The sequence below is a fragment of the Helicoverpa armigera genome, chromosome 13 (genome assembly GCF_030705265.1).
Source record: "Helicoverpa armigera isolate CAAS_96S chromosome 13, ASM3070526v1, whole genome shotgun sequence".
NCBI classification, from domain to species: Eukaryota; Metazoa; Arthropoda; class Insecta; order Lepidoptera; family Noctuidae; genus Helicoverpa; species Helicoverpa armigera.
The window spans coordinates 3,511,993-3,572,211 of NC_087132.1; the positions used below are offsets into that span (position 1 = coordinate 3,511,993).

Genomic DNA, 60,219 nt, shown 5'->3' on the forward strand with positions numbered 1-60,219 from the left:
CTCAAGCTATTAAAATCAATAATGAAAATTAATGGATATTCAAAAGTAGCTATTATACTGACAAAAGACTGCCAAGGCTAAGTTCTTCAACTTAACGAAGCGAACATCGACGCTTATAATCTTCGTCTCACGTAAAATTAAATCAATGATGAATTACAGTGAGTCAGCAGAAAAGCTGTAAAGCAGCTGGATTGTGTTATGAGTCACCGACCGGCGCCGTCTAGTCGACTGCCTCCGATGCAAGAATGCCTCGACGTCACCCCAACCGGCGGAACATGACCCCTGCTAAACACTCGAAACTAAAACCACGCAGCTACATCACACTAGAAAAAGAATCGAAGACAGCTCTTGTTATAATGGTTACTCTGTTTATTTTTATCTCCTGCATGCGTCGAGGTTGGGGATAACTTTTAGGGGAATACTTAAGTTCAAGGCATGGCGGAATTATTATAATACGAAACGCGGTTAGCGTATCTTGCGGTGAAGTTAACAGTATAACTGTTTTTATGCTTTTTAAAAAGTTATGGCAATGGCTCTGGTGGTAGAAAGTTTGATGACTGAAAATAAAAATTGATTGAGGTTATAAAATCTAAGATGACGAATCAGACTCGGGCGCAAACAGTTCCGCATCATTATTTATGATTACGTTTGCAAACCCTTAAAATAAATATTTTATTCTAGATTTTGCTACTGTTATTCAGATTTCATGGAATTGAGTCCAATGACAGAAGGACAGCCAAGCCTTAGTAATGAGGACCATTTTTAGTCTTAGATACGGAACTCTAAAAACAGTAGGTTAAAATGTGAGATTTAGGTAAGCTTCAGAATTAGGGTCTACGCCACTACGATATAAGTTAATTATTCAAACGTTATATTCACGATAATGCTCTTTTAATGGAAACAATAAAGCAGTGTGGGACTAAAACGAAGTCTGAATATTTAATAGGCCCTTCGGAAACCTTTAAGTAATCTTCAGAAGCAAAACATCTCTATTTTTGTACATCTCTAAAAATTGAGGAAGATAAGCTTTTGACAGTAATTTATTTTATTAGTAAGTACAATATAAATAAAAAACATCTTAGTGGAAAAATAAAATAATACAATAAATAATTATGTAAAAAATAATATTTATTTTAATCACGATAGTGCGACTTAATAATACGGACGTTTTTATTATATTTTTATTTAATTATTTTTATTAGTTTAAGTATGTTTATTATAAACTGTAATACATATTTACATGACCTAAAAATAAACTTATTTATATTGTTTTTAGTTGTATACATAAGTTTATTTTTAGGTCATGTAAATATGTGTATTACAGTTTATAATAAACATACGGAAGTAAGTTTGTTGTTATTTTTTTGCATATTTATGACCATGATCTCTGGCATTAATACGATAACGATACGATACTGTTCAAAACACTGCTAAGACTAACACAGTGGGAAGAAACAAGTCCACATTTTTTCAGGCTTTTAACCTCTTTATAACTTGAAGAAGAAAAAGCTTAGGCTGTAGGTAACAGTCCAATTAAAAACCCACACTTTATTTAAGTACTTCTTCTCCTACAAATTATTTTTGTGTGCTGTAATTTACGACCATTTTCCTAGTATAATTAACATGTCTTTCTGTTGGAGCGTTTAAATAAATATTTTTGTATTGGTCTATCATAATTACAGTAAATTGTTGACAATTATTATCAACGACAGTCTGATCAAAGAGATAAATTGTTAAACGTCCACGTGTTTGCTTTTAAATATAAATAATATATTATGTTTACGGAAAAATATAGATTTTGTATAAATCAAAACCGGCATTCATAATTATACACAATATCAACAAGGCAGAATGTACACGGATCCTATTGTATTATTTACCATCCTATTTTGTGTGTACCTACATTCTAAGCAAATAAAGACCTATTCTATTCTATTCTATTCTAATCTTGTAGACTTTCCTTCTTTTATTTTATAAAAGACAAAATGGTAAAATTTTTAATTTTATAGTATTCAAATTAATAAAATCTTTGGACGGTTTTCCAAACTTGCAGATTCTTGCATCAAAGTCACATTGTTTGAGGGTTGAGTCCTATTTAAACACCCCGAGGAGGGTTAAATACCTTTTCGACGAAGCTGCGAACTCACTAAATATCATTTAGGTTTATTATACGTCCTCCCACATAAACAGGGTCAGCAGAAATCTGGTGTACACTGAGGACCAATGAATTTCAGTCATTCACAAAAATGTTTATGTTTTAATACTTGAATTCTGTTATGTTACTATTATCTTGCTTGATAATTACAGAGGGCTAAGAAGAATAGTCACTACATCAATCCTACATGAGTATTGACTGTTACACAGAAACTTAAAAAATACAACATTATTTTATTTGGAATCGAACCTAAAATGTCGAACATTTTATCAGAGATGAAACATGCAGTCTATAACCAATAATATAATATATAAGAAAATACGTAAATACTAATCTTATAATATATACTAATCTATACTTCGTAAGTACTAATCTTCATAAGTGTTTTTCTTTTGATAAACAACACAGACACTCCGAAAGTTTTTTGATCACAATATTCGATCAATGCAATTTTGTTTTTCTCATTTCTATTAACGATGATTTCTTATTTCATAAATAATATATTAGTATGTATTGAGCTGAACTACAAATGATAAAACAATATATTATGATGAGCACTGAGTTATAGCTCACATTGTTTTTATTATTTTTGCTAGTAAAAGAAAAATGTTGCTTATTAATTAAATCATTTTCAACATAAGAACCTTATTTTCTTTATATGAATTTTCATATTTTTTATTTCTCTTTGTAAATCGCTTTGTAATCAACCAAGTCTTACAATTAAGCTGCAATTTAAGAAAATACTGTCCGTATATTTAAGTAGGTACATTAAGTAAATTGATTGAACAAAACATCTTTCCAAATAATACATTATGAGTTGTGATTTATATTCACAAAGCAGCTTATAAGTACGCTTTAATTTATAACCTCCATGTTAGTTTGACGATAGAACAGGGTACGTGACACTGATAAGCAAGGTTTATACTCCCTCAGTTTACCGATAAGGTACGTACCTTATACCTTACGCCCTATGTGTACCATACGTTTTGCCTTGTAGTTAACACGTAGCGAAATATGTTACCTCCGTGTTCTTACATAAATAGGTAATGCTATAATCCTTATTGTATGGGAAAGTATGTTTGTTTCGTTCGGCATCGATGATGCTTTATTTATAGTAAAGAGAACGAAAGAGTCTCAATTGGATGTAATTTTCATTTAATACTTTTCGTCATGGTGTCGAAAACATGTTACATTTCATTTATAAGTGCTGATCTATGATGTAAACATGAAAATCTTTTGAGTGAAAATAATAAATCAAGGAAGCCTTTTAATTTTACAAAAGTAAAATATTAATTAAGTTTAATTTCTTTATTTATTATTAATGCTCAATCCTTCTCCGTGAAAGAGGAGGCATGTGCCCAGCAGTGGGACGATAAAACAGGCTGTAACGTAAGTTTAATAACTTAGAAAAAGAAATCTAATTAGCAGATTCCATTACCATTTGACCTAACAATCGCAGTTCCAGTGACTATAGAAAAGTAATCAAGAGCATTGATTCCATTCGCATAATAGGACACTTCCATGGAAAACGGAACGAGCAGTTTTAAACTCAGATAGAATGTTCTGGAACTTTCCATCTTTCTATAAACTACAATAAATGCAATGCAATTAATTATGACGCAACTTCTAAGAATTTCAAGATTTATCGGTAATAATTTCCTTCAAATCCCATAATTACGAATACCTACGTAAAAGTACTGATTTGTAGACAAGGTGATAAATTAATGAATTCGAGGAAGTTTATAATGATTGTGTCTGAATCAAGTACGAGTATTAATGGAGATATGATACATCGAAAAGTACATAATAAGAATTTATTTTATCGTTTCCACTACCTCTGATTTCAAATAAGCAATCTGATTGAAAAAAAAAAACAATTTGTCTTCAAATAAAGAAAATAAACACGGTGATATATAAAAGTGTCGTTAATGCATTTTCTGCCAAAGTCGGGACATTCAGTCGAAACCTTCGATTCTATCTACTCTGTACTATTCTATCTGCTTCATCTCTCAAATTATCTTGATGAAATCTTATTCCCAGCACGGTGGCTCCTTCCATCCTGATCCTGTTACCTAACAGTTTAACAAATAACAAGGTACCTTATAACTTTAAAATCTTTAGCAACCTTCATTTTAAGTTCCTTTTTACTGTTGTTTTTTCAACGACTTCTTTTTACTTTTTATTTCACTGTTTTGCCTAAAGGGTACGCTTTTTAGGTTTGTGTTCTTTTCTGTCTGACTTTCAGTTGAAATATAAATGAAAAAGCGAAGTTTATAATGAAATGGAAATAAAGATTTGAACCCTGTTGGGTTCAAGTTTACTTTTTATTTGTGTCAAAATCCATTAGCATGAGTATGTTAGTAGACTAAAATGTTTTAATATGGCATGGCATTTTGAGCCAAGTTTGGCAAAAAGTAGATTAAGAGAAGTTTTTGGACTCCAACGTATGTTTTATGAAATACAGATAAGGTGCAGGATCTACATAAACAACTTACATTTAAGAAGATATTCTTCAAACAGTATGAATTCTATGAATTGGTCTTTCAAACCTTAGTTGTAAAAGCCAGCCAAGTTTATTTCCATATTAGATTAATTAAGTACCAAGTAGGTTGAACATAAACAAATACATTATTTATTCTGAACAACACGTGCCTCCTTGAACAAAGGTTTTAACCATGAGTGAAAAAGTCCAAAATTGTTTTTCTGTTTTGTGCAAAAAGTTTGTAAGTAGGTTTTCCAATATTTTGTTGCGAGTTTGACGTTTTGGTGTCCTAAATGATGGATGTTCTGGTTGCAGACATAAAAATTGAGTTGGAACAATTTTGTCTTTTGTTTACGATGCCTATACACTCCGACGCAACTTCTGAATGAGGCCGAGTCTGCAGAAAATGAAAATAAAATACTTTTTTAACATTTTACGAGATGCGATGCGACATTTTTGAATGCGTATCCTTTTGATTCTAGCACTAAATAATTTTCTTTTTAATTTTTTTTTTTAGTCTTTTTTCAGTCCATTCTATGCATAGTAGTAACATTTTGTGAACGTAATAAAATACTTATGTGTAGTGACAGTGCACCAAGATTATTGCGATGCACATCACAATGTTATGCGACCATTCATACGAATGACAAATGTGCAATATTGCTCGTACTACCGTATGACTATCTAATTTAGCCGGATGAAGATTTACGTTCACTAACAGCAGTTGTACAAGAACACTGTTATGAACCTATTTTATTAGTTAAGACATGACAATCAGTGTACCACTAACTTATCTTTATACGTAATGAAGAAATCCACTAATAACCCACTAATAACCCACTGATAACCCACTCTCGTAACTACAGAGGAATTTTAGTAAAATATAAATCTCAGGGTTATCATAACTTCATACCTATAGTTTTTCATACTAAAATATGGATCAATTTAATAAGGCTACGAGATTATTTGAAATAGTTCCCACGAAGGGCTCCAGATAGAATATAGGTCGAAGGGTCAACAAAAGTTTCAGACTCCCTTCCGCTGTTCTCACAGCAAGAGAGGGCCTTATGAGCATGTCTTAGCAAAACAAAACAACGCTTGAAATAATTTGGAGACATACGTACATAAGTAAAAATGCAATATACAAACATGTATACCAAACTGTGTTATTAGGTATGTAGTGTCAAGGTTGCGATCCATATCAACCCTTAACCCCAAAACAATACCTACACCAACAAATCTTACAGCGACTTATGTGCATTTCAAAACACTTACACGAATTGTTTTCCAGATTGATTTACTTTACAGTTCGTAAGCAATTAGTGTCACAGTTTAATGGAAAATACTTCATGCTTCGGCCATCGCCTGCGAAGCTTCGAGCAATGGAGGAATGTCTTTGGAGATGGTTTACAATTTAAGCTTTGAGATGGTTGTAGGGAGCAGAGTATCAAGTATTTAGTAGTGTTCCGCCAACCGTTGTCCGTTTTGTGAGTAAGTTCATTCGTGTTGGTTTGGTTATCTGTGAATGGTAATTTTATGATTACAGCATGATTTATTTCTTCGTTAGTTATTTTTGTGATCACTTATTAGGAAAATATATTTTTCTTTTTTTTATAGCTTCTTTACCTTAACAGTCACATGAACAGGCACTTCATTTAATAGTATATTTTGCATGCATATTTGATAATTTAATTAAGTGACTTTTAAAAATATTTATACTGCAAATTACTATTCGTGTTAAAATTAATCTGCCTCGCTTTGTGAACTAACTCTGGGTGAAATACAAAAGAATTTACAAACTATGTGACAGAAATAAAATGCAACATAATTCACACAATAAAATTAAAATTTACAATATAAGTACCTAATTGATGAAAAACCGCTGTACACTCTGTACAGTAACTAAGTATTACTAGTAACTATTATAGTAATCTGTGGTATTACTTAATAGGTAGGTAAAATCAATCAATAAGTTTGTTGGTGAAATTGACAGCAACCCGTGTTTTGGACATAATAATTATCAATTACTGTTCTCAGAAACCATTTTATTGTGAATTCATGTGAAAATTCATACACGTTTTCACATGTTTTACTTCTAGTTAAAATATAAATAAATAACTACGGATAGTATTAATTAAGTTGTCCAATACAGTTTAGAGTGGCATAATACAATGTTTTCAATGTATAATTCAGCTAATATTATTGTTGATAATCTGATTAAATGTAGTGAAAAGTTAAGGTTAATATCCACATAGCAAAATTTTCCTAATGCGATACGCATGTTGCTATTAGACCTGTCAACATCAACCTTTTCCTAACCTTAGTCATCTATCGACTTTGAAATATATTATATTAATATTCGCAATATACTTACAAAAGCTACTATAGTAGAAAACATAATATTATTTTGCTTAATTCTGTCAAAAAGATGGAAGAAATATAAAATGGAGCCTATGGAAGTTTTACCTGTAAGTATTTCACTTCCCATCAAAACAAAACACTAAAGTAATTTTCGGTGTTAACTGTCAAAATTAAATGGCTGCCGAGTTATTTCCGTCACGTAAAATATTACAACAATATGTTTCAATTACGAAATCTTGACACCGGTCCAGTAATTTTATAAAACTGCCATTTTTTTTTTAATCGGGGCCGTCACGAAGCCTATAAGGGGACTTTAAATATAGTCACAAAATGAAATGGCTTTTCGGAAAAAGGGCATTTCCTCATATTGAATATCGAGTACTTAGGCCCTTTTAGAGTTAAGACGTCTACTTGTAGATATGATCTTTTAGTATATTCGAGAAAGCTTTTACCCTTGACGCGTGGGTTTATTACTTAACGAATTGAAAGGTCCGAGATTACAGAGTGTTATAAGTATCTAAGTACAGAAGTGGGAAAACTTTTACCAGATTTGGGGTAGTGAGGATCAATTAATCCCTTTTCCACCTTTTCAGCACATTTTCTTTACTTACTTATGTTTTTATTTTTATTTATGTTGTTCGCAGAAAATAACTCGGAGTTACCTCTAAATATAATTTTCATAGGGCTCGAAACGATTGCGAACATCTGACAGTTCGGATTGTCATTCCCATTTTGCCAATTGAATAATAAATATTTCTTGGTGAATGTTTCAATAACGTAAACATTTCAACGTAGATTGCACTACAGACTAAACAGTCGGATGACTGTTGGCCCGGTGGTTAGACAATTTTTTTTTTTTCAGGAAATAGTGAATACAATCAAAGTTGTTAGTCGGTCTGATACCGGACAAATATCTGTTCGTTGTTACGCGTGTACTTCCAATCATCTTCATACTGATTTATAAGCCCAAACCAACTATCGGCCGACTAAAACTTTGTAACGTGTACACTCTTAATTGACAAACTGTCATCATTGGAACACCTAAATACTTAAGAACCTACTTATCACTTTTTCCTTGAGCAATAATAATTACATCTTATCAGGTCTTAGAAAACTGTATTTGTTAACAAGAGCCATAACACCTGAAACTCGCCTTTATTCCACACAACGATAATATCACAATGTGCTTGAAACTTTACATTTGATCTGGCATTTAATTGATAAAGCATTCGAGCTCTTATTGTCACTGTAATAAAGATGATTTTCGAAAAGCGATGGTTACCTTTACTATCGAATCAGCTCGGTTTTCATATATTATTTAAAGTTTCCATTCTGCGACACGATTGAGGTCAGTAATCGTTAATGAGGCTTTTAACAGTTGATTATTATCGTTCATGGGGAATCGTTTTATTTATAAAAATGACACTTTGAAATGTATGTGGATTGGATATTTTACTTTTGGTGTTAAATCGTGCAAAGATGTGTTTAATGATTAGAATTACTTTGTTTTTCAGCGGTGACTCTGAAGACCTAGATTCTATACTCAGATCGCTTTTGCCAGCGGCATCAATCTGCTCCCAGAGGACTATGTTGCGCGAGTATATAACTTCTCTTTTCCTCGATAAATAGTCTATATCTATTACTGAAAGTTTTTTCAAATCGGACTTACTTCTACTTCCTGAGATTAGTGTAACAATCAAGCTTTTCATCTTAACAGTGTTGGTAGACATAGGTTAGATATTGAGAACAATGGGTTGCGTACGGGGATTACTAGTCAAAGAGCGCACTATGAATGCTATTAAATGATTTATAATTTAAGGCTTGCTTCACAAATCCATACAAATAATTAATTTACTTGACCCAGCCTACATTCATAATTTCACTGTGATAAACAGAAAAAAAAAGAGTCCAGCGACGAAAGCTTTTCCTTTGTAACAAAGAAATTCCAATAAGTCTCTTCAACAGAAAAGGTACCTTTAACATCATTGGCATAGAATATCGTCCTACTTTACGCGCTGTAAAACTCACAATTTGCATACAATACTAAAATTCTGTTGATGTATTTTATATTGTTATTTTATATGCTTTTTACAGGCTGACTTGACCGTTTATAGTTAAACAGCCGGAATGGGGAGCTATCATGTTAAGCGATGAGGAAGAACTCGGCGTACAAAAAGGTTAGCAGAAGATTACAGTTTGGAGTAACCCTTTACACGGAGGCTACGTACCTTGTTCAACAAATTGTTAGTTCGCGAGTGCTCTCCACTCTAGATTGAAGTGAAATTAACTAATCTTTTTAACTAAAGGTTCTCTTGCTTATCTTAACTCGCTCTGAAAGTGTTTAACTTACTAGATGAAGTGGTCTCCGCATTATTTAAGAAAGCTCTTTACTTTCACGGAGATAGTGTTATTAAATATTCAGTATCCCTTTTAATAGTTTATCGCGTTCAGCTCTTGTGAGTTAGATAGAGATAAAATAGTTAAAGTTAATTTAACATTATGTTAACTGCTCAGTTAAACTCCAGTTATATTTTACCTACAAAAAAAAATTATTTTTTGAACTAATGACCTGATGCCAATGCAGTACCTAACTTTTTTTTATTTGGATGTAATTTAACTTGTCACAAAAAACAAACTCGAAGTCGAAAACCTCTTAATTTTTTTGCTGTTTTCATATAAATAAAATATCTTGATTTCAGGCCACAATGTCAATAAAGCCACTCCTCCTCCCTATACTACTATGGTGCATGATGACGTCATGTAAAGGTGCCGCTCCATGCAAGTTGCGCGTCTACCTCGCGAGAGCCGAACAGACAGATGAGAACGGTCTCAAGTGCTGGGACACTGTCAAAGTGCCGGCTTGTGGGGGCAGGTGTGATTCTAGAGAGGTGAGTACGGTGAACATTAAAATGTATTTACATAGATATTACAAAAATATACTTTTTAAATTAAGAAATATCCTAGTAAAAAAAAACTACAACTAAATCGCGTAGATCATCACAATTTCAAGAATAGTTCACAAGGAATTAATACAAATGGCTCAGTTGGTATGGTAGAAATAAATAATACTCATAACAATCGCAAAACCTAACTTAATCTAGACTAGTACAATGCAATGGGTTGAATAATAGTTTTCCTACTTAAGGAAATTTTGGTATCACTTCTAAATAGTACAAAAAAATCATTTAACTTAATACAAATATTGTCAAGCCAAGCATTGCTTGACCTTGTATTCATGATCAATGGGGCTGTAACGAAACCACGAGCACCCCAAGTAAACCACCCCTATGACCTTCTAAAAGTTAAACAATCACACAACAACTTAAGAAATTAAAACATTAAAAAACGTGACTTTATTGTCGTTGTTTCAAACAATGACACCAAAAATAACGTTAAATTATTAAGTTCCGAACATAAAAATGTTTTGAAGTTTCGAAATAAAATGGCTAATAGTCGTGCCTGAGGCGCAGTAGAGTCGTAATTAAAATACCTCGAGGTATCTGTCTCCTTAGGATAATAAGTTCTAGCCTTAGATATCATTATAAAGTAGGTATTCTTAAGATTTTTCTGGAAACGATCAGTGGGACATTAATGTAAGCACCTATCTGCTACCTAAATTGATCTTATGTCTTATAGAAAAACATAGTACCTATGCAATAAAAGCAAAAAAATACCCTGCTTCTATCTTATTGGGAACGAAGACAGTTTGACCTTAAAAATAACATCAAATAAACAAAAACATAAATGATTTACAAAGAAAATATAATTCCCGACCCCTATATTATCGTTCCTAAAGGTTTGCGGTTATTATTGCATTTCAAAAATGTTTATTTTTTAAATAATATTTACCAATTTACGAATCCGAATGTTGGTAAATCGAAAAGGATATAAAAAAATGTAGGACGGTGCCCCGGGCCGGATATTTATCTGCCAAAATGATCCTTTTGATTCTCTCATTTTTGAAAGGGGTTTTATTGTTTGATAAGCTTCGTTTAGACACAATGTTTTAAAATACCTACTTATGAAAACCAAAATAATCAAAAACATTTTAACATTTGACATCATTACATTGTTATATTGTCTGAATCAATTGCAAGTACCATTTTTTTTATAATCTCACTATAAAAGTAAATAATTGCCTCTTTATGTATCACATGCATTTTTATTACAAAGAACACATTCAATACTTAAGTAACACGTGGGTACCATAGAATTATCACAAGATATAGATTGGATACTTCCTAAATCAAAAAATATTCCACGAAACCAATTAATCACGTCAACACAGAATTCAATAAACAACTCAATAATACAGACTCACAAACAAACGTACCACATTACTCAGAAGAAACACAAAAGGATACCAAAGCAAATATTGTTATGCAATGCGTATGCGTTGAACATAAATAACAACAGATATTAATATAATGATAACAACAACCAGCGAACAGGAAATCGAGATCCGGCGGATGCTCTTTCGTACTAGCGTTATTGAAAATTACGCGATTCCTAGAAGATGGGATGTGTTTACAAGGCTACAATAGCGTTTTAAACGTAACTTTATGAATGGGTATGAAAAACTTATAGACAGGACATCATCAAGTGACTGACACGAAATTTTTTTCATCACCATGAATCTATGTACTATCAATTAACTTCGTCATTTTAACAGAAAGATGTTCACTGCCGAACAAACGTCTCAACCAAGCTTTGTCATCTTTTTTGATCTTCAGAAATCACCATCAACTGATTACTGGCCCACGGATTCACACGCTGGCCAGGGGATCTGATTCCCGCAGCTGGATGAAAAGTGGCCTGATTTTTATCGTTAAAGAGTAAGAAACATACCTACAATAACCTCACGTTCTTACAAAACTGAAACGGTTTGACTATTTTCAAGTTTTTGTTGAAACGGTGACCGACTTCAAAAATTACTTTCATAAAATGCAATTGAAAATAATCTTGTTCAATATTCCAACCAGCAAAAAGTATCAAAACCGAGTCGAGCTTTAAAAAATCCACGCGAAGTGCACTCATAAAGTCAATTGGAAAGTTGAGCATCTATCATCGATACTCATTATTTATTACCGGAGTTTACACTCAGCGGGTTGAGCAAATATCAGTCAGACTCGGAATATCCGTTCAGTATCAATTACGTATTCCGATTTCATTTAACTAATCATTACTTTGATCAATCAGTTGTTACTGAAGTTTGTAGTTTGCAAAACTTTAATTCCGAGTTCCATGAATTTCTGAGTTTAATTGTTGAAGTTAACAGGGCCACTGAAGATGTCAGGGAATAGACTAAACTAACGTTTAACTAGACTTCAAGTTTGTTCATAAACTGTTTATGTTGCGAAGCATTCAATATTAATCGATACTCTTTCGTTCTGAGGTCGGGTAATATAGCTGGTCGGTCAAACGTTTATCGTAGAATTTCTTCCTCTATCAGAGTGTTATGTCCATCCTTTAAAGTCAGTTTTACGAACAGATACAAAAAAAAATTGAAAATTGGCAAAATCCAAGGTAAAAATTACATACATACATTATATTTTTGTAATATAAAACTTTGTGAAAATATCGCAATCCATAGACTATATACATATTTACTAGTAGCACGTGATCATGCATAACTTGATTCCACAAACAATAAAGTCTAGTATCAAAATGATAAAAAAAGAATTACCTACTCCGAACATTACACAATTTGAAAATATTTATTGTGAGTGCCACGAGATAAAAATAATTCATTGACACACCAACAATAGGAAATCGGGAAGTAAGACACTCAAATGGAGTATTTGTAAAAATGCTACAAAGAAAAAAACATAAAAATTAACTGTCGATTTTTCAATAAAACTGTTGCGTGAAATCCTCCTTAATGAGAAACATCTGCCCATCATTAAAGATTAATTTCGTATTTGCATTGAGGAATACAAATTCGTTAACGATTTCGGTAGGATTCAAGTATTTTAATGTATTTATGCAAGTAATTAATAAAATATTCGTTTTAAAATGTCTCTTTGGGAATTATATAAATTCTACTTCTGCCTACAGGAATTTTCGTGGAACTTCGTCATCAATTCACATCGTTATTGGACACAATATTTTAAGTTTTTATTTTATCATTATTATTCGTTGTCAATTCTCGGTAATAACCGATTTCTCGGTATCATTCGGTCGTATAAATTTTTCGGTTAATGAGCAACAAAGTAAACTCTGCTATATCACTGCATATATATCATAAAATAAATGTCCTGCGTCGAGTTTGTTTGCCATAAAATCAATGCATGGTTTTTTGACCGACTTCCCAAAAAGGGAAGGTGCTCAATTCGGAGGTTTGCGTTTTATCATGAGGAGTTTCACTTTTCTGCCACATCCGGCAACATTAAGGAAATAAGAACGACGAAGCTTAAAAGTCATATACCTACATACTATTTAAAAAGAAATCGATCAAGTCACACATAATCAACTTCCCAAGGATTTTACTATAGTACCTACTATGATCACTCTTTGTACCCCATTTTGTTCTCACATGACAACGGCCATCTGTCCTCTACCATCAAATTTAAAAGCCACACTTTAATCATGAAAAGGGACAGTAATAAGTTTTTAGGGTTCCGTATGCAGTTTTAAGGAGTCCTTTAATTTTGTTTCGTCAATTGACTTTAAAGTCTCTTAACTTTTATTTGCAGTTTTCAATTGAATTGTCATAGCAATGCGTATATTTAAAGTTTTTTATTTTTGTGTGAACTTTTATTAGATGGTATATAAATAGGATAGTGATGTGCTTTAAGAGAACAGCAGCAATGACACATTATTAGGACATCCTTCAAAACTTCTTCGTATACACCACCACGTTTGTCTATCACGGAACCATATTGGCGTTTTAAGAGGACCATCATAAAATGAATTCATAAGTACGGCCCTAAACGCTATGTAGTACCCTTTGCATTTATAATTTGTTCCTTTTTCTCAGTAGTCCTTAAGTTCTTTTAAGGTGTTGTCCCACCGGGACCACACACCTGTAATGTAACATTCGATATTCGGTTTGACCAACGAACATTCGCCTATTATTCAATTATAATACTAACATTTATTTACCCAGAAACATTACCATTATTCAAATGTATTCGACAGGCTACTATTTAGGCAAGCCTGCCCTGTGGCTACCAATTATAGTAGTATTAACCTAAAACTTAAATTGTTGAGTTGGCGTACATAATAGAGGTATTGGGACTGAATTAAATGATTACTTAATTATAAAAATGCCCGCGAAAAAAAACTAGGAAAACGTGAGTCTTATGACCATATACCATATTTTTTGGTTCTTTTCTGACTGATGTAATGCTCAAATCTGTAACGTTACATATAGGTGAATGCCCCCAGTGAGGAAGCACCTTTAAGTTGAGCAAAAATAAGACATTGATGAGTTCATATTGACATGGGCACTTTTTCTTAGAAAAAACAACACTAACAATACATTTAGTTCAGTAGAGAAAATACTCATAAGTATAATGGTTGGTCCTTACATCAGCTGTTTGGCAGGCTTATATTTAGTTCGAGAGAAATATTTTTTAGAAGACCTACCCTTTTTATAAAATATGCCATTATATTGTGAAAGATTTTCTGCCCACTTCCATTAATGGATAGCAAGGTCCCAAACTTTTAAAGGTGAATCAAAATCTTTGTTTGAACATCATAAGGAAATTAGTATGCAGTTAAATTCTTAGCACAATAAAGTATATTGTATACCCACTCACTTCAGGAAGAATATATTTAAAACATCAAATTAGTCGCCAACATAGCTGTGTAGGAAGGCAATAATTTTCTTTTGACAGGTAATCTGCTTGCTTTTCATTATTTCAAGCAGCAATAAATATTACTTCAAAAAAAATGTTTTGTTTGAGAGAAAATGTGTGTAGGACATAGCCTTTCAACGGGAAATTCAAATGAATAAATATCATTTAATTTGTGAATTTCTTCAATTATAGTATAAACATTTCTTTTAGTTAACATTTATCCTGAAGTTTTTGTCAGAGTAATTACGTCTTTTCAGAAGATTCCCAAATATTGTAATTTGAACAGATTGAGGTTGGTGACCGATTATTATATTTGACACGTGTACCTACTCAGATTAATCTGGGGTGAATGACCTATTCCTTACGACAAATTACAATGCTTTCAAACTTTGAAATCATAGCGTCTCTTGAGACCTAGGTACGTTCCAAATACTGTTATTTTCAGGTGGTATTTATTATATTTTTAGCTTGGAAATATTATGAATATATTTAGTATAAATGTAAGGGGTTATTGACCTACGTATTAAAAATATGGGACATCAACTGACGATACATTCATACGTCTCATAGTTAACTGCGTAGTAGAAACTGATAATATATATATTTTATCATACAAATATAATGTAAGCTACTAGCACCACTTATTTTTATTCCAGTCAAAATTCAAACTTAGAACAAAAAAATAATATAAATAATATATCATAGCTTATTCTACTGGCCATTATAACTTTGTTCGCAACAATATCTGGAACGCTAACGCAGGATAAAGCAACGCCAAAACTTTTTGGCTAAAATCATTGTATGTGTTGCCAACAGGAATACGTTGATATGCCAGTTTTAAAGTATTACTTACATGTATCTAAATGTGGTATTTACTCACCCGCGCCCGGGTACAGAACTTCGCTTACCTAGATAGAAAAAATCCTATGTCTATCTCCGGTTTGCCACGTAATTATATCCGCGCCTTTGATCACAATCTGATCAGCAATTTCAGAACACAGGTCGATTTATATTAGTAAGATATAATAAGTCATAAATTGTATTAAATAGCATCTGTAATGTATTTCATAGTCGAGTTACAACATGAGAACATTTAAACACACAAACATTCACATTTACAATTATTAGTAGGGATTCAAGGAGGATAATGATGGTATATTTCTACACATTCTGTGAACAACCGAACGAATCTTTTTCTTATATATAAAAATGAATTGCTGTTCGTTAGTCTCACTAAAACTCCGGAATGGCTGGACCGATTTGGCTTATTTTGGTTTTAAAATGTTTGTAGAGGTCCAGGGAAAGTTTAAAAGGTGAGAAAAATTCTAATAATTGCCGGGAAAATCTTCAAAACAGCATTTTTCTATTTCCCATACAAACGTTTTCTAAATAAAATGGAGAGTCAATTTGTAATTTATTACCGCTGCATAAAGTTCAAATTCGCGTGCGCGTTGGAGAATCTAATATCGCGTTCTGAAACTCAACAAACGCGACAAAATTGCATAGTCTCAAAATACATAGTACATAAATAGTGGTCGGCTTCGAGAAACTCAATTTTAACTAACTTCAGTTGTTAATCTGTCCGATTATTTTTTTTATAAGACTATAGAAATCGAAAGATAAATCTTAAGTTTTGTCACAAATTAAATTATAAATCTTAAGTTAAATTTCTGAACGCAATCATAATATTTGACATTAGATTTGACAACCAACTAATATGTCAATATACTTACGAACCATACGTAATAATTTTCCAAATTGTCTGACTAGATCCAAAGATATCCACAACGTTACAAACTTTACTTCTTTTGTTTAGATAAATGGTCACATCCACAACACAACCTTGATCAATGAATCTATGCGACTGCTAAGTGCTAATCCTAATTATACTGTCACGTGAAAGAATGCACCTACGGGATAAGTAGTATTTTGACGATTCTATATTACCCACGCAGACGAAGTTGCGGGCAACAGCTAGTCACTTAATATTTTATGTACCTATGATACTTGTACGAGAAAAAGACCTCTTGTGAAAGGCACATTTTTGAATAAACTGTGTGTTTACCGTCAGCTTGCAAGGGAGACAACTATACATAAGTTAGTCATACATATAATATCATATGAACTCTTATTCCAATAAGTTAATAAAGCTCATGTGAAATACTCAGTCCGATATTATGTTAATTAAGTTACATACAGATTAATTGAATGCACATAATTACACATATTTTCATCATTATACATTGCGAACAGAAATGGAAGATGGAAAATAATATAAAAACTTACATTAATAGCAAGTATGTATGTATGTAATAGCAAGCGAGTCGTGGTGGCCTAGTGGGCAAAGAACCAACCTCTCGAGTATGAGGGCGCGGGTTCGATTCCAGGTCAGGCAAGTACCAATGCAACTTTTCCAAGTTTGTATGTACTTTCTAAGTATATCTTAGACACCAATGACTGTGTTTCGGATGGCACGTTAAACTGTAGGTCCCGGCTGTCATTGAACATCCTTGGCAGTCGTTACGGGTAGTCAGAAGCCAGTAAGTCTGACACCAGTCTAACCAAAGAGTATCGGGTTGCCCGGGTAACTGGGTTGAGGAGGTCAGATAGGCAGTCGCTTCTTGTAAAGCACTAGTACTCAGCTGAATCCGGTTAAACTGGAAGCCGACCCCAACATAGTTTGGGAAAAAGGCTCGGAGGATGACATTAATAGCAAGTATTGTTATGACTATATAATACATCTTTAATTAATGTTTACTCTGTGTTTCTTATGGTTAATTTCTAATTAGAAATAGACATCAACTTTGTTATAAACTTGATAAGAACAAACAAACTTCTTATTTTGAGGTTTCACGAAAGAGTTAATATTATATGTGTTTAAGAGTTTGTTTAAAAATATCTTGCGGTTCATAAGAAAGATTAAATATGCGAGTAAGTTAGACTTTCTTTAGAGGTTTACTTTAAAATTACGAGTAATTTTTGTTCACAAATGCCTTTATTAAATTGAAGTTGCTTTTAGCATTCTTGTTTCTTGAATTTCATATATTCCACTACTAACTAGTAGACTAGGTACATGTACATAGATATATTATAATAACACGCAGACCACAGCCATCAAGCATGCCATATGACGACCGTACCGGGAATCGAACCCGGGATCTCAGCATTCCGGCATGATGGCCATTGCACCATCGGGTTCGTCAAATTATTTCTAAAAATCTTTCACTAGATTTCAGACTGGGAGTTTCCATTCAAGAAGTCCCACCACCCCGTGTGCTTGTACGGAAGCCGACGACCATTGATGGTGCGTCTGCGACACTGTGACGCGGGAGTGGCGACAGGCACCGATGTCTTCCATTATATTGCAGCTGAGGAGTGCCGGTGCAAGGTAATTGAAATAATATTATTTTGTAGTGATTATTGAGAATGTCATGCAAAAGTAAGATGAGAAATATAAAAATAAAATAATGAGTATTCGTCGTTGGGTAGAATGCCTAACACCGTTTTCTCATTTCTACACTGGCGGATCTTCTGGGCGGTTTTTAACGCCATTCTTGTGTCGTTAGTTGTGGAAGAAGGTACAGAAATCACCAGGGTGAAAAACGGCTGCAGATTATATTAGTAGTAAGTACCCACTACTCAATACCTCTATAAAAATCCTGTAAGACAAAATAGGACGTAATAAAATCCGTGTCAAAGAAATCTTAATTAGAACTTAGAAATGGAACCAAGAAACTCGTTAGTGGTTTAAAAACGCTTCGTATCACAAGGCCGATGAGGCGTCGGATTTTTTGTTTTAGAGATTTGCATATAAATGGTCGACCCTCTTCGTAAGTGGAGTAAGAAGTGACTAAGTATACCTTAATAGTTCCGACAGACGCCGCGTCGCGCTAGGTCATGGAAATGTTGGACCCTATACAAGTATAGTATATAACAAGTATAATAGTAGATTGGTTTGGGCTTATTTATTTATTTTATTTAAGGTTGTATATAGGCATGACGGATCACTCACTAAGTATTACTTTATGGCATGCGATGTTAGTGAACTCAAGACCAATCCTGCTACTTAATATAATACATGTGTTTTTTTTTAAATGTATGGTTGTAGGTTTGTTATTCTTTCACGCAAAAATGGCTGAACCGGTTTGATTGAAAGGTGCTAACACATAGGCTGCTTTTTAACAAAACACCACGCGGGCGAAGCTGCGGGCTAGTGTTATATAATTTAGTCGCATTTATACATTTTAAAATCACGTGCTGATTATCGATTGAAAAAGAACCGTTGTAGGTCAAGACTTTCAACTATACAGAATATACAGAGTATCGAATAAACCATGAAAGCATAGGATGGGTAAGAACCATTGTTTCGATAGTCATGTTAGTAAGTGCTATGATAGCTAAGAACTTCTCTCGGCATATTGAAAGCTATCTGCTCGCTGTATTCAATTTCTGCTAGAGTAGTACGAAGTAGTATGAACGCTAGACTATGAAATTTTCATCTTAAGAAGATCGATTTACGATCGAGTCACATTTCCAAAATAATAACGAGAATACATTCATCTTGCCTAAAAATCATTTGATCGTCTCATTAGCAAGCCTAAACAAAAGCCTGTCGTTAGCACAAATAAATACCGACAACAAAACAAAACAGCTTTTTTATTGGGCTTTGATAAACAGCGACAAAAAAGTACTAAAATTAACACATAAATCGCGAATTTTCCAAATAAAACAAAGACCATATAACTCAAACGGAAAAACATCGGTAAATTACCTATAAAATCCTCCTTTTGTCTTTGAAAGGTCCGTATTTGTTCGTTGGCGCACTTTTTATTGCATACAAATAGGCTTCTGAGGAAATTTAAGACAAACCTGTTTTATATAGAACAATCTTGTGTTGCTCATTCAGTAAGGTCTTGAGAAATATTTAGGTGAGACATAAAAAGTTATGAGACAATAGCGCTTCGGGATCCACTAGCTTACTCGTACTCCATGCTCATGAAGTACATAAATAATAGCTAATCGAGCTATAATCTTTTAGGTCTTTCGCTTTTAACACAGTGCTTTTTGCACGTTAAAAGAGTAGGTAAGTGCGAGTATATACTGTGTAACTGTTTTATTTATGTACCTGTATATATTCATGTACCTTATGTTGTTTTTTTTCAATCCAAAATTATTAATGGCATACTTAATGGACTGTAATTTTTTCTAGAAATATCATAAATATCCCTCCTTATACAGACACTGGATACAATATTGTTCCCAACGTCAGGACCTGCTCGTGTCACCTAAAAAAATAAACTTCTAGGATACAAAACCTTTGTGTACCAAGGTCTTCAATATATCACTAAGAGGCTTTGTGTATCTTAATATTCTTCTTTAAATAAAACTATTTTTATACCTAAGTCGCTCTGACCTGGTTTTTAAGAAAGGAAAATATGGTAGGTCTTTGAACTACCTTTATGAATAATAACTTGTTTATTTAGTAGATTATTGAATAAGTATCTATCTATAAATTAACAAATAAAAAGAACTAAAATTTAGCCAGATTTGGTTTGTAAAGCAATGGGGTCCTTCTAACATTTGGCAGCCTCATACTTGACAAGGATTAAAATAATATTTAGCATAACGTTATTTCCCATTAGGCGAGAAAAAATTACGAAAGGGCAAAGATTTTTAAATAATATAAATAAATAAATAATGTCGGGACACCTTTTCACACACGGTTGGTTAGCCCCATGGTAAGTTATTAATTAACTTGTGTTATGGGTGCTAACACAACTGATAAACTACATATAGTTACACATATACATATTTATAAATACATATTGTAACACCCAGACCACGGCCAACAAGTATGCTCATCACACAAATGTCGACCGAACCGGGAATCGAACCCGGGACCTCCGATTTGGCAGTCCGGCTTGGTGACCATTGCGCCACAGAGGTCGTCTAATTTTGTTTACGACGAGTGAATAAAACCGCAGGACACAGCTATCATAAGATAAAACCCAAATTGCCCTGTGTTCCTGACTTTCCCCGAAACATTTATTCTAAAACGGTACACAAATCAGGGTTTTATGCCTCCCCTTTGCTGTCATCAATATCCTTTAGGCCGCACCTACAAATCCTTAAACGCCGCAGTTTATTTCAACAATAAAATAATAAAGCAGGCTATTATTTGCTGGCTCTGAGACAAATTAATTCAACTTAATACATGGATTTCTAAACTTAGGCTAAACTAAGTTTGGTAACAAAAGCTTAACTTAGAACAATGTTGTGTGGTATCGGTGTTCGGTCTAGTTTTGTGGTACTGAAGTATGTCACACGTTCTTCTCTTAGAATAGAACTGGCTACCCGTTTCTAAGGACTTTGTGATAGGAATGGAATTCTGGGAAAGGTATTGAAATTATTAATAGCCTATGCGACTTCAGGCGACGTCATCCCTTACTTATTATGTTAAGTACATTTTAAGTACAGATTAAAAGTTCTAAACTAGGACGTAAAACTTTTACCCTGTTGAATGTCATGTATTCATACTAAAAATAAGAGTGGAACCGCAAAGAACTATTTTTGTTTCGAGATAATGTACGTCTCGTACAATATGTTGCAAGATCACACATTACATGTTGCAAGATGGTATAACGGCGTCGCAATTATGAACTCCCATCACAAAGTTGTGGCAACAGCTTAACGAGGCTACTCGACACAACTTTAATACATTATGAAGTAGTACACAACCTTCTTAAGAGCTCAAACATAATCTGTTTCTTTATTAAGCAACTGTACATTTTCACCCACCAAATTACTGTACACAGCTAATTTTCACGTAGAAAATAAACGGAAAAATTCTTTAACATAAAATTCTTTTGTTTACCTTTAAAAGATTTTCTTAATTCGTCTGTTAAAGCTATATGAACAATTTGCGTTTCTAAAAATAAGTCACTTAGTATAGAGCTTTATTCAATTTGGCAAAATTGCGTGTCAGACAGAATTGTTGAATAACAATACATTTGGAGATTGTGTCGTACCCAGTATGAGTATGATATTTGTGTGGAGTATACAGAGTATCGCTTTTTTATATTAAAAATTGATACTTCAAGCTGCTTCAATCATTAGTATTTCATAATCTATAAGTAAGTAAGTTAGAGGAAAATTTAACTCCACTTTTTTTTTCGATAGTCACAGCTCCTATAATTTTGCATACCCAGCAAAAGTATAATTTTTTGATACATTTTGTCATTGGTGTTACACAAATGTATGTTGGACAGCTACTAGATGTGTTGAGCTTCTAAATGGCTCTGCACTTTGATCTCCATAATTGAAATGACACTGCTCCCTTGGCTTAGAGTCAAGATCAGGAACTAGATATACTATCATATATTAAATATGGAACATCGTCAGTAAATGTATCTTTGTCATTGAATACCTGCTAGAGTTTCAAGAACTCTTTTTAATAAAATTAAAGTGAATTTGAAACAATCAAATATTTTTTATAACAAAGCCAATTCCAGAATCTAACCACAAACTGTTTATTCTATAACTAGGAATTTTATATTTCACTATAATACAGCTAGCCAAACCATAAAAATATTTATATGAATACCTATCATAAAATTCCGAATTCTATTGATTATTTTTCCGACCCAAATATCGACCAATAGAATTGCACCATTCGACGTCACGTGGTACAACCTACATGGTATTATACTGATTATTTTTCCGACCCAAATATCGACCAATAGAATTGCACCATTCGACGTCACGTGGTACAACCTACATGGTATTATACTGAAAATTTTTTGAATATTTTCTCTGGTCGTTGCTACGTCAAACTGACAGGTTGTGGCCGACATTTGGGACGGAAAAATAATCTCCCGAATACCACACGAGCTTCATAATTATCTGGCATTTCCCTCAAGGTTCCCTGCAAACAAATAAAGTCGTCAAGTTTTTCAGGAAAAATCACTCGCGCTTCGCGCTCGTTATTTTTTAACCTGAAAAACTTGACTCCTTCATTTGTTTGCAACGAACCTATCGGAAAATACCCGATAATTTTGAAGCTCTTGTGGTATTATAAGTGAAAATATTTTACAACTTCATTTCGTTGACATGAGCTTAATTTTAAAAATCCTTTGCTATAAGTAGCCAGTTTATGGTCTATAAAAGCTGGGTATGTGATTAGTAAGAGTAGTCGCACACTGCAAACTTTTAGTCGGCCGATAGTTCGTTTGGGCTCATATCAGTATGAAGATGAACGGTAGTACGCACATTACAGAGATCAGGCATGTAGCCAGTATCGGACCGATTGAACAATTTGATTAGAATCAAGGTTTTATCTATACTAATATTATAAACTTTTTATCCGGGTTCGGGTAGAGGTTTCCACGGGATGCGGGTGAAACCGCTGGCAGAAGCTAGTTACCAAATATTTTTTTGCCAACCATCGGTCAACTGTTGGCCGACAGTTTAGTGTGCAGTCTGCAGGTACTATAAATGCAGCCGCCTGTTCGTAATTCTTGCAGTTTCCGACAAAATCTACATACCGTACGTCCGTACCTCGTTTGGCAATGCTGGACGGAATAAATGTCGCTCGTTCAACGAATAGAAAGGTTTTTTAATGTACCTCCACACGGGAAAATGCTTAAATGTTCGCTTACTTAGTATGCTTCAAAAGGGTAGCCGTGTCTATGTTTCCAAGTCTGGCAGTGTGTGATTGCCCGTAGGTGATTATGAGATGTTAAAAAGTTGTAATATTTCAGTAAACTTGTTACAGTAACTATGATTAATTAACAACTGGCTATTTTTTTTAAGAACAGTGGATTTTGGTAGGGTACAAAGAAAAATATTTTACTGTTAAACTGGTCCTCAGGTGCTACAAACTGTACTTCTTATTCCTCTCATTTTGATCCGTCCATAATTCGACGTTCAAACATTTACATACCTCATTTTGCTAATACATTATTTTTTTATCCTTACGCGATATACACGCAAATATCAAACTACGAAATTGATCACACATGTACTACAAAGATAAGTCTATCCATCATTACGTGCCGACTCCTGATCCTACCTAAGAATACCAGTATTTCCCGATAATTGGGTACAACCTGTAAGATGACAGTAGCTCCAGGTTAAATATTGATATTCTGTATTGAGTTAGACCGAAGCCGATCGCGTAGTAATTGGGAAAAGCTCCCGGATCACGGGGTCGAGAATACAAACTTTATGTAGTACATATTAAATTGAAGTATTACTTGTAGACGTTTCTAGAACGATTTATAATTGACCTTACCGTGTACCATGCTACAGAGTTAAGTTGTTTGAAAAATAGTATTCTTCTGCATGACTATTTAAATAATGTCTTATCTATGCGAAAAGTTTCATGTAGTTTCATGTCACACACACACATACGTGCACTACGTGTTTGTTAATTTGGGAAACAAGGAAAACGAAATCGTTTCATTGGACAATTTTCTTATTTTCACTAAACATTTACACGGAAACATCAATCTTAAATCAGGTTAAAGAACATATTTCACAAAAATATTCATTATTTTCGTTTTTAGTATAATTCTGAAAGGTAAATAAAAATTCAGCTCTTCATAAATAAGACAAGTCCTCTTAAAATAAATTTCATAAATGGCTGTTTCTATGTCAAAAAGGAGCTTTGACTTGCGACATAACAAAAGTGGGTACTCTAATATTTTCACGGTGTTTTCTTTTTAAAGAACGCAGAAACACAGAAGGTAATCCTTCTTATTGTTATAGAGTATTAAAAATACCGTTGCAGAACTCTTTGACTATCAAAGGACTAGAATTATAGTGAAAATACTTTACTAGTTTATTACTTCTGGCTGAGCATAATTTTTTTATGTTAACTTTTAGAAGAATTATTAGTATCCTCCTAGGAATAAATTCTTTATCTTCACTATCACAATTACAGATGAATTGGGTTCAACAACTTCAGCCGTGATGAAAATTAAGTATATCTATTTCCAAAGTTATAATAGAGCTTAAATTATTCACAAAAAAATTTTGCTTATGTATTCTACAACCTCGTTAACTTAAAATATGAAACTAAGTATTTTATATCCCGTAACATCTTCCTTATAAAGTACAAGTGCAGTAAACCAGACATGTTCAAAATATTTTAGTTGGCAAAGTTACATGTTTCCGACTTTGTTCCTTATAGACGACCAGACTGGGAATTTTGCTGTAACGCCACTTTACTAGAATGTTATGTTATCAGTTTTTTACACTGTTTTTCTGTACTGGATTAAAATGCTAATACATTGAGAAAAAAGAAGATTTTGTTTGTTTGTACCCCAAAAGCTTCGAAACTACTAAATCGATTAAAAAATCTTTCACTGTTAGAAAGCTACACTCGTCGCAAGAAGGGGAGGCTATATTTTATCCCAGTACGGGCAGTAATTAGAAACCACGGGAAAACGGTTAGTCACTTCACACTACTTCAATTTTAGAATGTTCATTATTATTTATTATTGTATCTACCGGTTTTACTTAATTATTAATTCTGCCCCAATAAATGAGGATTGAGAAACAAAAACTGACTTGTAAATCAATCTACTTCTACGAGTAGAAAATTTACAGCCACATTGATCCTTCTAGACTTTAGAATCAAGACTTCTAGACCAACCAAAAAACAGATACGAACTTATTACCCCAGCCAAATAGCACTAGTATTTATGTTCTAAGTTCAAACGTGTGGGCGAGTGTCATGTAAAACACGGCTTGTGGCGTGAATGCGGCGGCCATATTGATCAGCTGTGGCGGGAAAACACGACGCCTCGTAAACATCCATTGTTTAACGTACACCGACCAGTAAATCATGAATAGGCTTTAAACGGTTGTGTATAATGGCTATTTTTGAATGACCATTATTGTTTCTGGGCTTCCTCTTGGTGATTTGTTAGTTGTAGGTGAAGTCTGAATGCTGTGAGAGAAGAGGTTGCTCTTTTACTGCGAGAGATTTGCTTCAAGTCAATGTTGAGTTAACATAGGAGTCCATGACACTTTTGTCCTGATTTACGATAATTGGTAGCCCCAACTAAAACTTTTTCAATTCGATATTTGGCATGCAATCGAAACCGAAATATACAAAAATGTATTTCGGAGGCTTTTCACTTGATATTTACATTTAAAATAACTCATGATTTTATACCATTTCACTCAAAAATCAAAATTACACACTTAAAACAAATACACTTTATAAATATTGCCGCTACATACATCCAATTACCCGTAGCTAAAAGTTAAAAGAATCCACTCATCCCGCCATAAATCCGTGTTCAATAAATCATTCTCCGACGTCTGCCAGTGAGCACAATTTCCGAACGACCGGCCGCAGTCACGGTACAAACTAACGATTTCAGCTAATATTTAACCTTAATACCAGATAACTAACTGATATTGACTTTCAGTTCTATTGAATAGACAAGTCTACCAATAGCACAATTTCGAACATAGCTGTTAAATGTGTGTTCCGCCTAAAACTGAATTTGGAATTCTGCAAATGAGCAGGGCATCGTTTGCAGTTCAGCAGTTGTAAACAGAATGATAATGCGAAATCAGAAAATTCCTGTTAAATTATGAATATTTTAATATCATTGCGGGTACGCTTATGAGTACCGTAGGACTTCTCGAGTTCGAATTTTATAGCATAAACCAATTACAATATATTCCTTTTAGTAAATCGCAGACACTCAACAACAATTCGGTGCTGTTAGCTGTCAAACCAACAGACTATTCACACTAGCGGGTTTTCCGAGTGGATCAACTATGCGAATGAACAATTGACAAGTATCGGTCCAAACATAAAACGCGATAGTTTTTTTGTCGTATAGATCTGTGGCGCATTAAAAAACCAATGGTTTGAAAGTACTGTTTAAAGAATATTTATTTCTGTGACAGGTATGTTCATCTGAATATACGAGCTGCGAGTGGATGCCACCAAACTCAACTCTAATGGACGGAGTAGACGGTATGGACTTTGAAGATCTGGAGGAAGAATATAACGAATAAACAATAATAGCCATTTAAAAGAGAGATAAGGCCACAATATGTAAGACTATAGTAAGTACAGATATTAAAACCGGTACCTATTTTGATGTCAACAGTTTCAGTTTCAATATAAAGGCACGACATTGCGGGCAGAAGCTAGTACTTATGTTGTACAAAATTATCAATCTCTATAAATAACTCATTATAAATGTAAGTAGGTAAATTCATAAATTATTATTACCCACAAACAATATGTAAAAAATGTATACCAATGTTTAAATAATAAAATATTTTATTTTTAAAACCGTTTTTTATTTACAAAAAGAAACCCTTTCTAGATGAATAATCGCTTTGTCAAAATGTCCATGAAACTACTATTTCATTTATTCAACTACAATAAAATAATTTACAAAGAACTTTCTGCTAAAATGTCATCAAAGACACCTTGTATTATGAATTCATTTCCAATAATACACGGAGGACACAAAAATATCCCATAATCAAAAATGTATGCACACATACACAGCCAACACACAAATAAATAATACCTCGTCATGATCATCTGGGAAGTACCTATAAAATACTCTCCAGCTTTACGCTACCCTGGTACTCGAAGTGCAAAAGTAATCTTCGAAGTATTGACCCACAACCAACCCGCAATGCAATATAACCATTTTATTTTGTGTCAGCCGTTGTCCCATGCAATATATAAGAATCAGGTGCCAGTGGGTCGGTTTACCTAATGGTGCTCAGGGAAGATACCTGTCGCTACCCTTACATTATTGTCACTATAAACACTCAGTCACGGTTGCCTGAAACTGTTTGTAGCTTTATTTATTCTGGAAAGAACTTACAACGAATAGGATATAAAATGGAAGGCTTGCAAGGCAAAAGATATACATTTTGGGAACCATTTTCTTCTAGATCAATTCAAATTCTTAAAGCTCTTTTAAATTTTTCAACAGTATCTAATAATTACTCTTAGTTCTAAAACAAATACGAACAGTACGTTAATTACTAAACAATTTTGAAATAACTTTAATGCACTCAAAAATCACTTCATTTTATCATATCGTAATATTCAAGTGTTAACGAATGTTGTATTGTATAGGTATAAAATAAGTATAACACCAGAAGAATATCACGGACATAAGGAAAAAAAACATAACAAACTTATCACATACCTTTCACTATTTTACTCCAACCAAAAAGAAATATTAGATCACGGGAATATCTGTTACTTTCGTGTTGTTCCAGATATAATCACAAAACAACATTACTGTGACATGGTAGCTGCGTTCATCATATTACGCCTTACAAAAACGCGAAAAACTTCCTTAGGAAAGTCACATTATGATACGTCACGGGAGACTCGTAGTGATATCCAACTTTACCTGGGACTGTGGCAACTTTCGCATGATCTATGATCCCCTGGTACGCGACCGTCATATATTTTTGTCTGAAATACTCAAGACTATTCATTTTACTGACTTTATATTGCAGTAGTTATTGTTATGATACTACTTTCCGTACTGTCCTTTATTTAGAAAGTAGGTTGATCGACAACGGAAAATATGTACTCGTATAATATCTTCTATATTATTTCTTTCCGTCCACGTAATTGTTTTATAAGATGATAGGATTTCCTATTAGACTTAGCTCGATATACCGTGAAAATCTAATTACGTCGCTGCCCGCTGAAGCGATTTTAGTCTTCATAAATATTCTGATTCCTGCCTATTGCTTCCATTTTACGCCAAATATAACAGTTCCGGCTTATAGATCGTTGGAAAACTGGGTTAGGTAATTGATAGTTTAAGTAGATAAGTGGTTCTATCAATTTTTCAAACATCATCATGTAACTTTTGGTTTAATTGTTTTATGTTTTTGTTTTTTTTTTTTTTTACTTCGAGCTGACTGTCAGTGTTTCTCACGCTTTGATGGCAACCTAGCAACGGACCAACCACAACCAACACAGCGTCAACCATGTGCTTAGTTAGCGACGTAGCCTCTCCTCTTCTATTTTCGAAATATTCTCCACTAATATATGTATGGAACTATGATAAATATTAAACGAGAAACTGAACGGTTTTCCAATGTATGCCGGCGTCCATTTTACGTGCCTCGCCGTGAGGTATTGGGCGAAATAATTCATCTGTGTGTCACGTATTTGGTTGCGACACGTCTAGAGGTGGCTGACTCTCATTACTGTATTCCGGGCAAACGTTTCCGTTTACTTCAGTTCCGTTTAGGTTAGATTATAAAGAGAATTACTAATAGTATCTACTTGGTAAAATATTTTATGATGATTACGTAATTTCATTAATTAAGAGTAAATTTTTTATATTTTCCCAATTTGCAGTGATTTTTTAATACTAGAGGTCACCATAGCACCACTTCGGCTAATAAAAAAAAATACAAGAACATCTAAATATATAAAACTCAAAGGTGACTGACTGACTGACTGACATAGTGATCTATCAACGCACAGCTGAAACCACTGGACGGATCGGGCTGAAATTTGGCATGCAGGTAGATGTTATGACGTAGGCATCCGCTAAGAAAGGATTTTGATCAATTCTACCCCCAAGGGGATAAAATAGGGGATGAAAGTTTGTATGAAACTTTGTCAATTTTAAACCGATCGGACTGAGACTTTGCATGCATAAAGCTACTATGGCGTAGGCAACCCTTAAGAAAGGATTTTGATACATATACATGTACAAATGACAGCTTTGTCAGACTCAAAGCATATATACCTTGATTTTAGCTGTTTCCTGTGAAAATTACTTACGCACCATACGTAATAATTTTCCAAATTGGCTGACTAGATCCAGAGATATCCACAACGTCACAAACTTTACTTCTTTTGTTTAGATAAATGGTCACATACACAACACAACCTTGATCAATGAATTTATGCGACTGCTAAGTGCTAATCCTAATTATACTGTCACGTGAAAGAATGCACCTACGGGATAAGTAGTATTTTGACGATTCTATATTGCCCACGCAGACGAAGTTGCGGGCAACAGCTAGTTTTGACGATTCTATATTGCCCACGCAGACGAAGTTGCGGGCAACAGCTAGTATTGTCATAAATACGTTTCGCCATCTTTGTACATCATCAGAAGTCCCACGCATAACTTTAAAACAAACTCATACCCGATTGACCTTTCTTAAGAAATTTGCAAAATTCTAAACAAATATGTACTAGCAAGACTTGTCTCAAGCTCATAGCAAACACTGCTATTTATAACCGAGAATGGTAATATCTCGTCTCTTTGTCAGCCTACGTCGGTATACAACTATATCACTAATTTATTAAACCCTGTGACTTTACTATCACGTCCCCGTGGAGATACTGGGTCGCACAACTCTTTTGAAAGGTTTCCTTGAAAAAGTAATGAATCCAACACTAGGGAATTTCCTCCTGAATAATAAAGTGGTACACAATTTTCCATGTTAATGAATAAAATAATGGGACGACATTTGTGGCTCAAAACATAGGAATGTTTGATATTTTTTACATTGTGATATTGAAATACCCTTGACACAATTATCGATTGTATATTAAAGCAAACTACATATTTATCCGTCTGCTCTTAGCAGTTATGGCTTACATTAAACAATCAATAAGTCTTTTAAACACAAGATAAACAAAATCGAATCATCTAATGTACAGTCACGAGCAATAACATGGAAACGCCCTTAAAATTTAAATTCATGTAGTGACATAAAATCGCAAAAATAAGTATGCTAACTGTGTCCAAAAAATATGTAAACGTTAAATTGTATCAAAATTAACTACACATTTTTATCAAATTTACGTTAACAACAGATTTCTAAAAAAAATATTAAGTTTTAGTTACAAAATAATGAACCCAAGGAAATTTCAATAATATGTTTACAGTAAACCAGTTTGCCAGTGACTTCGATGTTGAAGGAGTTCTAATATCTAATCGTACTGGCTGTTACAGTATTTATTTTTATATTTCAAATATTTTCATATGTCACTTGACTTGTCAAATTTCTCTCAATAAAATTTTCCCTTTACATAATAACTCTTGAAAGAGTTCCGTGTGAAAGAGGCTGAGCTAGATATATTAATTGTAATATATAAATTTAAAATGAACAACGTGCCTTATCGTATTTCTACATATGACAAACACAAAATTATTGTTCTTAAAGAACAGGGACTTTCCGTAACAGACATTGCAAATGAATTGGGAATTACGGTGAGTTTGCATTTATTGTTGTTGTGTTTTAAACATCTATGTATAGGGTGCCACGCGTTGCGCAGTCATTAGAACAATTTACTTAGATGCCTTTTTTTTTCAGCGAAAAACCGTGTATTTGTGGCTCAAGCGGTGGGAAGATAACGGCGACGTTGTTAGTTTTAAAAGTAGTGGTCGTCCACGAAAAACTTCCGCGGCGCAGGACAGGCAGATCGTCAACAGTGTGGTCAGTAACGGATTTGTGAGAATTCAGGACATTTCATCTTCGCATTGCGTATCAACTTCGACAATTCGACGTCGCCTACGCACAGCTGGCCTACGTCACAGAGTTCCGGCGCGAAAACCACTATTATCTGCACGACACAAGGAACAGAGACTACAATTTGCTCGAGAATACCTAAACTACGACTTCAGCAGAGCCATTTTTTCTGATGAAAAAGTGTTTGTTTCATCTGCTGATGGACGTTTATCTTTATGGCGGCCTAATAACACTCGTTATTTAGAAAGGAACATATTGCCATCTAGAAGAAGTGGCCGGATAAGCTTCGGCGTTTGGGGCTGGATGTCAGCCAGTGGACCTGGTGAATTGGCAGAGATTAGTGGACGAATGAATAGCGAGCAATATACCAGTATTTTAGACGAAGTTTTACTTCCTAGTCTGAACGTTTACTTTCCTGAACTGATGCCTATTGATTTTGTGCAGGATAATTCAGGTGTCCATAATTCCCGATTCACTCAAGCCTGGTTCAGTCGCAACCGGAATTTCGTGAATTCGTTGCCGTGGCCACCTAAAAGCCCTGACCTCAACCCTATAGAGAATTTGTGGGGGCTGATGGTCCAAGAGTGGGACAGCAACCAAGCGAGAACCAGAGAAGCTTTGGTCAGACACGTCCATGAGATATGAGATAGTTTTAGAGGCAATAATGTATGTTACAATATGGTTTCGTCAATGCAGGAAAGGCTGCAAGATGTTATAAACGCTGAAGGGGGCTACACAAGATTTTAGTTAATTTAAGGCCCATTTTCACCGACACGATGATACTACGACGATACGACGATATTATTATACACTTCTGGACACATCTATTGGCCCACCTTGTATTTTCAGTTTCGTTTGGTCCTAGCTAAATTTTTATATTAGGTCGAGCAAAAGGTTTTTATGCAGTTTTGAACCTTGCACATTCACAATTTCATTCAATAGTCTTTTTTTGAATTTCGAATACAGAATTTAAAGAAACAAGAGACAATTTGGAGCCTGCTTGTTGATATCAAACAATCGATTACTAAAAAAACTTGGTTTTATTGGTTTACTTGGATTTAATTCTTGAAAAAGCGATTGATATCTTTGGTTTTGCAACAAACATTACTTATTCTTAACATTAAGGTGAGGTTCTCTCAATAATCTATGGATACTTCACCTAAAGTCGCCGCCCAAGCTGTGGCACTTATTCAGGCCGGACACAGCCAAAGAAACGTGAATGCTCAACTTAATTTAAGTCGATCTGCGGTCCGAAATGTTTATCGGAGGTACCTAGAGAATGGCGGCTTTGTTCGTCGCCAAGGAAGGCCACGATGTCGGGTCACAACTGAAAGGCAGGATCGATTCATCGTGACGACCAGTTTGAGAAATCGTCACCTTACCTCCATTGAGATACAAAAACAACTTCGCGACTTCCACGGAGTATCTGTGAGTGCTCGAACTGTTCGAAGAAGGTTAAAAGAACGCGATATGGTACCACACAAGCCAGCTAATGGGCCCAAACTAACGCGAGCCCACCGAACAGCGCGCCTTCATTTCGCCCGCAGTCATTTAAATTGGACACAGCAAGATTGGAGCCGTGTACTCTTTTCTGATGAGTCTAAAATTGTGTTACATGGCAATGATGGAAGGAAGAAGGTCTACCGACGTAAGGGAGAGCGTTTCGCACAATGCTGCTTTGAAGAGAGGGTTGCTTATGGCGGTGGCTCAAGGACTGTCTGGGGCGGTATATCCGCGAGCGGCAAAACTCAACTTGAGGTTGTTACAGGACCACGGCTGCCAACATTAAATGCTGAAAGGTACATTCGTGAGTGCTTAGGACCTCACGTGATACCATACGCGGATTATGTGGGCCCAAATTTCTTTTTTATGCATGGTAATGCAAGAGCCCATGCGGCCGGCATCGTCAGGGAATATCTTCGGAATGTGAATATCACAGTTATGGACTGGCCAGCCAGAAGCCCAGACATGAACCCCATTGAGCACATGTGGGACGAGCTTAAAAGACGTGTTAGGGCTCGTCAGCCAGTTGCCCAGACGATGCAGGAGTTGAAAACTGCCATAGAAGAGGAATGGGAGATGATCCCTCAAAACTTCATAGAGCGGTTGATAAACTCTATGTCTAATCGTATGAGAGCTGTGGTAGATGCCCATGGAGGCAACACACGTTATTAAATTAAACCTTTATTTGATAAAACATGTTTTTTATTCAAAAATCAATTGCCTTTAACGAGGCACATATCCGACTTGTTAGGCGTAGCTCCATGTCGTATGGTATTCTGAATTCAAATTTAAAACAATATGATCGAAAAAGAAGGTAAAATGTATCAGGTTTAAAACTGCATCAACAGTTTTTGTTCAATCTAGCAATCATATTTCGGTAGGGGCCATCGAAACCTAAACTCTAAGGTGGGCCAATAGATGTGTCCAGAAGTGTATTTGATTGGCTTAATTAATAATAATCATTCCGTTTGGTAACGAATTACAAGACTGATTTTGTATACCTTTGTTTTATTGTAGTAACCAACCCTTATTTATTTATAAAACTGTAATTATTACAGAAAAAAGTAGGTATACACTTTCAATATCATTTTATTGTATCCATAACAATTCCTATAATATGTATACAACTGGCATTTCATGTGTATATGTTATAGAAATTGTCATGGATAATTCAAAATTACATTTTAAGTGTAAACTTTTTAGTGATTTTGTATCGTTTATATTACTATGAAACCAATGTATACCCAGTTTTGATACAGTATTACATGTAGATAATTTAGAAAAAAATATAGAACACATACTTTTTGAATGGTGGAATTTGAGATATTTTAGAAAATGTGACAATGTATATATATTATTGCTCGTGACTGTACACAGCAAATGTGGAAAAACAAACAAATGAATAACGAGTACCTAACTATGCTAAGCATACATAGTTGTAACACAGGTACCTCCTATTGACCCATAGCAACGAAACCGTCCTACTTCAAAAGTATTAATATTCCCGGGACGCAAAAGTGTCTCCCTAACTCGTTTTAAGCTAACTTAGTGCTACATCAAAATTTCATAGACCGTTTACCGGCCGACAAATGCAAGGAAAAACTGCCATTAAAAATACCCCAGTTATTTTTAGTGATTCCAACGTTTCTGGAAATTATCAGTGTATATTTTATTTTCAATTATTCATAAGCTACGTTTATTTATAATTGGCTAATAGGCAATTATAAAGTTTAAGGTTGAGCCTCGGGCAGTGGGCGAGGAGTCCGAATGCTCACCTACTTTTAAAGACCTTTGTGAATCAACTGTTTGTAACTTCCTGGAACTCAAGCTGGCTTTTCATTTCAAAAGATAATTATTGTTATCCTGAGTAATAATATCTACTGTTAATATTTTTTTGCTCTGAACTGCTATCGAGTAAAGCTATAATTAAAATTAAATTGACATATTTTTAAATGGGAAAAGGCTCGGGACATGACGTTATTTTTTTTAGAGACGCATGTAACGTAAATCTTTTTATTAAGATTTTACACGCACTTCTTTAGTTGATCATCGGTCGTCCCTTGAACCAAAAAGTTTCTTATTTACAAATTGATAAAAATCTTTATCTCGAACTCTTCTCAAACATTAATGAGTACCGATGACTATACTTACCCTTAGCCGCTTATGTATTCGATAATGATGAACGAAGAAATAATAACAATTTATAATTACTGATTTAGTTTCTAAGCGAATACAGAATAATATAAGCCGTTTAGTATATTAAGTTAATACACACTATTAGGCAGGTGACCACAAACCAGTGTTTCGGTCAGACGCTGTGGTCGGATAAGCTGTCAGTGACTCGAACACTAGTGCACATTACCGGGTCAATGACCCGAGTGTTTATGCCTTCGGTTATAATGCAGCTTGCTACATTGTAGACTTGGTCCTATAAAATATTAATAGGTAGCTGTTTCACGCGGTTTCAGGTTCCCGAGGGTACTATATCACATCTTACGCAGTTGAATAAAAAGTAGTCTGTAACATTTAGAGACATTACGCATTTTTTTTTTAAATCAGATCCGTAATACTGGAGATTCATTCTAATGGTGTTTTTTTATGAATTCTTAAGAAAGCTATAGTCTATGTTCTCTTCACCAGTAAGTAATTCATTAATGGAATTTTTGTAAGACCTTACAATCACCAATCTTTCTCATATGAAAGCCATACATTAAATAATTAGGTATTCTGTGTACGGAACATAAGGTTATAGGGTCAGCTCCCATGGGAATGAAACCCACGACCAAATGATAGAAAGGTCAAAACTATACGTATATTGACAAAAACCTGTAACATAATAATTGATGGAGATAAATATTTTAGTGGGTAAGTGTATGTATATGTTACTGAGAAAATTATGTATGCTTATTCAAATGCAGTTTTGTGACAGGCATCGCATGACAGAATATAACACATATAGACATAAAAAAAAAATTAAGTAGTCATTTCAGATGGTGAATAATTCAACGCTAAATAAAAGAAACTTTCAAGCTCTCAAAATCACGATGTTTAATAAACAAGTAACAATGTAGACAATACCTGAAATACTTTCTTCAGCTCATCTCCATCATTCTTCCCGTTCAAAAAACTCATCTTTGCAGCTATCTAGGTCACCGAAACATTATTGCACCAACAAAAAAATATCATCAAAAGCTCGTAATATTTATGATAAAATGCTAGTTCATACTATGATCCGAATAAATATGATTATCCTAAAAGTCTTCATATTTTGTATGTAGAGCCTACCCCACGCATGACTCATTATGGCTCAAGAGATAAGCTGTGTGTTTACCACAAGCATTTATTTACGAAACGCTTATGTGCTCTCCTCGGAAAGTTTTTTCAAAAAACATTTTTCTTGAAAATATTATTATACGCCCTTAAAATATGATTGTTCTCAATAACGCGTGAAATTGTTATTTAAGGTGTAATTTTTGTAAGTGTGAAAATAATAGACTAAATATTTTATGTTGTTGCTCTAAAGAAATATTAATCTATAGGTATTAATTAGGTATTTATTACTTTCATTTAAATAACCATTAACTAATGTCTATATAGATAAACAAACTGTGATGTAAATATTGTCACGGCTCGACTCACCTTTTCGTTCTTTTTTTAACCGACTTCCCAAAAAGGACGAAGTCCTCAATTCAAATGTGAAAACGTAATTGTTTACCCAATTTACCTACTTGAAACCTCAAAACAAATACTGAAATTGACTTTCTCGTGAAAATGCTGTATTATTACTGATTTAATTGGTTTATTTTTGCACACATATTAGAAGGCACGAGTGATGATTACCACGCTTCAATCAATAGGAATTATCACGACTCTTTTAGTCCCAAAAAGGTTGGATAACAAAGACAAATTGAGTTTAACATAACGTGTTGTTCTTATAATTGAATAATTAATTTAAATAGTTTTGCTTACTATATTAACTATCTATATTTGGGTACGAGCGTATATGTTTAATTTTCCTAGGTGCCGTTAGTTACTGCTTTATATTATTTTGTTTTTAACCGAATACATGACTTTTATGAAAGCTCATTACGCTAAGCTAAAGTTGTACGCAAATATATATGAAAACATAAATAACCACACTTCCAAAGCAGAAATCAATTCAAAATCTTAAGTAATAAAAACAAAACAACTGCCGAATATTTACACGCAACGCCAAAAATATTTACTCTCAAAGTATAATCACTTACCGAACCGTCTCAGGCATTGTTTGATACACCATTTACATACTTATATTGGCGAAGTTATTTTCCTATTTGAATTTACGTACATACTTGGAAAGTTTGATTCGAGAGTGAGGGAAAATAACACCCCGGGTTTCAGCTGCCACGCAACATTCCGATGGCAGTTAATATAAAATGCGTGATTGTGTGTGAGTATGAAAGTAAATACGTGCTCCAAGCGGGTAAGCGAGGTTTGTACGCAAGATACCTTATTCAAAAACCTATATTAATTCAGAGCGGATCTCATTATAGCTGTACGAAATTAAATTGGAGGCGTGTGATCATTCGCGCGTCGAGTGCCGACCGTGTGTTAGCTCTGCCCGTAATGAGACACCATTTACTTAACAACTCCAACATTTTTGTATTTATTTTGATCTCAGTCGACCACATCAAAGATTTCTTGTTTTCGAAACGCAATCTATCTTTCTTTGTTATTAAAAGTTGAGATTCTTGTAGTTTCGATAAATTGAATTCGAGAAAAAGTTCGCTCGGGCTTATGAAATATTCTGTGTTTCAAAGATTCCGAGAAGACAAATGACTAGCTATTGCTCAAACAAGAAGATAAATATTTTTCAGGTATTTTTTCTCTAAACCTTCTAACAAATATTTTTGGAAAGCTCCAAGAATTTCGAAACACACTATTCTCGATACATATTTATTTATATTGCTTTGTCCTCATACTCTTAAGGTATCCCATAACTCCAATTTATGAAATAGCGTTACGGTAAGTACTCAATAGAAACCATTCAATCATATCCACATATTTCTATGCTATCCTATAAAACAATAGCAACTGTAATCGTTGTAACTTCACTATAATATATTTGAAACACTTTATTTCATGATATTAGGCGTGTTCGAGGAAAACGCCCGCCTAATTCTGTTAGTTAATGATTGCAATAACCAGATTTGGGCCAAGCTAAATGAATGCCTCAATATTTCTTTTTCGTTGCGACACGTTCATTATGACCGAGAGTAGACGTATAGGTATATTGTGCGTTTTATGTTACTTACCTTTGTGTGAAAAATATAAGCGAAATAGTTTTCGTTGAAACGTGCAACATTTGGGATGATTTGTTGATAGAAGGTGTATTCAAATTCAAAGTAAGATACTGTGTCTCTTGGTCAAATCTTTCAGCGTGTTCGAGTCACTACTAATGTCATTCGTACTTTAACATCTTTTAATATACTGACCCTGCGACAACAACACATACATACATACTTTTACTGTAGTCTAATTTGGTAAAACGGCGTCTAACCAATTTCTAGAAAAACCGTGTAGCCTTTAAAAGAAAAAAAATCTTTAAGTACAGGGAGAGCTACACAGTATTCTACAGTACAATTGATTTTCAAGAATCGTAGAACAGTCAATATCAATTATAGTAACTCTTTCGAGTACAGAACAAAGAAAGAACCGACTACTCAATTATGTAGATTACCGTCCGTCTAACTGGATGTAACTGACTGTCAATATTTTACTTGCAGCGACTGCACTCTGACCCCTAGAACTCAACCACTGTGTAAATACCACTAATTCAGTATCGCTTGCTTCCAAACTTCTAGTAACATCTGGTCTGGATATAATCGTATTAGAAATAAGACCTTGTTATATATGCACAGAATAATCTTAGCAAGCTTTATTCGTAACGTATCCTAATTTTGAAAGATACAAAACACAGCGCGCATCTTACTTATTCGGGTGCCAATGCTCATATAAGTTGTCATTTGTTTATTTTCAATTTAATATTTCTGTATTCTATCTATCTATTAATTTGCTTACTAAAGATAGAATTTTGACATCAGTCTTGTGCAAGTAGTGTCAAATTCGTATCTTCTTCCTGCCCTGTTATCAAGTCATTTGGAGACCAATTAGTAGTAGTAATACAAACTATATAATAGGTAGGTTGTAGAGATGTGGAAGGCTTTAAATATACCACTTACTTTAAATATATAGGTGTAATAAAAAGTACACACAATATTTAACTGTACAAAATGCGTATACCAATAGTTTCAAACAGGATAATGCGGAATGTTGATAATACCACTGTAGTAGTAAAAGCTGGCTGCAAAATATAATTACATCATTCATTTACATAATGTTATAGGCTCTTGTGAATATTATTCGATTGGCCCCAATATGGGCAATCAGTAAAATGTTATAGAGAGAGGAAATTATGTAAAATGATGGCCGAAATAACATCTAATTATATTCAATATTGTATCATCTGCATATGTATATGTATACAAGTATATACATCATATTGCACCCGCATTTATTCTCTCTTAAATATAAGGGTTGTCTAAAACAAACGTACCTAGCCTATTAAAACCACAGATAATATAGATAAATAGTTACATACAACGCAACCATTTACAAAGGGCATTTAAACCTTGACCAGATGCAGCTTAGATACTTGTGACAACATAACCAATACTAATTATGTATTTCATAATCATGTCAGTTAATTTCCATTCACTGCATCGCACTTCCCTATAAGCACCAACTATCCCAGTCTTGGGAAGCCCACATCCATCCACTGCCCGAGTCTTTTTCAAATCGTTGGTCCACAACCTACGTTGGCCTAAACATGAACGATGTTTTATAAAGTTCCTACTAAATATAGCATTTTTCGTTACGCTATTACGTGCTCGTTCTCATTAGTAATATTTTCCTCCTTTTTAGGTTTTGTATTTATAGGCTGACAGATGGGCAAACATAATTACAAAGCGGTTATAAATAGATCTAAAAATATTTTTCAAGTTGTGTCTAATATTAGCACTGTCTAAACATATTATCATGACAGACAGCGATACAAAACTAGTATAAGCTGACCATTAAATTTCTAGAAAAATCATTTAAAGTGAGTCCAAGAAAAATTGGTTTTATATAGCTTGATATGTTGCCGTGTGTACACATTATTACTTAAAGTACATACATTCTTTTTATTTTAAGCCATATTGAAACAATGTGGTGGAAAAAAATGTTGACCTAATTTCAATATACAGTTTTGATGTCAATATTTTGTACCATTACAGAAAAGCTGCAACTACATATTTAGATATGGGTTAGGGTTAATTGTAGCAGTTTGCTTAATTATATTTTAGCCAAAATTTCCGCCGAGTACTGCTTAGCCAATTTTGATTTAGGAATGAGTGACACAATTAGTTGAATTTTTTATATTATCTATGTTTAGGCAGTTAAGTGTCGTGGTGGCCTAGTGGGTAAAGGACCAACCTCAACTATGAGGACGCGGGTTCGATCCCAGGTCAGGCAAGTACCAATGCAACTTTTCTAAGTTTGTATGTACTTTCTAAGTATATCTTAGACACCATTGACTGTGTTTCGGATGGCACGTTAAACTGTAGGTCCCGGCTGTCAGTGAACATCCTTGGCAGTCGTTACGGGTAGTCAGAAGCCAGTAAGTCTGACACCAGTCTAACTAAGGGGTATCGGGTTGCCCGGGTTACTGGGTTGAGGAGGTCAGATAGGCAGTCGCTTCTTGTAAAGCACTGGTACTCAGCTGAATCCGGTTAGACTGGAAGCCGACCCCAACATGATTGGGAAAAAGGCTCGGAGGATGATGTTTAGGCAGTTAATACATGTTTACTTTTTACACCACTAAAAGTAAATTCCCGAATATGTCTTGTGCTATCGCGTTATTTCCTCGTCAATCATTTGATCGATGCTAAAACGTAGGCGTCTGATATTTTCACCCTAACTAAGATGGAAAAAATATAATGGCTTTCCTTTTTAAAAAATATATATCAGTCAGATCATTCCGTAATTGCAGTCCAAAAGCTGAATTTGGGCTTTTAACCAACTAGAAGTAGTAGTGATTATTTTCAGCTTGGAAGCATATACTGAGCAAAAAATACTAAATCGTTTCAGAACTAAATACCCCAAATAATTAATTAGCCAAACCAACTAAAGTCGAACATTAAATTAGGTAAAGAAAAAAGATTGCGCAAAATCAGTTATTTGCGAAGTCTAAACGGGGTTTAAACGTCTGTTTATTTATTGGTCGTTATTGAAGAGACGGGATTTCGGTTGGCACACTGCCCAGTGGCTGCAGTCATTTAGTGTGGCGCCTAAACGCGTGAACTTGGAGCATTTAACCCACCGGATCCGCTTGAAGCATAAATCTTAATGAAAAAAATCTGCTGATATTAGGACGGCAAAGTAACAATTACTGATATCAATACTATTTGTAGTTACCACACGTATTTTTGATGACATCATTTGTGAATTTTAGTTTTCTTTTTGGATTTATTTAATTAAATGTAAAAAATATTTTTTTCATTTTATTTATTTATTTTAGTGTGCGATTCAATTTCAATGTTTCATATTTATTTGAATTATGGGCTATTTCTGAAATGAAAATTACCACAAATACCAGAAAGATTACAAAACGAATGCATCCACTTCCAGTTGGAATGGCGCTTTCCTGCCTTTGATTTGGCACAGCATTCTTCTGTGGAAACGGTGTATCCAGTTAGTTCAATTATCAAAGAGAGCGCACGTAGCATTACGTGTTATAGGCTGCATTCGGAAGTGGCAGTTGCCTATCATCCAAAGTTCGGCTTGTGAATAAACTGCCAAACGTTTATGAAGACCTAGTAGTCCGTGTATAGCATTAATGTCCCATACAGCCATTTTTGGTCGCAGATATGATAAAGATGTAACAAGTCGCAACAGTTTCGTAACAGGTACGACACAACGTGACTGTGTAGGGATTAGCTTTTATGTGTTGTAACGGTTCAGTAAAAATGTGACGGAAACTAGATTCAGTAACTTTGTGTGGTCGCTGTGTCGATACTTTACAGCTTAATTGGTAACCACACATTTTAGAAACTTTGCGTTTGGTTTGTAACCAGTGTGCATTGTTGACACAAGTTGTGTTGTAACTGGGTAGTAACATGGTGTAGTCGATGTTCCAGAACACTTTGACACTAACTTGCATATATAAAAACATGACGAGAGTCAGTTATTCTCAAACTGTCTATGTTTTCTGCCGTTATCAACCATTTAATGAAATTTAAAATGAGTAAACAACCAAAAACCTTACGTAAATTCCGATGGACTTCAACTTTTTACAGAAGAATTAAAGAAATAAGTACGCCCCAAAATATTGTACTCGTACGAGTACATGTAGGTTTTTTTTTATTATAATAATATTTTTTTCATGATGTTGCATTGTTGGTAGGGCAAATTGACGGATACCCATTTTATTGAACTCAAAACTTATTCTTTTCTAGGCCATTTACAGGAAAACAGTACGGAATTTCGTACCGAGGAGCTTATTGGTATAGTCCCTAGTGCCAAAGTTTCAACTTTCGAGCTCCAAATCGCTGTTTTTTCTTTTTCTCGGCCAAAACAAGACGTCTTCGTCTTTAACCCAAGTACTCGGTACAAGCGATATTAATTCTGATGAGCCTTCTTTGGTTAGAACAATGCAAAAAGCCATCTTGATAAAAACTTTGGAAAACACTGTAACCAAATGTTAAGAGAAACCATCTTAAAAATCTAGTAATTTTGTAACAAGTTACCGTAACATGTCGACACGTGTCGACACATTATCGTAACTTTGTGACTAGTTGCGACGAGCATATTTTTCATAACAAACATCAAAAATGTTTTTTCATAGTTCATTATTTAGCAATTTTATGAGTAAATCTTGCTAAAATAATTTGTATTAGGATTAAAATATTTGATATTGTATTTAAAGGGAAGCTTTTGAGCACTCGATGTGCATCATTTTATATTTTTATTTTATTTTAACAAAAGTTTTTCTTTCGCCAGAATTATTAAAACATGATATTACGGTGGCGCGTTGGAAATATCAACATATTCAAAGAAATTACACAGTAAACTTTTTTTCCCAATAAGATTTGAGCATTATTAACCATATTAATTAATGAAAACTAAAACTTTGTTTACTTCATTATCATTATCATACTTCAACCATCATTTTGGTATTTTTGTATTATTTCGTCGTGTCACTCACGCACGAGCCAACGAAATTGATCGAACGAATGAATGATTGAATGATTAGTGCGAACTCTGGTTAAAATATGGTAACAATGTTACGACACGGCGACGTAAATTAGAAACCAAATGTTACTTGTTTATTGTGTCGAGATCTTCCCCATTTTTAGTTGCAGCGACGGCGCTAACACGGAACGTCGACGAGATTATGTTTCGAGATAGATCAGTGTCGACACTAAGTGTCGAAACGGTTACGTTATGTTCGCAAAAATGGTTATATGGGGTCAGTTTTGATGTTCAGAGAACACTTCACAATATATGTATTGACACTTAAAGAATCCTAAAATACAATAATATAAAGTTATCCTGAAGTCAGCAGACTTACAAGTTACACGTGATTTTCATTTCCACGGGGACATGACATTACCTTTAGTGGTAATGTACTGGAACATTCTATTTTCGAAATCGAGACATTTCCTCGAAAACCACTTAGCAAGAGAAATTAGAAGCTCCACAACAAAACATTTCGTATTTCATTTTCAATTTTAGACCAATTTACAATGTTGTTCGTGGACTAGCCTAAATATTTGGCAAAATTAAATTTTAAATATATGTATCTAGGGAGCTCTAATAAGCAGCAACGAATAAGCCTGTCAATCTGCACAATTATAATTTGAATACATTTCAACAACAAACAAAATTATGCAAATGGCAATACAGAAACGTACAAATTGACGATTATAACCCAAATCGATTGTTCAAACCAAATCATATCGGTTGAAAGGCAAATTAATCATAGCGTATTGACGAAACTAACTAAACAGCAGTTTGCATAACAAATGTGGTGAACACCAATAGTAAATTTAGTATCGATAAATTTTGAATCGATGTTTGTTCACTTGCTGTGTATGTTTGTATGGTACACAGTTCGGCGTAGTCGCGGCCTGTTATCGATGAATTAACAAACGCTCTTCTTTTGTTTGACAATTCCATTTTTATTTATAACAAACCAACGGTGTTAAAAGTTTGACTTGTGAGCGTGAGTGTGTGTGTGCTTGGGGCTCCGGATCGGATGAACCGATTTTGATTTCCTTTTGTTAGTTTGAAAAGTGAATTAAACATTTTTAAATATGCATTCTTTTTTTTGTTATCCTTAAGTTATTGTTAACCTTTACTACAGTTTTCGCAGCAACTCGTTTTGGTAAAACTACTACATAAAACTTATATGTATTTCCATCTCAAGATTATATAAGTCAGGAAGTCGAATATATCTCTTGGGCCTGAGGTACGTCCAAGGGTACCTACATTTCTCAAGTTACAGCGACCTTGCAAGATTCTGACGGCCTAACGACCTAAGCTTCCGACTTATCCTGGGTCTCAGATGGCCGGGGGCCATTCAAAAAGGGAAGAAATGATTTTTAGTGGTATGCCTTGTTAGTGATACGGTTTTGAAGGCAGTCACTTCGTGAATAGAAAACATTTTTTAAGTAGGTATTATTACTGGTTGAATAATTTATGTAATTATAAAAAAAAATACACTTTTACATAATGTGTCCCTCTTGAGAAAAGATTTATGTAAACAATTCAGAACAGTCACGCGACACCAAGACATTGATTTCAAACAAACGTACATATGTATCACGTACTTATGTTCTTCTTAGGTAGCTCGCAGTCACCACGCCGGCCGTTGTTGGCTTTTTATATCTTTACTAATATTATAAAGAGGAAAACTTTGTTTGTTTGGTTGTTTGGTTGTAATGAATAGGCTCAAAAACTACTGGACCGATTTTAAAAATTCTTTCATCATTCGAAAACTACATTATCCACGAGTAACATAGGCTATATTTTATCCCGGTACGGGCAGTAGTTACCACGGGACGCGGGTGAAACCGCGGGAAAACGGCTAGTATTTTATATATTGATGTTATAAAATGTTTTATATGAGAATCAATATAAGGGTCATATCATCAAATCACAAATTAATCGCATGTTGTCGTGTCCTTCATGTGTGGTCCACCTTAAGAAACGCTGCGCTGAAACTCATAATAAAATTGGTATGAACACAGGAGGCTGATGATGTAAGCCGACTCCTAGCACTATTGTATGGATAGAAACAGCAAGATCGAATAACATTGAATATCGAATAGGTTTTGATGCTGATACCTTCAATAGCTTAGATCTTATATGTATGTATTGGTTTCTACCACACCGGTCGTAAGGATTTCTACGAACCAGTGTGTAGAAGACTACATGTCATATACTGTTCTATCAAGAAAAGCTAATAAATGACGTCTTTGAGAATGTACCTATTCTATCGTAGCCGGAAAACGAATGGTTCATATGTATGATAAATTCTAAATAATTACAATTACATAATTTTGTACTCCGCCCGTGTCGTTTAATAGCACATTGACTACATAATTTTTAAACGACATTTATCGTTGTTTCTTTCAAAATATTCAATCTGAAAATTATCATGTATGTAGATGATTCTCTGTGTGTTGAATATACAAAATCAAATTCAAAATATTGTTGTCTGTGATTGAGAGGAGATAAAACATATGGATGGAACTATGCAGTGGAAAGACAAAATGTCTGCATTTTTGTTGGTTTGGATTCGCTTACACAAATAAAACAGTTGTGGCAGTAAAATACAATAACAAAGCCACTTCACCATACATAAACAACACCCAATTTAAATTTCACTAACTAAACTACACTTATAACAAAAAAACATGGCACCAAACTTCGTAATGCGTGCCAAAGGACCAAAAATGCTCCAGTCAGTCTGTGAACGTAAAGGGCGCCCGCATACTATACCTACTGCTGACTATCGACGGCCCTTGGTCGTCATCCTCCGAGCCATTTTCCCAACTACATATGTTGGGGTCGGCTTCCAGTCTAACCGGATTCAGCTGAGTACCAGTGCTTTACAAGAAGCGACTGCCTATCTGACCTCCTCAACCCAGTTACCCGGGCAACCCAATACCCCTTGGTTAGTCGGCTTAATAAAAATAGAATTAATTCAATATAAGTTTTTAGTCGGTCAAATACCGAAAATATATCGTTGTTACGTGTGTATTTCCATGTATCTTCCGACTAAATCTTTGTAGTATGCGCGCGCTCTTACACGAATACCCAAAAAACTTCAGTTCCGACCAACATTCGGAGTAAATCTAGCACCAGGTGCGACTTATAGCAACTTGAATACAAGTAGACTCTTGGGGGCCATAACGACATCTTTGAACTTTACGTTTCTCTTGTAACCAGTAAAAAGTGTCAAAAATCTTGGGCAACAAAAGTTAATAACGTTGTACGGGTCGCGCTGCTAAGTCAATTATGTCAGTGACGGTGTTCAGGTTTGTTTTTTTTATGCTTTTAGTGTACGTTGGAATGTATTCTTGTTTGTCTTGCACTGTAAATGTTTGAATTGCACTTCAAAGTTGACTTTTGCCTCCTTATACGTAGTTGCCGACCAGCAAACGTAAGTATCTGTGTAAAAGATTATATTGTGTCAAGAAACATTTAGACAGATATTATTTTACATATCAATAATTTTATATACTTAGCTGGTATAGTGAATAATCATCTAAACTAAGAAACAGGATTATTATTTTTTCCCTTAAGTCTCCGAAACTACTTAACCTATTTGATTTTTTATAATGTATGCTCCGGAGACTCGGGTTATATTTTATCCGGATACGGGAAGTAGTTCCTCCAGGTCATGAGCAAAGTCACTGGCAAAAGCTAAGAAAAAATCAAGCGGGTATTTATTTAGGAAAGTTCCACAGAATACATTGAAAGTCTTCTAAACGGCCAGTATCATACCTCTTTGATATTTGAAATTCAAGAGCGTATCTCCAAAGGTTGTGTCGAGAAACTCGAGGCGATAAGACCGGCTATTGTAACACTCTCACTGTACGTTACCTAGTTTATGTGTCCCTTTATTTGTTGTCCCTTTATTTGTTGGTCAGCAATAAAGAATATTCCATTGTATTCCTTTCTATCCATATCGTGACAATACCTTATACTCAGTTGTAGGAAAACATTGGAAGTAAGAATTTAGTTATAGCAAGCGTTTATATTATGAACTACTTTATGGAAAATTCCCGCTCTACTCTCAGCAAACTTACAATTTTTATCTATTTTGTTTATTACAGGGAGGTATTTTTCTATGTTTGGGTCTTTAGTTTATTTTATAACTTCCATAATATTAGTAAGAATTATATAAGAAATAAGTATTTGCTAGGTTCGACCTTCAGCTCATCAAGATGACTCCAGTAAAGGACCTCCTAAATGTCTTAGGCCTACCTCATAAACAATTGTAAGTGCAAGTCTTCGCGCCAAAATTAAACGCATAAATATAAAGAGAAAATCAATTTGTCCGCCTTTACGGTTCTTTTTCAATGTTTTTTTACTACGCTAGAGTTTTCTCGCTTCCTTATATAAATCGTAAATCTATTTACATAACGACTGTCGTTGGGTTTATGAAAGCGAATCTGTATTATCCAATTGAGCTGCTTTTAATGTTGACATTTTTACAGCGAAATTGCTACTAAGATAAAAACATGTTAGGTATTTATTGTGATTGCATGGGATAAACAGTTATTTCACGATTGACATACACATGTACCTGGGTCGTTTTCAAAATAATTGTAAATAACGGATATGAAACAGAGAGGAAAGCTATATTATTATAACAGAAAAGTAACAGTGATGAATTATTAGGGTTAGTATACAACGACATAATTTTAAAAGAAAATAAGTAGGTAGTAGTATTCGAATTGTTCTCTATAATTTCGCTGTCGTTCAGTTGGTGTTAGTAGCATATTGCCTGTGAAGAAAAAAAACCTTAATACGTAAATATTTTACAACAAACCCCACAGTAATTCTTATACCCGAACTAAAGCCGTCCCTAGTAAGTACGTAGGTAAAATTATTTTTCTCAACTATCTCAAACTTATCCCACTATAATATCTACATGATGTTACCTGCAAATATCAATTGTAAAAATTTATAACGATAGAATACATTTTCAAGTTTTAAATTTTATTTGTGGATTGATTTTTATTTAATTTGTCCATGTCGACTTTTCGTAAAGATACCTTTACAAAATTATAAAAAAAAGAAAAGTGGTAGGTTTGATTAAATACGTTTTTATCTCGGTACGTACACTGTGAACAAACCTTAACCGTTCATATCTGTTACGTCACAGAAAAAAGTAATCGATATGATAACCGATATGAATAAATTGCTTGTGTCTAATCTAAAAAAATCTCTTTTTCAATGCTAATTCTTACTTTATACGAAACTTGTATAGTACAGTGATAGTATCAATATACATTTATTCTAAGCTGAGTTATAAAACAGTAAAAGTACTTACCGATACTTTAAAAGTCTCACAGTAATAAGTAACTTTTAACTGTCGAATAATCACTGCACCACAATATTCCGTGCTTGTTGCGCTTAACAAAATTACCGAACATTTTTGATTCGTCGATTCTTTTGACAGTTCAGTTGCTAATGTTTTAGGTAAAATAATTTTGATAACTACTACAAAAAGATTAAAATTACTAACGTAACAGACAGGAATAACCGAAATGAAGTGAAATCAAGACATGCTTTAATTAATTATTCCTGAATTCTGCGTGCTATATTTCATGATAATTTTAGCAAATTCCTTCAGGTTCCACAATGCTCTGCTAAGAAATAAATTATTTGTCAGTTAAAATACTAATATTGAATAATAAAATGTTTTATTAAATGTCGCGCCAAGAATGTGGACACGCATTGCTTATATGAAAACAAATGTTCTACGTTGTAGTTTTCTTTTAAAATTAATCATTCATTGAGGATTATGGAGCGTTCTTTTTGTTTTTCATAATGCTGAAATAAATGTTTATTCTGTTTTTAAGAGTAATTAGCCAGTAGCTATTTTTAAAAAAAGAATAAATCTGTTGGACGTTTTAATATACAATTTTTTTGAATATGACCCACCTACAACATTAAACGATCTTAAATCATCGTGTCACTTGATTACTTAATTAAGAGCTAAAGCAGACAAACCACTACACAACTGCACACGGTCAAACCCAACTTCAAGGCAACAACAACAACAGCAGAAAACAATAGCAAATTCCATCACAGCACCACGTAACTGACTATTTCCATAGAGTATTTACCCTCGGCCATGCAGGTTGTATACCTACACAGGTCTATGTATGGTAAGACGATCCTGGCTTAGAGGTTACTCGGCTACCTTACCTACCTTAGGTGCCTTATGATCTTAAAACATCTTGTCACCTGGTTATTTAATTACGAGCTCAGGCAACCTAACGTCTAAACAAAAATTACTGCAGAAAACAATAGCAAATGCCTTCACAGTGCCATCACAGCAATCAATTTTCATAGAAGACGAAGGAGTATCTAACCTCACCATGCAGGTTGTATACCTACAGAGGATGATATAGTTTAACAAGACGATCCAAACTGAGAGGTTACTCCGGTGACTTAAAATGAAACAATCTTGGAACATCATGTCAATTGGTTACTTAACTATGAGCTCAAGCAGACAGACACTAGGTACTCAACTTCACACGGGCAAATCTAACTTAACACGACTTGAATCCAACTTAAAATACTAATAACGTATACAATAATAACAGCAGAGAACAATAGGAAATTCTATCACAGCACCACGCAACTATCAATTTCCATATTTAACCTCGGCCATGCAGGTTGAATACACAGGTCTACCACCATGAAGGTTATATACCTATAGAGGTTGATATAGTTTAGCAAGACGATCCTAGCTTAGAGGTTACTCATCAAGTCTACACAAAAGCAGAAAACAATAACAAATGCCTTCACAGTGCCATCACAGCAATCAATTTATCATAGAAGACGAAGAAGTATCTAACGTCAAAATGCAGGTTGTATACCTACAGAGGTTGATATAGTTTAACAAGACGATCCTAAATTAGAGATAACACAGCTAATTATGTTTTAACTTAAAACTAACCGCTCTTAAAAAATCATCATGTCAATCGGTTACTTAATTAAGGGCCCAGATTCCCTACTCAGCTTGTGAGTCAGAATGAAGCATAGACAAAACTAACGGCAGAATCAATAGCAAATTCCATCAGAAGACGAAGGAGTATCTAACCTCGGCCATACAGGTTGAATACACAGGTCTACCACCATGCAGGTTGTATACCTACAGAGGTTGATATAGTTTAACAAGACGACCCTAGCTTAGAGGTTACTCATCAAGTCTACACAAAAGCAGAAAACAATAACAAATGCCTTCACAGTGCCATCACAGCAATCAATTTTCATAGAAGGCGAAGGAGTATCTAACCTCACCATGCAGGTTGTATACCTACAGAGGTTGATATAGTTTAACAAGACGATCCAAACTTAGAGGTTACTCAGGTGACTTAAAATTAACCAATATTGGAACATCGTGTCACCTGATTACTTAATTAAGAGCTCAACTAGATAGGCACTACTCAAGTGCAAATCTAACTTAACATGACTTGAATTCCACTTAAAATACTAATAACCTAGACAATAATAACAGTAGAGAACAATAGGAAATTCCATCACAGCACCACGAATCTATCAATTTCCATATTTAACCTCGGCCATGCAGGTTGAATACACAGGTCTACCACCATGCAGGTTATATGCCTATAGAGGTTGATATAGTTTAACAAGACGACCCTAGCTTAGAGGTTACGTGATGGGATTAGCACGGCAGGCTGTGTTCTAAAGCTCGCCTAATTCTGAGAAGTACCGAACATTTGCTGAGTACACTGGAGATTATGGCACGTCTATCGATGCTATGATTTCCAAGGATTATTGGAGTTATGGTAAGTAGTGTTTTGTTAATTAGTTCTTATTTACTGACTTGTACATGCTTTGTAGATATGACAGCTGTGAATGATACTATTGAAGAGGTTTTATAAGTTTTGTAATATGCAAGAGATCAACAAAAAAATGATCTAAATACTTTGATAGATCTTCTTATATATAGACAAAAGAAGCAACGCTGAGAGATAATGTTGTTACCTGAAACCTGAGATTACCCCACAAATACATACAAACAAGTTTTTCACATTATCACATATGAAATTTTTACACAGGGCCAACACATTTCATAAGTGTAACACAAGCCTAAGACTTGAGAAATCTTACCTGACCATTCTCTATTCAGTCCTACATTCGACAGAGCGAGTCGTTTCCCGATTCTAAAGCACCATCCTTGCTTCAAGAGAAATGACATCGCTAGGATAAGATATATATTTTTCTAAGACCGACCAAGTTGTTCAATGGGGTTGAAAAAGAAACATTTCCAAGTTTCACCTCGTTACACGTGTTTCCCTCACGAGCTACGAAACTAGATACTTTAGATTGTTTATTTAACTAACATCTCTAGTACTTTTTACTTAAAGGGTAGTTTACGTAATTAGGTTTTCTTTCCTTCTTAGTTGACAGTCTTAATTGATGTTGAGAATTAAGGCCAAAAACTTGATTTATTACACTCAAGAGTTGAGAACTTTTAGTCCTGTAACTGGTATTAACTTTCGGGAGTCACTAATCGCGGTTCGAAGGGAACCTTTCAAAACATTGGATTACCGGCTTACCGAAGAAGCGACTCGCGGTAAAAAGAACTAACTAACATACGGGTTAGCAAATATGGCCAAACTCCGACTTGTGTACACCATTCTAAATAAATATAGGAGGAAAAGTAGTCCAAATAAAGCGATGATCTTAGTAGGGAAGACATTTATTTTCTTTAAGCCGTGAGATTATTATTTTGACCTCTTTTAGCACTAAGAGGCACTCAACCTAACAATATGCTCGTATGTAGGATCAATTGCTTCGTAAAACTATTGTAAACACCAGATTATAATGTCGTATCTGTTATAAATCCGTAACGTTAGCATCAAAATTGCTAAAGTTTTCAACAAAAAATCCTATGGATTTATGAATTATTTTAATGCTTATGTTATTGACTATCAATGTAGCAAATTTCTTCTACTATAACAATAGTTGTTATAATGATAACATACACTTCTACTGCTTGGAAAACTAAAAAAAGTAGGTTAGACACTCAGAAACAAAAATAAACTTTAATTATCTAACAATAGAGTCACTTATTAAAGGTACCACTTTTACTTTCCTACCCTTACCCTCACCCTTCTGGAACACAGGTTTGAGGTAACATCGCGTTAGTGCGGACTTTTCATCAAAGACTGCTAAGTTAGTCTTTGAAATCCTAAATAATTAGCTCAGAGCCTGCGATGTACAAGACTTGGCTCATCTAATTATTATTACCTCGAAACAGTAGATATCAAATATAATTAATGTTAGTTAATTTCCCCCGTTGCGTGTGTTTAGCTCACACAAAGGCATCGAATTTCTCACTTAGCGTAAAGCCTGATTAGCAATTATTTACTCTATGACGTAATTACGTTGAGTTCAATTTTGATGCATCACGGTTTTGGATTAAGACTTTGGAAAGTGTTTGAAGATGATGTGTTACTAATATAGGTAAGTTTGTAAGTTATTTATTATGTAAGAAGCTAGCTTTGCAAAGCAGATATTACCTACTAATATTGAAATATTATGATGGTATTCAAAATGTACACATGAAAAATATGTTACTTTTAGACACAAAACCATATCTATAATATACTCCATGTCAATTACCAACTAAAAATAACTACAATATCAATGACATCCAATTCCATAGCATTAGCGACATAGTAACGAGTCTACAATGTCGGTTCTACGGTCCTAATTTGTATGAGAATAGATCCGAAGCGAGGTGAAATCATCAACGCAACCTATATGGAAATTGTCACCTATTATCCGATACAAATTGGAGGGGCTTGCGTCGACCTGTCAGCTTTTGCAATCGATACTCAATTTAAAATTAAAAATACATTCATGATCTATGAAATAGAATTTCATTTTATAACGAGGTTGATAATAAAGGGTTCAGTAATATAATGTATAAATATATATTACTAGCCGTTTTCACGCGGTTTTACCCGCGTCCCGTGGTAATTACAGCCCGTACCGGGATAAAATATAGCCTACGTTACTCGTGGAGAATGTAGCTTTCGAATGGTGAAAGAATTTTAAAAAATGGTCCAGTAGTTTATGAGCCTATTCGTTACAACCAAACAAACAAACAAAGTTTTCCTCTTTATAATATTAGTATAGATGTTACAGCCACCTGGGTCAATGCCATATTGTACTACCAGTCGTCGCTAGTGCGGTCGGCCTGCAAGAGGTCTCGGCTTCGATTCCCGGGTCGGGTGGAAATGTTTTGTGGGTTTTAGAAAATTTCACAAAGCAGCCCGGAGCCTGGGAGTTGGTGAATGATACACGGGGCATCTGAAAGTGTAAATGGCGGTCCTACGCTGATCTCTGTCTGATCATGTCGGACTGCCGTCGAACATCAATATCATTCTGCCACATCATATCTATAGCATAGACACGTACACAGAAACAACTGAAAAAATAAACCCATTTTTGACAAAGTAAATATTTTTTACGTTGGTAAATGTGCGTGAAAACAAAATATTTTTTCAATTATACCGTGACATATTAGTAAGCGGTCCAATACACGGAGAATTTGTCAACAGGCAACATTCGTGGCGCGTACAGAATTCGCATTTTTATTAAAACAATCACACAAAATAAGTTTCAGAGCAAACGGCGACGGAATACTAATACACCATAGACAAGAGGAGTCAAATTCCAAAGCATGACTGCTTTTATAAAAAGAAAAATAAGATTTTTTTGCTGCTTAGTGTTCTTTCACACGTTCTAGAGTTACTAAAATTAAAGGATGACTTAGGTTATTAGGTAATTTTAAAATGTTTTTTTAAATCGGGTTTCTTTTTTTTTCTCACGAGCATTTTATTAAAGGAGAATATTACTAAATATTTTATTGCTGTTATTCATAAACTATGATCAAACTGTATAGAAGAATTTACTTGATAAATACCCTATCAAACAAAAAAAATTTGCAAATCGGTCTAGGCGTCTTCGAATAATCGGTGAACATACATAAACCTCCTCCTTTTTGGGAAGTCGGTCAAAAACTGATTTCCTACAAAATATTATGTTTAGTGTCCATCATGTAACTATACGATACCCTACTAACGGTAAATAAAGTAGAACCTATAATCAAAAAGATGATTAATCTTCGCTATGTTACCTATAAAGACAAAGAAAACAGAATCCTGCTTGTACGGAAACACACAATTCAGCATCAGATCAATCTGGAAATGTAAGAAGCGAAGCGAGCGAACTCGGATAATCTTAAATGGGTCTAAGCACGCAACTTCTGTGACATATTGGTAGATAAATATTAAGCTGGAATGGGCATTCAAACTATGTTCCTCGAAAATAATTTGACCTACGCAACATCAAAATAGTAAAAGCAGTTTTTCCAGTTTAAATAATAAATCCAATTTTTTTATCGAATACATGTATAATATTTCTGTTTTTAATTCGAAAGTGAAAAAAATGTTTTCCTCTATGGTGATCATAACCTTTTATTTATCTGTTAATAGACATATACTCCCCTTGTACTTCGCATGTCGCTAAATCTCATCATACAAACTTCACCAGTATGTGAGATGTACCAGAGTATGTGCAGCTCAAAAGTCTACACACACGTCCATGGGAAAAACATCGTTGCGTAATGAGTTGTCATGTCAAGATGAAAACAATACTGTAGCTATAGATGATTTCTCTTGCAAAAGAAAGAATTTTTTCTTGCAAAAGGCTTCCAAGGAAAAAACGTGCTTTTTAATTAATGTTGTGTTACGCAATTAATTGTCGCACGCGTGAAACTAAACTTTAATTTAGCGCAGAAACGGATCATTTTTCTTTCTAGTCCTGTAGTGTTCATGGTGTAACCGTGTAAGTTCGTAAGTATACCTTATCAATACAATTGCAATATCATGTTTAAGCCGACCCCAACATAGTTGGGAAAAAAGGCTCGGGAGATGATGAATCGCAATGTAATTTTTGGTCCTTATTCCAATTTTAATAAGAAAATCTCAATATTTTTTAAAGTAGACGACAGCAAAACGAACACGAATTTAGTTTCTGGAAGAGCAAAATAAATTACATGATAATAGGTCCAGTTGTAATCTATAAAACAAGCACATGAAAAGTGGAAGTAAAAAAAAATTGTAGATGAATATTTATGAATTTCTGTATAAAGTAACAGCAACAACGTTTTCCTAGAATCACTCAGTGTTTTACGCGTCAAAAACAGAAATGTATACAAAGTTCCTACTCGTGGATTACTACGATACTCTTAACAAAAGATAAAAGGAAACATCGAAATATACTCATTACCATAACAATAATTAGCCTTTTCAATCATTCATCCCATGGCGAAATGAAAAAAGGGTTCAGCAGGCAAAAAGAAATTAGGTGAATTTATTTCGACATGATTCGACTCTCGAAACGGCACAATGGGGGCTGGCCTAGCAATTAAGCCAATTACCGCTATTGTATTTAACAACCAAAAGAGGTTCCTTTATTGCGAACTATACAAATAATAGTGTAGAAATAACGAGCACACAAGTCCTTTCGACTTTTTCATTAATTGAAATGACTTTCACTTTATAAAATGTAAATTTCACTGGTCAGTTTGTTAGAATTTGCAAATTGTTATGGTATTAATTCATGAACTACGTTCGTTAATTTTGTGCAGACGACAAGTCCAACTTGGGCCAGTGTTTAGATTTTGTTCCAAACTTTTCGGGTCAGTTTGTACTTTCAGCGTAGCCCGTTAGTTCTCCTGCCGTTTACCTAGTTTTACGTTCCTAGAGCAAGTAAATCAATATTATAAAATTACTATGTAGGTAAGCTTTTATTGGAAAGCATTATTACAATTTCATAAAAGCCAGCTATTACACGGTATTTTGCTCGCATATAGGGAATGCAATCCCGACTCGAGATTGCAAATTCGGGATCCCGGAATTTTCGGGATCCCGTCTAATTTAAAAAAAAAATGAATTCAGATGACTGAAAAAGCTAATAACTGCTTGTTTGTGATAGTGAGGTTAATTAAAATAAAATATTACTCGAAAGAAAATAAAAACCTTTATTCTTTAATCTTATCAACTAAATAATAATCAGGTTGTAAGGAAATTAACGTAGGTAAATTAGGTAATCAAAACAATAAGCTTATTTCAAGGGAATTAAGAAGAAGAGTGATTTTGAAAATGACTCCTTAAAAAACAAAGGGTATTAATAGTTTCATCTGCTAAACGGCATCTAATGTCCGTTGCAATGTACCCCGCTGCTGAGAATGCCCTCTCCGACTCAGCGCTGGTTGGCAACAGCGTGGCGAAGCAATTATATGCAAACTGCAAAAATCGCCCCCTTGTTCCTCCACACTCAAACAAATCCATTTCTTTTTTAATGGTAGATTCTAATTTGTCTAAGCTCGTGGACGTGTGGTGCGACGCTGACCACTGCCGCCCAATCCCGTCAATCTCGAACGGGATCTCGTCACATGATGCGTCGGGATTGATCCCGAAAAATTACACGAGATCTCGCGAGATCGGGATCCCGCGGGATCGGGATTGCATTCCCTACTCGCATAGCATAAGAATTTCTATGTGCATTCGTTTAGTAAATTCTAAATGCATTTGTACATAACTGAAGTTTCTACGTAACTAACGTTTTAGAGCAGTGAACGTGAAACAGTAATTGCTATAATGATGTTAATATGAACACTAAAAGTTTTTCCACTCTGCAGACTTGGCCGCTAGCCAGCCACTTTTTTGTCCAGCAATTTTGGCAAGACGGGTAGCTGTGAGTTTTACGGACTTAAATGGCGGATTCCCTATTTTTGGGCCACTGGCTCGCAATCGATCAACTGTGTCTTAACTTTGGATGGACAGCTTAACGAGCTCTTTGATGCATAAGAGATAAATGTACTTAAAGTTAGCCGAGTATTTTCTTTGGTAAATTGAAAAAGCCAATGAATTCCTGAAGGGATGAGGTGATAAAAGTTATTATGAATTAAAAAGAAATTCGTTTGGTAGCTCATTTCATTCTAAAATTATATTTCTCTTATTTTCATAATCATTATATTATAAACATTCTTTATTTACAATTCAAGACTGAAAATAAAGAGCAAACGTAGTTTAAACGGAATTACTGAAACCTGTCCACAAAACTAAAAGGAGCTCAAGATTTCAATCTAATTAACAAGGACGACTACAAGAAAGATGAAAGTTTAATTCTGGAATACTGGCAACACTTCCTCAGACCTATCACACTTCAGTACCCCCAAAAACTTTGTATCAGGTTTCCAAGACTATTATTTCTATACCCTACATCGGTTTCACACCAGTGGATCTTCCGCTAGATTTTTCCGAGCGATAAAATTCGGTAATACAAGTGTGCGTGGCAACAACCGGTGCATATCTAAACTAAAACTAAACATTCGGCCGACATATGGCCAGATGATTAGAAAACAATATTTTTAAAGAAAATGGTGAATTCAATCAAAGTTTTTAGTCAGTCTAATACCAACCAAACACCTTATCGGTGTTTTGTGCGTACCACCATTCACTTCCGTACTGATTTATAACTCCAAACAAACTGTCGGCTGACTAAAATTGCTGTCATTGCTGTCAGCCGTATACATTATGCTCCCGTATTAAATTTGTTTAAAAATTGTTAATTACCTGTAGCTACTGAAATCTAATTACAAAAGTGAAGAAAATAGTGCAATACGTGTGTGGAAGTGTTATCTAAACGATTTATTCAACGTAAACTGCATAAACACAACTTTAATAAGTGAAATAAACTTTGTGACTATAATAGCTTTGTTGAGTGACAATAACCACTTATTTTGGACAAACAAAACTAGTTACTTGGCAAATAACACTGTGAGTTTTATAAACAATAAAAACAAAACGTAATAGAGCTTAAAAACTAAATTTTATAAAAGTGATACTTAGACAGTGGGTAAAAGCAAACATTAATATTTTTCTAACTTGACGGGTAAACAATAATCTTTCCGCTCCAAAGAGTCTACAGATTAACAATTTCATCAATTCGAGAAAACGTCGCGCTGGCCTAGCGTTCTGACTACCGACCTCACCAGAAGTAACTTCTGTGGTCTGAGTTCGATCCCCGCATCTGGATTGACTTTTTGTGAATGTTTGAGGTTAATATTATTTGATTTCAATAATGAATTTCTTCGAGAATATCACGTTCAGAAAATCAAATACTAAGCATCGTTCATTGTCACAGACTAATTCGGTAGAAACTAGTCCTAACAATTCTAAGATAGATGGCAGTAGCTGCAGCTTACCAAATATATCCACCGATGAAAATGATGTGCAAGTTCAACAGCTTCAAAGCCAAATACAACAGCTCAATTTGCAACTAAATTCGGCACACGAGGAGATTCAGAACCTAAATCTCGAAAACACTTCACTAAAGAAGACCGTCCTTGAACTGACATCTAAATGTGATATTTTAAAAAAAGCTGCCATAACATTAACCAGTGAAGTAGGCACTCCTGGCAAAAGCAAGAATATACCTACCTCATCAACTCCACGTTCTAACTCTCAAGGGAGAAACAAGAAAAAGCATTGTAATAAACTCCCCTCCAATGAAAACCTAGACTCTAGCAAGACTTCAGTTATTATACCCAGAAACCATGTGAACCAAATAACAGAAATTGTAAACAAACCAGTAAAGAATAAATTATGTGTTGTAAGTGCTAATAAAGTTAATAAAATTACATCAATAGCTGAAGAAACGTTTAAAAACTCTCAAATATGTCACTATATTTTGCCAAATTGTGGTATATCTCAACTTATTCATAATTTAGATAAGAAAATATCGGACTTTTCAATGTCCGACTATTGCGTTATCTTGATTGGTGAAAAAGACTTTCAGCAAACAGAAAACTATGTAAATATAATTATAGAATTAAGAGAATCCTTGCTTAAAATTCAGCATACAAATGTAATTTTATGTGTTCCTACCTTTAAATTAAGTAATTTCTCAACTATGTTTAATTGGCGAATCGAGACTTTTAATAATTTACTGCATCTTGATCTTCAAACTTATGGTTACGCGACTGCATTTGACTCTAACTTCGATTTATCGTATGATTTTTCTATGTTCTCAAAAATCAACAGAAGGATAAACGATCGTGGAATGCGCAATATCTTTAATAACTTACTGCTAACTATATCTGAGAATTCAACAAAAGGTGATACCTTAATTAACGAAAATGATAACAACGTCGACGCATCTCCAAGTCGTGAGTTTTTTCTTTGATTCTATGTATATTTTTCACCAAAACATTGCTGGACTTATAAATAAATCAGACCTCTTAAATATTTATATTCAGGAATTGTTGAGTCAGCAAAAAGTAGTTGACGTTATATGTATAACCGAGCACTTTATAATGTCAGGCCAAGAAAAATTATTATATATTCCTAATTACAAGCTGGCGGCATGTTTTGCTAGACAGAATAAAAAACGTGGCGGTGCCTGTATCCTAGTAAGAGTTGGACATGAGTATAAAGAACGACCTGACGTAATGAAATACTCGATATCAGGAATTATAGAATGTTGTGCTGTAGAATTTCCTTCTCAAAAAATTATAATTATTTGTGTATATAGACCTCCTAAACTATGTAATCTAAGTAAGTTTTATGAAAATTTAGATCTTATATTAAAAAATGTGTGTAAAAAACCCTTTCCAAAAGTAATTTTATGTGGAGACTTCAATATAGATGTGTTGAACAGAAATAGAATCACCTCAGAATTTGAATGCTTTCTCAGGAGCTTCAACCTTAAATTAGAAATTAATCAGCCAACTAGATTTATCAGTAATACTTGTTTAGACAATTTTGCACATAATCTTAAGCAGAACTGCCAACATGAAGTAACTGATTTTGGATTATCTGACCACACTGCTCAAATGATGAAGATAAAAGTCAATAAAACTAGTCAAATAAAATCATGGAAAACATTAAAACGAGATGTAAATCAAGAGAACCTTATTAAATTTCGATCGCACCTCGAAAGCCTTTCATTTTCTGATGTAT

General features: G+C 34.3%; 1 protein-coding gene across 1 annotated transcript; it reads left to right on the forward strand.

The window, feature by feature from the left end:
• The first annotated feature begins 9,192 nt into the window (after positions 1-9,192).
• On the forward strand, positions 9,193-26,842 carry LOC110384424 (thyrostimulin beta-5 subunit). The gene is made up of 4 exons (XM_021345704.3): positions 9,193-9,304; positions 9,698-9,886; positions 18,030-18,188; positions 26,732-26,842. Exons 2-4 carry the CDS (start codon positions 9,704-9,706, stop codon positions 26,840-26,842), a joined length of 453 nt encoding a protein of 150 aa, XP_021201379.3. The 5' UTR covers positions 9,193-9,304; positions 9,698-9,703.
• The last annotated feature ends 33,377 nt before the right edge of the window (positions 26,843-60,219 follow it).

Excerpts from the sequence above, each read along its gene's own strand:
- LOC110384424 (XM_021345704.3), top strand. The coding sequence starts at position 9,704 with ATGTCAATAAAGCCACTCCTCCTCCCTATACTACTATGGTGCATGATG. Across the intron at positions 9,887-18,029 it reads GCAGGTGTGATTCTAGAGAG|ATTTCAGACTGGGAGTTTCC; the intron begins GTGAGTACGGTG and ends ATCTTTCACTAG. Across the intron at positions 18,189-26,731 it reads CTGAGGAGTGCCGGTGCAAG|GTATGTTCATCTGAATATAC; the intron begins GTAATTGAAATA and ends TTTCTGTGACAG.